Genomic DNA, 72,089 nt, shown 5'->3' on the forward strand with positions numbered 1-72,089 from the left:
TCCCCACCTCTCCCATAGAGCTGTATGGGGAGGAGGCATGTAGGGGGCGTACCGTCGACCTCACTGAGGTTGACACTCCGCGCATTAGCTGCTCTCGCAGAGCAGCGATGCCGGGGCCCGTTTGGTAGATCATGGGGTGTCCCAGTGGTCGGACTCCCCGCGATCAAACACTTATCCCCTATCCTGTGTATAGGGGATAAGTGTTAATTTGCTGCAGATGTCCTTTCATATTGTTCCATACACACCTTCAGAACTCGTTGTGCTGTCATCCCTGCCACGTACAAAGCCTGTTGAAGTTATACGTATCTAGCCTGTAGTGGGTAGAAGACCCCAGCCATGTACTCTGCCAGTAAGAATGTTCATGGCAGCACTAGTACAGGTAGCGGCAACAACAGCCTGGTGTCGTGTGGTAGCCGGGTCAGCCATCCCAAGTTCTCACTGCCTGAGAGAGGTTGATTTGGCTTTACTGGAATATTTTTGTCATATGACTTCTGAGGAGGAAGACTCTGATAATCTGATGGTGAGTAACCGGTCAGTGGATTCTTTGGCATTTGCACTCACATGGGGAAGTGGAAAGGTCTATCCTAGATGCTGTGCTTCCTTATCTCTTACTTTGCCTTTACCACCCTGCTGCTACACAGAAGGATAGCACTAACCATGAGGAGGTGTTGTGTGGTGACAGTCAAGCTTTAGAGTGTGTTGGCAAAGTGGTGGTGGAGATCGAATCAGTGGTCGAGCACAAGCTGGATTGGTGGTGGTAGGCGTGGTGGGGATACTGTAAGGTGTCGAGGTGGCTATGCTGAGGGGGAGCAAGGAGCCCAAGAAGTCCATGCAGAGAAGCCTGACGTGAGCGAGTTTGATGTTGACAATGATATGGTGTTGGACAGGACGTGGGAACCACCTGGGCATGAGTTGACCTGTTCAGAGCAGGAGGGTAGTGGCATTGCCATCGAAGAAGAACGTAGCTGAGGTGGGGGAAGAAAACCTGCAAAAAACATAACAGGCATGGGGCTGATGGTCTGATGAGCTCAGGTGACAGCGACACTGCTGCATGTTCAGGTTCCGTTAAAAAACAATCCAGAGGAGGGGCAAAACTCAGGTGGCGCATTCCCTGTCCGATATTCCCATGTGTGGAACTTTTCTACCTTACCTGATGCAGAGAATGTGGCAATATGTCGTCTCTGCAAACAGAGTGTAAGTCGTGGCCAGGGTCCAAGTGTAGGAACTATTTATCCCCCCCCCTGCTGCTGCCACTCATCTCCCCCCTCTTGGCCTCGGCCAATCACGGCACCACCCGGCAAATATGAAATTACAGTGTAGTTTCATATTTCTGGGAGCCGGCCCTGGCCCCTCATTTTTCCCCTCATCTCTTGGGGGGAGATGAGAGGCGGAGGGTGAGGAAGATGAGCATTGGCTGAGCGGCAGCAGTGGGAGATGAGCAGCGGCGGGATAAGATGAGGGGCCGGGGCAGCGGAGGGCTCCGAGAAATATGAAACTACATTGTTATTTCATATTTCCCGGGTGGTGCCGCGATTGGCCGATAACAACCGGCCAATCACGACACTGCCCGGGAAATATGAAATTACAGTGTAGTCTCATATGTCTGGATGGTGGCCGGCTCCGCTGCCCGGGCCACCGGCCTGCATCAAACACCCACTCAAGAGTTGAAACTACAACTCTCAGCATGTCCTCACTGTAAGGGCATGCTGGGAGTTGTAGTCTTGCAACAGCTAGTGGGCTGGTGGTAGATACAGCTGGCATTTTAACACCAGGGTGCCTCCAGCTTTTTCTGAACTACAACTACCATAATGGAAGTTGTAGATTAGAAGCAGGGTGCCTCCAGCTGATTCTAAACTTCATCTCCTGTCATGGAAGTTGTAGTTTAGAAACGGGGTGCCTCCAGCTGTTTCTAAACTACAACTCCCATTATGGGAGTTGTAGTTTAGCAACAGCTGGAGTCTCGCTATTCCTAAACTACAACTCCTATCACTGGTGTTGTAGTTTAGGAACATCCAGACTCCAGATGTAGCTAAACTGGAGGCTCACTATTGATAAATCAAAACACCCATCTTTCCCAGAGATAGGCTGTCTGGACATGATCGCGGTTGTACTTTAGCAGCAGCCGGAGGCTCCCTGTTTGGAGAGCCCTATAAATGTACTAACATATTTCTGTGTTTTTTATTATCATTTCAGATCCGTTTATGCAGAGAACTACTTCGGATTTGGTGGACTACAACGATGATCCACGTATTTTTTTTTAAATATTAATAAAATGATTAATGAGGGCTTGTGGGGGAGTGTTTTTTGGAATAAAAGTTTTTTAAATGTGTTTTTTTTTCCCTTTAAAGGCTTAATAGTGGAAGCTGTCTTATAGACAGAATCCATTACTAAGCCAGGGCTTAAAGTTAGCCTCAAAAACAGCTAGCGCTAACCTCCAATTGTTACCCCGTTACCCACCGCCACAGGGGTGCCAGGAAGAGCCGGTACCAACAGGCCCGGAGTGTTATATGGCTCTAGGGCCTAGGCAGTAACAGGCTGGCATAATTTAGGCTGGGGAGGGCCAGTAACAATGGTCTTCGCCCACCCTGGTAACATCAGGCTGTTGCTGCTTGGTTGGTATCTGGCTGAGGATGAAAATACGGGGAACCACACACGTTTTTTTATTCTATTTTTTTTATTTCCAAAAGACATGTGGGGTTCCCTATATTTTCATTCTCAGCACCATACCAACCAAGCAGCAACAGCCTGACATTACCAGGGTTGGAGAGAACCATTGTTACTGGCCCTCCCCAGCCTAAATAACACCAGCATGTTACCGCCTAGGCCCAGGAGCGCCATTTTTTGATGCTCCGGGCTTGTTGGTACTGGCACCCCTTTGGTGGTGGGTAACGGGGGTAATAATTGGGGGGTTAGTGCTAGCTGTTTTTGAGGCTAACACTAAGCCCGGGCTTAGTAATGGATTCTGTCTATAGAACAGCTTCCACTACTAAGCCTGTAAAGTAAATTTAATTAAAAACACATCAATAAAAAATTATTCTAAAAAAACACTCTACCCCCTACAAGCCCTCTTTAAGCATTTTATTAATTTAAAAAACACTGGTCATCTACGTAGTCCACTGAAGACAAAGAAGTCCTCTGTATACATGGATCTGAAATGAGAAGAAAAAAAAATAGTTTAGCATATTTAGGGGGAAAAAAGTGGTAAAAACTTTTAATAAACACAGAGGAGAGAAGGTTGTGTTTCCAGTGGTGTTCTGAAGTTATTTATTGGTTTTTGCTTATGTATGCAAAAAAAATTGCATTCTAAAGTAATTTATTGTTTGTTGCTTATGTAAGCCAAATTTATCAACCCCCTGTGATAGTATAATAAATACATCATACATAAGCAAAACCAAAGCAAAAAAATGTATACAGAACAAGCTTACCAAAGCAAACTATGATAAATGTCCCCGTATGCCTCTACGTATGCACATGGAACGTCACCACAAGGCCGCGTGGGACAGTTGAGATGCCCCACAACATGAAGAAAACGCTGCTTCAGCTACTGATGATCCTCCAGATCCCTCCCAACTGTCTAACAGCCAGGCCTCCTCCACTGGCAGCACATTTTCGGGATTTGCCTCATCTGTGTCATGCCTTCCTCCTCCCCGATCCCGTCAGTTATCCATTGGGGAATCAATGTCCTCCAGACAACAGTATTCTCCAAGTCACCCTGTTGTAGTGTGCCTCAATTCGTACCTGGCCAAGTTGTTGGTGGCGCAGGCCCCCCATATCATCTTGTTGACTCCACTGCCTTCAGGCAACTAATGGGGTGTGCAGCAGCCCAGGTGACACTTACTTAGTCGCCATTATTTTGCAAAGAAAGCTGTCCCCGCTTTACACAATCACGTGGAGGAGAGGGTGGGCCACTCCAGGAAGTTGTCTGTGTGCAAAACAGTGCATGCCATGGTTGATACGTGGAGTAGTAGTTACGGCCAGGAGCAATACATGTCTTTTCTGGCCCACTGGGTCAACCTCCTGCAGAACGAGGCTCCAACGCAACAAAGTCAGGAAATTGTAGAGACACATACACGTTTGTGCGGATCAGATTCAACTGCTGACACCCCCCACCTATCCTCCTCCTTGGACATCTTGCACCCCACAGGGAAGAGCATAGCTTTTTCTCCTCCTCCTCCCCCACTCTCCTTTCATCGCTGCAAAATCAAGCACTGCCATGCTGTGTTAAACCTGCTAAGCCTGGGTGAGAAAAGCCACACAACGGAGGAGCTGTTGCTCTGTCTGCAACAAGAGGTTTCACACTAGTTCACAGGTTGTGAGCTGACATTGGGAAATATTGCCGACACAAACATCGTCACAGCGCTGCATCTAGGTGGCAATGACACACTCTCCCTGATTGGCACATGTGCCAAACCTTATGTCAAACATTTCCTGATAACTTGTCCAGGTGTCAAGCCAGTGGTATCTACATGCAGTAAAATTTGTGTTCGGTTTAGCCGTTCTCAGGCTAGGTTTCCACTTGGGTTTTTTTCTGGCAGTTTTTGGATATCTGCCATTGCAGTTCTTGAGCCAAAGTCAGAAGTGGATCCATAAGGGAGGAGAAGTATAAGTCCTTTCTTTATATGTCCTATTCCTTTTGAATACATTTCTGGCTTTGGCTCAAAAACTGCAGTGGCAGTATTCCAAAAACTGCCAAGAAAAAAACCAAGTGGAAACCTAGCCTCATGCTTTTAAACATGATGGGGGAGATTTATCAAAACCTGTCCTGAGTAAAAGTTGCTGTGTTGCCCATAGCAACCAATCAGATCGATTCTTTCATTTCTGAAAAGGCCTCTGCAAAATGAAAGAAGCAATCCGATCGGTTGCTATGGGCAACTCAGCAGCTTTTTGTCTGGACAGGTTTTGATAAATCTCCCCCCATGAGATTCACCTACAGCGCCAAAATGGTCTTTCCCAACACCGCCTTATTTGCGACGTTCCAACACGGTGGAACTCCACTTTACACATGTTGGACTGCCCCTACAAGCAGCGCAAAGCGATGACCGACTTTTTCATGCAACAGCAAGACGATTTCTGGAGCCAGTGTGATTACAGCTCAGGGATTGGCGAATAATCTGGGACATTTGTTGCATGCTCATGTCAGGAAGGAAAACAGTGGCATTGGGGACTTAAAGGGTACCTCTCATCAAAAAAACTTTTGATATATTATAGATTAATGTATGCAGAATAACTTTACAATTGCATGTTATTAAAAAAAATATGCTTCTTTCTATTTAATTTTCCACTTTGAAGAAATTACCACTAGGGGTCTCCCTACCAGTCCTGGCAGCAAGCATTTCAGACTCATGCTGGAGTCCTAAACACTACGAGCTGCCAGTCTGCTTTGTTCACAAAGGAGAACACTCAGAGCTGGCAGCCTGCTTTGTTCACAGCCTGTTTGGCTGTGAACAAAGCAGGCTGGCAGCTCTGAGTGTTTAGGACTCCAGCATGAGTCAGAAATGCTTGCTGACAGGACTGATCGGGAAAAATACAATAGAAGGAAGCATATTTTTCATTAACATTCTATTGGAAAGTTATTCAACATTCATTAATCTAAAATATATCAAAAGTTTATTTGATGAGAGGTACCCTTTAATGCCTCTGATATTCCTTTTGGAGCAGATGCTGATGATAGAAGGAGGAGGGATGGAGGAGACTTCACATCTTGATGGCAGCAGTACAGATGTTCTCCTTGAGGAGGAAAAATTGGATGAGGAGGTAGTGGGACCTGAGGATGAGGATTTGGAAATAGACTCTATAAAAGAGAGGGGGCGGGGACCGTACTTAAGGCGACACTAATGAGCAGAGGCGTAGCGTGGGGGGTGCAGGGGTGGTCGGCCGCACCGGGCGCAACATCTGGGGGGGCGCGCTCGCACTCTCAGCTCTGCCCCTGCCTGGCTCACTCACTCTCTCTGCAGTGCTGGCTGTGCGAATCCGATCCGAGCCGCCGGCTCGCCGCCCACTGTGGAGGCAGTGGCGGATCCAGGGGGGGGGGCAACAAGGCAATTGTCCCCCCCCCCTGAGATTGTTGCCCCTCTTCCTGAACTATCGCATGGTGGAGCGGGAGCTGTCGGCTGTCCCGCTCCACCACCCCTTTCTCACGCCCGTCACCTTGCTATCACACGCCACGACTGCTCCATTCCTGCAATCAGTGAGAGCCAATCACGGCAGGCCGGCGTGATGACATCACATCATCACGCCGGTGCCCGGAGATCACGTCCCCACGGCTCTCACTGTCTGCAGGAATGGAGCAGCAGCAGCGTGGGAGAAAGGTGACGAGCGTGAGAAAGGGGAGGGGGGAGCAAATTATAAGTGAGAGGAGCAAATGATGAGTAAGGGGCACATGTCAGGGGGCATTATATGTGGGGGCACATGACAGGACCCCCCCCCCTGTCATGTGCCCCTCATATATAATACCACATGTCCTGTGCCCCTCACATATAATGCCCCCCTGACATGTGCCCTTCACATATAATGCCCCCTGTCCTGCCCCCTCAGGGGGCATTATATGTGAGGGGCACATGTCAGGGAGGCATTATATGTGAGGGGCACAGGACAGGGGACATTATAAGTCAGGGTCACATGTCAGGGGGGCATTATATATGGGGGCACATGACAGGGGGGCATTATATGTGAGGGGCACATGTCAGGGAGCAATATATATGGGGGCACATGACAGGGGCCCCCTGTCATGTGCCCATATAATGCACATATAATGCCCCCCTGACATTTGCCGCTTACTTATAATACCCAAAGTCATGTGCCTTGGATCATCTCCAGGTTATGGTTCCATTTTGATGTTTAGTTTTTGTTCTTGATATTTTTTGTCGTTTACGATGGTTGTGAGACAACATTTAATAGCATGGCCCATGCTAGGTTATTACATTTGTAGATTTGTATTCATAGACCTGCTGAAAATGTGGAGAATGTGTAATGCATGTTCACACTCAATAAAGTGTTTGAAAATAAACTTGTATTTAGATGCATTTTACTTTAATTACATCAGTATTTTCATAACAAACAATACATGTGCTTAGGGGGTAAGGGTGTCTTTAACTAATCTAGTGGAAGAGACTCGAGTGCTAAAATCCACGGGTTAGGGGGCGCAAATTTCTTGCCTTGCCCTGGGTGCTGACAACCCACGCTACGCCACTGCTAATGAGGACAAGAAGGAGCATGACAACCTTGGTAGTATGGGACAGAGGTTAAACAAACTGGGCCCTCAGAAAAACTGGTAAGGATGGCTAGGTGTATGCTTTCCTGCTTGCACAATAGTAAGCATATTGTGGGCTTGAAGGGAAGAGAAGAGTACTGAAAATCCACACTCTTACACCCTCAGTATAAACCCAAAATGGGGGGAATTTTTCTCGCCTTCTGAGAAGGAGGCTAAATTGGATTTGTATATGGAGAAGCTACGCAGCCAGCTTGCCACGACTTTCCAGCAACAAACACCTGCTTACCGGGAGTCCAGTCTCTGCTCTCCACAGAGTCATCGCTCCACTACCTCTTGCAGCACTACCTCAGCAAGAGGCAGGAGCAGCAGCAGTGGTGCCATCTTAAGGTTTGAGCACATGATGACGAAGTCTACATCCTGCATGCTCCCCTGACATGAGGGTTGAGGTCTACCTCAGCAGTGCCCTTTTTCTGACAGACACCATGAGCCCAGACCCCATGAACTTCTGGGTCACCAGAATATACCATTGGCCAGAACTTACCCAGTTTGCCCTGGGTGTTCTGTCTTGTCCCCCCTCTAGTGTGGCTTCAGAGAGAGTGTTCAGCGCAGCAGGCGGCGTGGTCACCCCAAAGCAAAGGAGATTATCAGCCAGCAGCGTAAGAAAACTAACTTTTACTAAAATGAATCAGGCATGGATCAGTGAGGAATTTAAACCTTCTGTGCCTGATGCCACTGGTTAGGCAATACTACCACCACCCCTGTTGCATGCTAGTGACATCAGTCTGCTATCTCATGCTGTACGTTAGTGATATCTGTCTGCCATCTCATGCTGTACACTATTAACGTCAGTCAGCCACCACCTGCTATACGTGGGATTCTAATACCAGAACACCAATCCAACATCACCCTACTTCCAGCCAGGCCTACACATACACATCATCCCCAGAAAAGGGATAATTTTTTTCAGCTTTTCATACAAGAGCTATTTCTTTTTCAATCTTCACTATTTTAGAACGCCAATTCTGTTACTACTCCCAAAAAAAGGGATCATTTTTGGAACTCTTGGAACAATCCATGCTGTCTTCTTCACTTGCTAGACTTCTTGCAATTCCCAGAAGAGGGATCATTTTTGGCACACTGGGATAAAGCCATGGCATCTTCCAATGCCTTGTGTGCATATTAACACCGGCAGGCATCTACCAACACCCAGGGATATTTTCTTTTGGTGTGTATAGGCCTAAAAATGGGTAAGCTGAAATAGTTACTATGGGTTACTGCATGTCGCCATAACTGAGCCTTAAAAAGACTTTAAAACTACTTGAATGTACTCCTAAAGGTGTTAGACAGGGGTTTAGAGCTGTAAGGCAGTGTCATAAATGTATTTAGGGGCTTATTTCATTGCTGATACGAGTCGAAGTGCTTAACCCCATTAAAGACAATGGACCCAAATTTATATCCTGATAATTTGCGCACCAGGACGTACATCTACGTCTTGTACAAGACCCCGAGCACCGGAGCAATGCTCGCGTCATGCACGGCAGGTCCCAGCTGTTATCGGCAGCTGGGTACCTGCCGGTAAAGGCAGACATGATTGCACAGGCGGGGGGATCAGATCAGCCAAGAGGGCCGTCGGAGGTCCCCTCACCTGCCTCTGTCGCTCTCCTGCGGTCTTCTGCTCTGATCTGCCTTCCAGCAGACCAGAGCAGAAGATCGCCAATAATTCTGTTCAGTCCTATCTATACAGTATATAAGCACTGTTAGTGCTATCGTGCCAAAGTAAGATACTGTATGTAAATGGTCCATAGACTAGATCTGACACAAGATATATACTTTTCCTGCAAAAAGATAATGTTCATACTATAGATAATAATAGAAATCTATTCAATAATAAAGAAGTCCTTTGCTTAGTATTGTGCCTAAAAAGTCTGTAACATTCATCTGGTTTCTACAATGAAAGAGGATTATCCATCCAGACAAATAGACCTAAATTGCTACAAATAACAGATATTGGATGTAACTATAAAACTATTTTTATCTTGAATGACTGGACAGAGAATGACTGGTCCTTGTCTCCTTAAAGGGGTTATCCACCATAAGGTGATTTTAGCACATACCTGGCAGACAGTAATGGACATGATTAGGAAGGATCTGCACTTGTCTTGGGGCTAAATTACTATGTCGTGAGATTACCATAACACTGTGGCTAGCTTTTTGTGAACTGGTATTTCCTGCTTGAGTTTTCGTTTTTTGACTACAAATCCCATAATAAAATTTTCCTCCCTCCCACACATCAGCACCCCACCCATTGAAACATAAACAAGCTGCATCCATTCAAAAGACCTGTGGTTTTCAATCAGGGTGCCCACAGCTGTTGCATTAGTTGTAGATTGATCTCTCTCCCACCAAGCGATCGCTTCACCCATTGAAGCAGACAGGCTTCCTGTCATCAGCTGACTAGTGAGTCAGGTCTTGGCTGCATGGCAACCTGGGAAAAATCTGAGACAACAGTCATTTTGTATGCTGTTAAAAATAAATAGTGGGGTGAAAATCACATAAGAATTGTGAGAAAACAGTCACACACAGGTAGACACTATATTATGAACTACACTAACTTTACAGCCCCTGTAGCATAGTCAAATAAAAAAATTCCTGGAATACCCCTTTAACCTGTTAAGGACCAAGGGTGTACCTGTACATCCTGGGTCCTTTCCCTTTCTATAATGCGGGGCCACGGTGTAGCCCTGCGTCATAGCTGGTCGGGCCCGGCCTCTAACAATGACTGCTCAGTGCCTGAGACCGAGGTATGAGCAGTCAAGCGGCAGAATAATCATTGCTCAATGGTTTTCTATGAGATACCATTGATCAATGTAAAAGATCAGTGTGTGCAGTGTTATAGCCCCCTATGGGAGCTATAACATTGCAAAAAAAAAGTTGAAAAAAAAAGTTAATAAAGATCATGTTTAAAAATAAACACGTGGTATGGCCACATGCTGAAATGTCCGAATTATAAAAAGATATAATTAATTAAACCGCACGGCGCACGTGCAAAGAGATTCCAAAGTCCAAAATAGCGTATTTTGGTCACTTTTTACATCATGAAAAAATGAATAAAAAGCGATCAAAAAGTCCGATCAATACAAAAATGGTACTGCTAAAAACTTCAGATCACGGCGCAAAAAAAATGAGCCCTCATGTCGCCCCGTACGCGAAAAAATAAAAAAGTTATAGGGGTCAGAGTATGACAATTTTAAATGTATACATTTTCCTGCATGTAGTTATGATTTTTTCCAGAAGTATGACAAAATAAGGTGTAATTTTTACCGAAAAATTTACTGCGTAGAAACAAAAGCCCCCAAAAGTAATAAAATGATGGTTTTTTTTCTCAATTTTGTCGTAGATTTTGGGGTAAAGTTACTGATGTTACTGCAAAGTAGAATTGGTGGTGCAAAAAATAAGCCAGCATATGGATTTTTAGGAACAAAATTGAAAGAGTTATGATTTTTTAAAGGTAAGGAGGAAAAAATGAAAGTGCAAAAATGGAAAAAACCCTGGTCCTTAAGGGGTTAATAGAGGACAGAGGCAGCCCATTGGATATAAGAATGTGCCACAAGCCTTCCTCGTAGTAACCAGTGTGTAAATGTCCATAGTAACCCCATCAGGTTGTAGGGCACAACATCTTCCTATATGTCTTCATCTTATTTTGAGTAACTTACCATCCAATCCTCCTCCAGGAATAACATGTTCACATAGGTTACTGGAAATGTAAGAAGATGGAAACTTCCCTGCGGCTATTCTAGATTTTTCTTCATTCTCAGTGTTTTCATGTTATACCTAAAGGAATATATTATGTAAGTATAATGGGAATGACAGAGAACTACATATGTATAGAGGAGAAATACACATTTATATTTTTACAAAACTAAAGATTATAAATAAGCATGCCTCAAAATAGGAAACTGAAAATAAAAAAAATAAAAAATAAAAGTACTACTGCCCCCTATGTACAAGAACATAACTGCTACATTGCCTCCTTTGTACAGAAGGACTATGACTACAGTACTGATCATTATGTACAAGAATATAACTACTACAATACTGCATGCTATGTACAAGAAAATAACTATTATAATACTGCCTCCTATATACAAGAATATAACTACTATAATACTGCTCCTATATACAAGAACATAACTACTATAATACTGCCTCCTATATACAAGAATATAACTACTATAATACTGCTCCTATGTACAAGAATATAACAACTATAATACTGTTCATTATGTACAAGAATATAACTACTACAATACTGAATGCTATATACAAGAATATAACTACTATAATACTGCTCATTATATACAAGAATATAATTACTACAGTACTGCATGCTATGTACAAGAAAATAATTATTATAATACTGCCTCCTATATACAAGAACATAACTACTATAATACTGCCTCCTATATACAAGAATAAAACTACTATAATACTGTTCCTATGTACAAGAATATAACAACTATAATACTGTTCATTATGTACAAGAATATAACTACTACAATACTGAATGCTATATACAAGAATATAACTACTATAATACTGCTCATTATGTACAAGAATATAACTACTACAATACTGCCTCCTATGTACAAGAATATAACTACTATAATACTGCCTTCTATTTACAAGAATATAACTACTATAATACTGCCTCCTATGTACAAGAATATAACTACTACAATACTGCCTCCTATGTACAATATAACTACTACAATACTGCATGCTATGTACAAGAATATAACTATTATAATGCAAAAATGTTAGAAAATATTTTAGCACTCACCATTAAAATGTAACTTTTATTGACTCTTCATTAAAATTCGCCGGCCTCTTGCATGGAAGGGAGAAGAAGACGCACAGCCAAAGCTGGTTTGAATGAAGGCAATTAGCCTTGTTTCGCGGTATTCCCGCTTCCTCTGGCCTCACTGCTGATTACTTCAGAATGATCTTTAAACAGGAAGTCCAGGATCGTAAATCCAAAGGGAGAGGATCTACTTCATGCACGGTAGGCATATCGAAGAAAACCGACAACGGTGCTAACATTATATACCATTAGTAATCCTTAAAAACATTTATTAATGCAAGGTAGGAAGATTTTAAAAAATACTGTAAGTTTGTTTCTATCATTCATGCCAAGATTGCCCAGCACTTCGGTGCACAAGATCCACTGAGACTCCCGTTGTCTCAGGATACGATCTCGTTCTGCATCTTTGGCTGTGATCCTTTCCAGACCGAAAAAGGTAAGTAGATTCTCGTCACTGTTATGCTATTCTCTTATTTGCATATAACTACTATAATACTGCCTCCTATGTACAATAATATATTTATTATAATTATGCCTCCTATATACAAGAATATAACTATTATTATCGTGCCCCTATAATGTACAGGAAAATAACTATTATAATACTGCCCCCTATTGGCTTTTTTTTTTCCAGGAAATACCAAATATGGCATATTAACAGGATAGGCCAATAGCTGATCAGCTTCTATTGAGGTGCATTGGAGCAATGCAGCATTACCAGCCCCATTCTCTGTGTAGTGCAGTTGTCAAACGGCTGATCCCTGCCGATCAGCTATTGATGGTCTATTCTGTGGATAATTAGAAAACACCTTACTGTTTGCTATAGGTAGTATATGGCAGTATTATTATTGCACATGGTGAGGGTAGTATAGAAGCTATACTGGTCAGGATGTTTAGATGCAAACATAGCACATGATGGTGCCTTGCTAAATTAATTTGCTTATTGCTCAGTGCCTTATCGCCTATGTAGATATCTCTGCTTTTATGTATCAGTCCTTTGAATTCTCCTATTGGCAGTCATTTCTATTGATTACATTTGTCCAGGTAATGTTGTGCTCACCGCCCTTGCCAGTAGATATGCCCACGAGTTAATGGGCGCTGACTGTCTGCTGGTCCATGTGTTCCTGTCTCTGTCCGCTACACTGCCCTACTTATTCTTTTTGCTGTAGACAGGGCAGGAGAGTATGGGGCCTGGTAAAGGCCACTTACTGTGTAGTTTCTGCCCCCCCTCACCACAGTAGATGGATGCTTTAGTAAGTGGGTTGTTAGGCAATTGTCATATAAAACACATGTAAAGAGGTAACTTGACTGTTTGTGGATCATCTGTCCCACTCAACTGAAGTGTGGTAGCTTGGGGGTGTAGGGTTGAACAGTGGTGTTGCAATGTAGTGTTGCTGGGTATAGGTTTAACTCTTGATTGTCGTGACGCCATGGTGAGGGGTTCCTCTAGCTACATAATTCCTACCGCCACCCGTCTCACCGTCCCAAGAGCGGTAGGGAGGAATAAAGGATTGTCCACAGCCGGAATTGTAATAAACTTAAATAACTTTACTGCAGATTATATGCAGGATGCAATTAACAACAGTCTTTACAAGAGGACCGGGATTTAGGCTCCTCACAGGTTGGCTGGGACTTTGTAGGAAATAAGCTTTGATTCCTGTTGCACACTGTTCCACTAAATTTAGGGGTATGTTTAGGTTGTCACGTAGGATTTGGTAGGATGGAGTTGGATTAACTCATGGTTTAGCATGCAGAATTGGTAGGCTTCAGGCCTAAGGTCTCTTGCAGAATTGTACGGAGTTGTGCTTTCTCTAGAGATGATCAGGAAACAAGAGAGATGTTGCTTGCTTTGCAACCAGGAACTAAGAGAGAGATCATTGGCTAACAGCGCCCTTATATCTCAAGGGGCAGGATCAAAGCTTATTGGTTCCCCAAACCTGTCAGTCCTAGTACAAAGCATTATAGTACATCACATGACCTATCACATGACCCAAAGGTCCTTAACCTTAGCATAACAGAATTATTAAATATCACATGACCTAAGGTCCTGTACATCAATTACACTATAATAAAATATATTGAATATATACATTTTTTATGAAATTAGGAGGCGACTAGAGGTTAATCCACTAATCTCTTAGTGGATTAACCTCTAGTCACCTCCTAATGTCATTAAAAATGTATATATTCAATATATTTTATTATAGTGTAATTGATGTACAGGCCCTATCAGCACGGAGGAACTCTGGCAATGGGGACCCACGACTAAGGTACGGGACCAGGTCCAGTACCGGGACACCACAGAAGATCCCGACCCATAACCTATAGGCACCATGACAAACCTCAAAGTGTTCAGGAGCATCTTGAGATTCATTTTTGCGTTTATTAGACTCTGTTCACATCACGTTTTTCCCTTGTGTTTAGTGTGTCGGTTAGGGAAGCTGCGATAATAAACTATTTACATGTGCACAGTTACCATGTATAAACAGCTTTTATAGGTCATCCAAACTTCCCAAGGGCTTCCTTCATGAAGCAGGTGATCCTATTGTCTGCTGTTAAAGTGGCAAGTGCAGCTTGCCCTTATAGGTCCACGTTCGGCAGTCCTCCCAATATATACCTTTAACCCATGGCCAAAATGTCATGTCAACATGGCCTAAGACTGTGTCTTCTGGTATGGTCTGGCACTATAATGCCTTCTGTTCCTCCTGAGCTATCCTCATAGGGTGCAAGATAGATTTATGGAAGGTTGATATTCCATAGGCACAGCCATGAAACTACTGTAGGATCCGTGACAAAGGGGGTCTTTGGAGTACTCCACATTGGGTTCCACTATCAAATAAATGAAAAGACATGATAGGCTCAGGTCCTTCACAATATGGGTGCAGGTGACCGCATTCCGTCAAATGATGAGATGTGATGGTACCAGCAGGGGCCCCAGTTGATTTTTGTATTGGAGCTCTCGCACTGCTCTTTGTGCTTCTCTATGCAGGTAGCTGAGCCTCTGCAGCTAGCGGCCAATCAAATCACAGCTCTAGTTTTTTTTTTTTTTTTTTTTTTTTTTTAAGTTTTCAAAAGTGCTGCGTAAGTGAACCTAAGCATTTATAGGAGGGCTATAGATGCCATTATTCATAATACATTCTTGCACTCTTTTTACCAATCCTTCATTTGACATTTTCATCCACTTGAAGTTTCCATGTCGTTGGCGTTGCTATAAATACTTCACCGGCGGCTGCCGAGCATTTCCCCAGGTGATGTGATCGACTGATTATATATTTAGCGCCTACATCTGGATCAAACCTTTGACTCAACATTTTCCTGTTGTGACAAATCTTCAAAAGTGGATTCATACTCCAAACCTGTAATCATCCGGAATTAGCAATCTTGGTGCTCAAGCCTGCGACTATTTATTGATACGATGTCAGAGCGGAGATAATCTGTGCCACCAGAGAGGGGAATTAACACAAAGTGCCACATAATTGTGCCGCAACTATTACCGGAGGAGAAGGAGGCGAGTATGTCTAGAAAAGGGAAACATGGACTGAATTCTATCATCTTCAGTCACATCCAAAGCTGCAGTCAACATTGAGCGCCAGAGATATAGACAAACCTCTAACAGCTTAGCTTAGAATTGTTCAACTGATGCATTGCATTCTGGGAAATGTTTTTTTAATAATTTCTGGCCAAAACAGATGGTGGGCGGAGCTTCTCTCTGCTTTATCTCCGAGTAGAGAGCATCAAACAAAGGTAAGAGGCGCCACTTTTCTGCTGGGAGGACACAGCGCCCGGCATTAAATACAAATCCCCAGCAACAGAGTGGGCAGCGGCGCCAAGAGCTCCAATGATAATCAGGCACTGGGTGTCACCCCAGTTTGGGAGTGTCCCTTGGTGCAGTCCGCACACCACACACCCTAGCAACACCACAGGATAGCATAAAAAAAGCAATGCTTTGTGCTGTGGTTTGATTGGCCAGAAAAGTAATGGAAAGGAAGGCCTATGTGTTCAGCCCTACCCCTGAAAATGAAAGAATGAGAAATAGCTGTGCACCATGGGCAGGAATTTTAAGGGCTCAATAACAGCTGTAAGAGCACCAGAATCACCTTGTCACCATAAGGATTATTGTAACAAAACCGTACAGGTTTATAAAAAATCGACAGGTAGACTTTATTAAATAATGAATAAAATCCGTTCAAATACATCCGGGGACATGATATTTCTTCCTGCAATCCCCCTGCTGACAAACACCAGTTAACAGCTAAAACTTCCACTGTTGTCTTCAGAAGCTTCAATGCAGTGAGTACAAGTGGAGTATAAAACATGATATTCTATGCTGCTGCTTGGAATCAGTCTGCTGACAGACACTGAAGTCTAGCAGACTGTGTGCAACCTTTATACCCCCCCTCGTCCACAGCTTTATTCTATTACCAACTTTACAATATTCCATAAAAGCCTCGAGACGCAGCTTAAAGGGGTACTCCGCTGCTCAGCGTTTGGAACAAACTTGTGATGCCATAGCCCCCCCCCCCCCTCATGACATGCCACACCCCATCAATGCAAGTCTATGGGAGGGGGCGTGACATTGTCACGCCCCCTCCCATAGACTTGCATTGAGGGGGGGGCTATGACGTCACAACCTCTCGGCGCTGGCTCCAGCGTTCGGAACAGTTTGTTCCAAACGTTGAGCAGGGGAGTACCCCTTTAACCTCCCATAGGTTGACGACCAGGGTGGGTGAAGCAAATGCTGGCTGCTGTTCGGCCTTCTCCCTCCATTCTTTACCATTTTCCACTTTCTACCTCCAGCTGTGACTTTACAAGAAAACTCCAAAAATGTCATTACCCATAGGGAAAAAACCTCCAAAAATGGGGTCCCAACCCCTACACGAGCACACCCTAACCAAATGTACCAAAGAGCAATGTAAATAACTTCATGGAAACTTAAAAATTATATATATATATATATATATATATATATATATATATATATATATAATTTTTTTGTACTATTTTTTTGTTTTTGTTTTGTTTATTGATAAAGTAAATATATAAAAAAAATTGTAAATATAAAACACAAAACAAAAGGTAGGAGGATGAAAAGGGGGGGGGGATGTCTCATAACAGTGGGAGGGGGCAGTCCTGCCCCTTCCTCCATACACTCCACTTTTACCTCTCCATGCGCCAATGAGCCCCCTACCATAATTAATCCCATAGGGCCTAAAATTAACCCTCCTACATGTGCACTTAAACCCCTTCCTCTCTTACCCTCCAAGCTGTGGATTCTATTTCTGGTCAGCTTGATGTAACCCCGAAACACTGAATGCAGCTGTGGATAGATGTGACTGGTGTAAAACCAGGGGTCAAGTCCTGGGGAAAAAAATAGTGAGAACTCACCCAAGATTTCCATTTAAGGGCTGGTCCTGCAGGACTGCTGTTATTAGGAACAGTGTTCCCGTTGTGGAAAAAGTGCAAGAACTCCGTTCCTATGAGTTCCTGTAGGACTTGAGCCCTGTGTAAAACATTATAAGCAAAGTAAAAAATTATATTTATGTATCTGTTGTTTATTTTTACATTACACAACTGAGTGTCCTCTATGGTGGTTATGTGGCGGCGGTAAATACAGGTCGTACAATGATTTCCAGGATTTGTTTCTCAGAATGATTTAGCAGAACAATTACAGCGCCAGCTCATCTGTCAGCTGGAGGCAAGTGCATGAGACAGGACAATGATGAGAGTTGTCACCGCTGCCAGGTCTCATTCCCATGCTTAACAAAAAAGCACCTGTCACTGACAAAGGGACGTCAATCCCAGGATATCACATGACACGACGTCGACCTGCACGAACCTGTCACCTACATGAATCCTAATATACACGTCTTATGATGACACTACTGAATGGGAGATGGAGTGTGGCTCTCTGATATCGTTTCACAAGATAGCTTAGATACACTAGCTCAGCAGACCATATGGCCAGTTTTATTTACTATTGTAATTGGATATGTACTTATGTGAAATTGAAATTCATGAATACAAGAAATGCTTAGGTGACTTATATTATTAGAGGACAAACGAGTTACTGAACCAGATTAAGAGAATAATGAAATGTTTTCTTTTTTCTTGTATATGTCTTCGGAATATGTTTTTTCTTTTTTCTGAATGTCATATTGTAAAATTATTTACAAAATATATAAATAAACAGTTATATATATAAAAAAAAAAGGATTACATACTGCAGCTCAGCAGACCATATCCCACATGATAAGATAACATACAACAGCTCAGCAGACCATATCCCACATGATAAGATTACATACAACAGCTCAGCAGACCATATCCCACATGATAAGATTACATACAGCAGCTCAGCAGACCATATCCCACATGATAAGATTACATACAGCAGCTCAGCAGACAGTATCCCACATGATAAGATTACATACAGCAGTTCAGCAGACCATATCCCACATGATAAGATTACATACAGCAGCTCAGCAGACCATATCCCACATGATAAGATTACATACAGCAGCTCAGCAGACCATATCCCACATGATAAGATTACATACCGCAGCTCAGCAGACCATATCCCACATGATAAGATTACATACAGCAGCTCTGCAGACCATATCCCACATGATAAGATTACATACAGCAGCTCAGCAGACCATATCCCACATGATAAGATTACATACAACAGCTCAGCAGACCATATCCCACATGATAAGATTACATACAGCAGCTCAGCAGACCATATCCCACATGATAAGATTACATACCGCAGCTCAGCAGACCATATCCCACATGATAAGATTACATACAGCAGCTCAGCAGACCATACCCCACATGATAAGATTACATACAGCAGCTCAGCAGACAGTATCCCACATGATAAGATTACATACAGCAGCTCAGCAGACCATATCCCACATGATAAGATTACATACAGCAGCTCAGCAGACCATATCCCACATGATAAGATTACATACAGCAGCTCAGCAGACCATATCCCACATGATAAGATTACATACAGGAGCTCAGCAGACCATATCCCACATGATAAGATTACATACAGGAGCTCAGCAGACCATATCCCACATGATAAGATTACATACAGCAGCTCATCAGACCATATCCCACATGATAAGATTACATACCGCAGCTCAGCAGACCATATCCCACATGATAAGATTACATACAGCAGCTCAGCAGACCATACCCCACATGATAAGATTACATACAGCAGCTCAGCAGACCATATCCCACATGATAAGATTACATACAGCAGCTTAGCAGACCATATCCCACATGATAAGATTACATACAGCAGCTCAGCAGACCATATCCCACATGATAAGATTACATACAGCAGCTCAGCAGACCATACCCCACATGATAAGATTACATACAGCAGCTCAGCAGACAGTATCCCACATGATAAGATTACATACAGCAGCTCAACAGACCATATCCCACATGATAAGATTACATACAGCAGCTCAGCAGACAGTATCCCACATGATAAGATTACATACAGCAGCTCAGCAGACCATATCCCACATGATAAGATTACATACAGCAGCTCAGCAGACCATACCCCACATGATAAGATTACATACAGCAGCTCAGCAGACAGTATCCCACATGATAAGATTACATACAGCAGCTCATCAGACCATATCCCACATGATAAGATTACATACAGCAGCTCAGCAGACAGTATCACACATGATAAGATTACATACAGCAGCTCAGCAGACCATATCCCACATGATAAGATTACATACAACAGCTCAGCAGACCATATCCCACATGATAAGATTACATACAGCAGCTCATCAGACCATATCCCACATGATAAGATTACATACAGCAGCTCATCAGACCATATCCCACATGATAAGATTACATACAGCAGCTTAGCAGACCATATCCCACATGATAAGATTACATACAGCAGCTCAGCAGACCATATCCCACATGATAAGATTACATACAGCAGCTCAGCAGACCATACCCCACATGATAAGATTACATACCGCAGCTCCGCAGACCATATCCCACATGATAAGATTACATACAACAGCTCAGCAGACCATATCCCACATGATAAGATTACATACCGCAGCTCAGCAGACCATATCCCACATGATAAGATTACATACAGCAGCTCTGCAGACCATATCCCACATGATAAGATTACATACAGCAGCTCAGCAGACCATATCCCACATGATAAGATTACATACAACAGCTCAGCAGACCATATCCCACATGATAAGATTACATACAGCAGCTCAGCAGACCATATCCCACATGATAAGATTACATACAGCAGCTCAGCAGACCATATCCCACATGATAAGATTACATACAGCAGCTCAGCAGACAGTATCCCACATGATAAGATTACATACCGCAGCTCAGCAGACCATATCCCACATGATAAGATTACATACAGCAGCTCAGCAGACCATACCCCACATGATAAGATTACATACAGCAGCTCAGCAGACAGTATCCCACATGATAAGATTACATACAGCAGCTCAGCAGACCATATCCCACATGATAAGATTACATACAGCAGCTCAGCAGACCATATCCCACATGATAAGATTACATACAGCAGCTCAGCAGACCATATCCCACATGATAAGATTACATACAGGAGCTCAGCAGACCATATCCCACATGATAAGATTACATACAGGAGCTCAGCAGACCATATCCCACATGATAAGATTACATACAACAGCTCAGCAGACCATATCCCACATGATAAGATTACATACAGGAGCTCAGCAGACCATATCCCACATGATAAGATTACATACAGCAGCTCAGCAGACCATACCCCACATGATAAGATTACATACAACAGCTCAGCAGACCATATCCCACATGATAAGATTACATACAGCAGCTTAGCAGACCATATCCCACATGATAAGATTACATACAGCAGCTCAGCAGACAGTATCCCACATGATAAGATTACATACAGCAGCTTAGCAGACCATATCCCACATGATAAGATTACATACAGCAGCTCAGCAGACCATATCCCACATGATAAGATTACATACAGCAGCTCAGCAGACCATATCCCACATGATAAGATTACATACAGCAGCTCAGCAGACCATACCCCACATGATAAGATTACATACAGCAGCTCAGCAGACAGTATCCCACATGATAAGATTACATACAGCAGCTCAGCAGACCATACCCCACATGATAAGATTACATACAGCAGCTCAGCAGACAGTATCCCACATGATAAGATTACATACAGCAGCTCAACAGACCATATCCCACATGATAAGATTACATACAGCAGCTCAGCAGACAGTATCCCACATGATAAGATTACATACAGCAGCTCAGCAGACCATATCCCACATGATAAGATTACATACAGCAGCTCAGCAGACCATACCCCACATGATAAGATTACATACAGCAGCTCAGCAGACAGTATCCCACATGATAAGATTACATACAGCAGCTCATCAGACCATATCCCACATGATAAGATTACATACAGCAGCTCAGCAGACAGTATCACACATGATAAGATTACATACAGCAGCTCAGCAGACCATATCCCACATGATAAGATTACATACAACAGCTCAGCAGACCATATCCCACATGATAAGATTACATACAGCAGCTCAGCAGACCATATCCCACATGATAAGATTAAATACAGCAGCTCAGCAGACCATATCCCACATGATAAGATTACATACCGCAGCTCCGCAGACCATATCCCACATGATAAGATTACATACAGCAGCTCATCAGACCATATCCCACATGATAAGATTACATACAGCAGCTCATCAGACCATATCCCACATGATAAGATTACATACAGCAGCTCATCAGACCATATCCCACATGATAAGATTACATACAGCAGCTTAGCAGACCATATCCCACATGATAAGATTACATACAGCAGCTCAGCAGACCATATCCCACATGATAAGATTACATACAGCAGCTCAGCAGACCATATCCCACATGATAAGATTACATACAGCAGCTCAGCAGACCATATCCCACATGATAAGATTACATACAGCAGCTCAGCAGACAGTATCACACATGATAAGATTACATACAGCAGCTCATCAGACCATATCCCACATGATAAGATTACATACAGCAGCTCAGCAGACCATATCCCACATGATAAGATTACATACAGCAGCTCAGCAGACCATATCCCACATGATAAGATTACATACAGCAGCTCAGCAGACCATATCCCACATGATAAGATTACATACAGCAGCTCAGCAGACCATATCCCACATGATAAGATTACATACAGCAGCTCAGCAGACCATATCCCACATGATAAGATTACATACAGCAGCTCAGCAGACCATATCCCACATGATAAGATTACATACCGCAGCTCCGCAGACAGTATCACACATCACACATTTAGATACAGCAGTTACACACACACATATATAATATATATATACTTGCAGGGGGTGGGGGGTGTCTGGCGAGGGTTAGATGGGTGAAATGGGAATGGAGGCCACATGTTGTATTTTATAAAGTTTACTTCTATGATGAGATTTTCCCTGGATCTCTCTGATGAATAATGTATCTGCGATGAAATGTTTCCTCGGACGATGGGAGCGGTGGTCATAAATCCGTCAGTTTTGGCCTGAGAGTGGATGTGAAGGTTCCGGTTGCTCTATCACACAGGATTATTCATAATTCTCCATCATGGACTGACAGCTCCTGTGAACAGCAAATGAGAGTAATCATCATCTGCTACATTACCCAGCAAGATCCATAGACAACTACCCCTAACATCACCATCAATCTCATCAGCATCGCCAACTCAGGAGAAGAAGCCTGCGACAGATAGATTAGATATGAGATAGATAGATAGACATGAGACAGATAGATAGATAGATTGATATGAGATAGATATGTAGATAGATAGATATTAGATAGATAGATATGAGATAGATAGATAGGTATGTAGATAGATTGATATGAGATAGATATGTAGATAGATAGATAGATATTAGATAGATAGATAGATATGAGATAGATAGATAGATAGATAGAAAGATATGAGATAGATATGTAGATAGATATTAGATAGATAGATATGAGATAAATATGAGATAGATGGATATGAGATAGATAGATAGATATGAGATGGATATGAAATAGATAGATAGATATTAGATAGACAGATAGATATGTATATAGATAGATAGATAGATATTAGATAGTCAGATAGATATGTAGATAGATATTAGATAGATATGAGATAAATATGAGATAGATATGTAAATAGATATTAGATAGATAGATAGATAGATAGATAGATATGAGATATAGATAGATAGATATGAGATGGATAGATATGAGATAGATAGATATGAGATGGATATGAGATAGATAGATATGAGATAGATAGATAGATATGAGATAGATAGATATGAGATAGATAGGTATGAGATAGATAGATAGATAGATAGATATGAGATGGATATGAGATAGATAGATATGAGATAGATAGATATGAGATGGATATGAGATAGATAGATATGAGATAGATAGATAGATAGATATTAGATAGATAGATAGATATGAGATGGATAGATATGAGATAGATAGATAGATAGATATGAGATGGATATGAGATAGATAGATAGATAGATAGATAGATAGATATTAGATAGATAGATATGAGATGGATAGATATGAGATAGATAGATAGATAGATATGAGATGGATCTGAGATAGATAGATAGATAGATATGAGATAGATAGATAGATATGAGATAGATATCAGATAGATATGAGATAGATAGATAGATATGAGATGGATATGAGATAGATAGATAGATAGATATGAGATAGATAGATAGATATGAGATAGATAGATAGATATGAGATAGATAGGAGATAGATAGATAGATATGAGATAGATATGAGATGGATATGAGATAGATATGAGATGGATATGAGATAGATAGATATGAGATAGATAGATAGATAGATAGATAGATATGAGATAGATAGGTATGAGATAGATAGATAGATATGAGATGGATATGAGATAGATAGATATGAGATAGATAGATAGATATGAGATAGATATGAGATAGATAGATAGATAGATAGATGAATTGTGGGTTCATGGACTATACGTAGCTAATATAAGGTTTAATATATATAAGACCTTTTTAAGTGGGATTTTTTAGTGAGGATTTCAATATACGTTCCAGCCCTCGCTTCACAGCTGGAGTCACCGTTCCTTCTGATTTTATTGTATAAAACTGCTGAATATTTTAGTAAGTGAGGAAATCGCGGCACTGAGGGAAAACCATAAGAACTACAAACAGGTACAAAATGTGATGTTCCGGAACATTACAGACGGCGGACTCTTCCTGAAAGAAAATCAATGTATATGAGTATTTCTTTATAAACTTTATAATCCAGGGAGCTAAACAGCCCAGACTGCAGTGTGATATGTTTTACCTGCACTGATACATTGTTACATGTTGTTTGTTGCATTTTCTTTAATCTGTGGAATATATTATGCAAACTAAAGGGGATTCCAGGGGGGACAAAGTTCTCCATGGCTGCTGGTGTTGTACAAATAATAAACAATCTATGTACTCAGGCTTCCTCCTTGTTTCCAGCGAATCAGTGGCCGTGTACCACCTCAGTCTGTGATTGGCTGAGAGGACCAAGCAGTGGGAGCACTGGCGCAGGGGGGGGGGGGGGGGGGGGGGGGTTGGGTGGACTGGTGCCAGAAAGTTAAACAGATTTGTAAATTACTTCTACTTAAAAATCTTAATCCTTCTAGTACTTATCAGCTTCTATTTGCTCCACAGGAAGTTATTTTCTTTTTGAATGTCCTTTTCTGTCTTACCACAGTGCTCTCTGCTGACACCTCTGTTCATTTTAGGAACCGTCTGGAGCAGGAGAGGTTTGCTATGGGGATTTGCTCCTGCTCTGGACAGTTCCTAAAATGAACAGAGATGTCAGCAGAGAGCACTGTGGTCAGACGGAAAGGAAATTCAAAAAGAAAAAAAACTTTCTGTGGAGCATACAGCAGCTCATAAGTACTAGAAGGAATAATATTTTTAATAGTAATTTACAAATCTGTTTAACTTTCTGGCACCAGTTGATTTAAAAGAAAATGTTTTCCAGGGGAGTACCCCTTTAATACAACACCCCAGCTATGGAAAATCCCTCCAATCCTAGACAACCCCTTGAGGGTGTATTTTCACGTACAGCATATTTAATGCGCAAGATTTGAAGCTGCAGATTTTATGCTGCCGAGTTTAAAGTGTACCTGCCGTCAACAAAATCTTTTTGTATAATGTAGAAGATACCATTATATGTATATAATAACCTCACTTCCTGTATTTGGACTCCTCATAGAAACACACAGACAATAGCTGCAGGAACAGCACACAAAAATATACACAATTGTTAACCAAAGGATATTACAAATATACATATAATGGTATTATCTACATTATATATAAAGTTTTTGTTGACAACAGGTACACTTTAATGTAAACAAAAAGGCTGAAAAGCATCAAATCTACAGCTTCAAATATGCGCTGATACTGTATGTGCAAATACATCCAGAGGCGTAGATTGTAGCTTCTGGGCCCCAATGCAAAATCTGCAACAGGGCCCCATATGCCAATTATAATACTGGTCTCTTATGGGGAAGATGTGCTAGGGCCCCGGTACGACTGCTACCTCTGTAACTGTGCCCCTGAATACACCCTCAAAGGGGTACTCCGGTGAAAACCTTTTTTCTTTTAAATCAAATGGTGGCAGAAAGTTAAACATATTTGTAAATTACTTCTATTAAAAAATCTTAATCCTTCCAGTACTTATTAGCTGCTGAATGCTACAGAGGAAATTCCTTTCTATTTGGAACCACTGTTGACATCACAAGCACAGTCTCTGCTGACGTCTCTGTCCATTTTAGCAACCATACATAGCAGATGTATGCTAAGGGCAGCATGGTGGCTCAGTGGTTAGCACTGCTGCCTTGCAGTGCTGGGGACTTAGGTTCAAATCAACACTAAGGACAACAATAAATAAAGTGTTATCATTATTATAATAACGTCAGCAGAGAGAACTGTGTTTGTGATGTCATCAGAGAGCATTCCAAAAAGAAAAGAATTTCCTCTGTAGGATTCAGCAGCTAATAAGTACAGGAAGGATTAAGATTTTTTAATAGAAGTAATTTACAAATATGTTTAACTTTCTGCCACCAGTTGATTTAAAAAGAAAAAAGGTTTTCACCGGAGTACCCCTTTAAGAGTATGTTCACATTGGGTAATTTGAGCTTGAGTTGAGATTCCATCTGTCGGCGGCCACCGAAATCCTTCAGCGGTAAGACGGCTGCAAGCACTGCATAGCCGTCAATGGTGGCACAGCTTTTACTGTGCAGCGGGCAGCACAGGTGCTAGTGATGAACCTCCCATTAACTTCAATGGGAACTGAAAAGAAGTGTCATATAAGTTCTTTTCAGCATGTTTCTGCTGCTCCCATCAAAGTCAACAGGAGTCCCATTGCTGGCAGTCCCATCCCAGCATGTTCGTACAGCTGTTGGCTGTCGGGGCCTACTGGGAGTTGCAGTTTTGTGACATCTGAAGTTCCACAGTTATTAGAAAGTTGCTGATTTTTTTCCTTATACAGTCATTTAACAGTCCCAGGTCTAGAATAATGGTGGCCAAGCTGAACTGATATTGGTAACCTGTCTAAGGAAAACCTTCTCCAGCTTTATTATAATACTTGATCAACCCTTTAAGAGTCTATAAGATGAAACGTATGGGCTGGTATTTATGTAAATGTTGCTGAGCTGCAATACCAGGCATGACCATGGACGTAAGTTGCGCTGTTTTTAGAGTATTAACCCCTTAAGGACCCAGAGTTTTTCCGTTTTGCCTTTTCATTTTTTCCTCATCACCTTCTAAAAATCATAACGCTTTCAATTTTGCACATAAAATTCCATATGCTGGCTTATTTTTTGCGCCACCAATTCTACTCTGCAGAAACATTAGTCATTTTACCCAAAAATCCACGGCGAAACGGAAAAAAAAATTAATTGTGCGACAAAATTGAAGAAAAAGTTTCATTTTGTAACTTTTGGGGGCTTCCATTTCTACGCAGTGCATTTTTCGGTAATAACACCTTATCTTTATTCTGTAGGTCCATATGGTTAAAATGATACCCTACTTATATAGGTTTGATTTTGTCGGACTTCTGGAAAAAATCATAACTACATGCAGGAAAATTTATATGTTAAAAATTCTCATCTTATGACCTCTATAACTTTTTTATTTTTCCATGTACGGGCCGGTATGAGGGCTCATTTTTTGCGCCGTGTTCTGAAGTTTTTATCGGTACCATTTTTGTATCAATCAGACTTTTTGATCACTTTTTATTCATTTTTTCATGATATAAAAAGTTACCAAAAATACTATTTTGGACTTTGGATTTTTTTGCACATACGCCATTGACCGTGTGGTTTAATCAATTATATATTTTTATAGTTTGGACATTTCCGCATGCGCCGATACCACATATGTTTATTTTTATTAAAAAAAATTTTTTTATGGGAAAAGGGGGGGTGATTCAAACTTTTATTATTAGGGAACTTTGTTAACTTTTTTTTTTTCCTTTGTTAACTTTTTTTTTTTCACTTTTTTTCACTCCCATAGGGACCTATAGCACTGCACACACTGATCTTTTACCCTGATCCCTGCAAAGCCAATTGCTTTGCATGGATCAGCGAGATAGGGGCTTGATTGCTCAAGCCCGTAGCTCAGGCTTGGAGCAATCAAATGCCGATCGGCAAGGTAAGGGGGTCTCCGCTCATGTCGTAGCTGATCGGGACATCGCAATTTTATCGCGATGTCCCGATCAGCCCGACTGAGCTGCCGGGAAGCATTTACTTTCATTTTTAGACGCGACGATCAACTTCGATCGCCGCGTCTAAAGGGTTAATAGCGCGTGGCCGGCACAACAATTGGTACCGGACGCTATTAGCCCAGGGTCCTGGCTATCGTTAGCAGCCGGGACAGACCCGGTGTGATGTGGTGTCACCCCGTGACCCCGTTTTAAACACCGGGACCGGGCGAGGGCCGTACAGGTACGCCTTTCGTCCTGAAGGAGTTAAAGGGGTACTTCGATGGAAAACACATTTTTTTAATCAATTGGTGCCAGAAAGTTAAACAGATTTGTAAATTACTTCTATTAAAAAAAACCTTAATCCTTCCAGTACATTTCAGCTGCTGTATGCTCCAAAGGGAGTTGTGTAGTTCTTTTCAGTCTGGCCACAGTGCTCTCTGCTGACACCTCTGTCCATGTCAGGAAATAGGATTGCTATGGGAATTTGCTCCTGCTCTGCACAGTTCCTGACATGAAGAGAGCAGTGTGGTTAGACTGGAAAGATCTACACAACTTTCTGTGGTGCATAAAGCAGCTGATAAGTACTGGAAGGCTTAAGATTTTTTTTATAGAAGTCATTTACAAATCTGTTTAACTTTCAGGCACCAGTTGATTTAAAAAAAAAAAAAAAATTTCCACTGGAGTACCCCTTTAACAGACTATCCAACCATTATAATCCCATTAGGAAAGATTTATCAAAACCTGTCAAGAGGAAAAGTTTCCCAGTTGCCCATAGCAACCAATCAGATCGCTTCTTTCATTTTTAACAAGGCCTCTGTAAAATGAAAGAAGCAATCTTATTGGTTGCTATGGGCAACTGGGCAACTTTTCCTTTGCACAGGTTTTGATAAATCTCCCCCATTGTAATTTTTGTGTCAAAACTGATGGCTGTGCTGTATTGTGGACCAAAAAAACCATTGGACACAGCAATAATCAATCCAATAATTTACTTGTCACCCTCTTTTCTTATATGTGTAATGTCCCAGTACGGGATGGTGCTGTACTGTACTTCTGTCCTGTCAGGCGTGTCCTTGGGGCTCTCCTTCAGCAAATCATATAGTATTTACAGGTTATATGTAGTTATGTATCATAAGTGCAATATACCTTTAAATCTGTACCACATGATTGTGTTGTTACCCAGAGAACCCCAGTGACCAGGTGACCTCCCAAGTCATCTCAATTGTCTGTCACCATCTCAAGTCATATAGTTACCGTGGCCTGCATTATGGTCTGTCAAGTCACTGCAAGTCCAAGCAAGCCTTTTTCTTTGTTCTCCCAGCATGCACCAGTGGTCAAGTGGTGGAGGGGTGTATATGTCCATTAATAATGCACTGCATATGAGAGCATTTCCTTGTACTGGGTGACCACCTGCAGATCTCAGTATAGGAGACATACTGCGGAGTGACCCAAAGAATAAAAGAACATGTGCATAAAATATAAAGCAAGGACTAGAGCGCAAGTTCATCCTGAGATTCCTGGTTCATCAATATATTAATTCACCTCTCTCTGGAAGCAAAACCACTGTTTAATCACACAAAATGGGTAAAAGATATCTGGCACCCTAAGGGTGCGTTCCCACAGGGCGTATACGCAGCGTATTTCACGCTGCGCAAAATTTACGGCAGCAGCGGGAAATACCCTGCGTATTCCTTGCTCACTATACACACAGCGCTTTTCGGTGGCAACCCTATGTGTGTAGTGAGTTTTAGAGGCGGAGCCGCGTGTCACAGTCACGCCGGCACACAGCCCCGCCTCCAAAACTCACTGCACACATAGGGCTGCCGCCGGTGAGGCACATTAAAGGGGTACTCCAGTGGAAAACTTTTTTTTATTTTTTTATTTTTTATTATGGTGCCAGAAAGGTAAACAGATTTGTAAATTACTTCTATTAAAAAAAATCTTAAACCTTTCAGTACTTATTAGCTGCTGAATACTACAGAGGAAATGTTTTTGGTTTTTTTTGGAACACAGAGCTCTCTGCTGAATCACGAGCTCAGTGCTCTCTGCTGACATCTCTGTCCATTTTAAGAACTGTCCAGAGAAGGAGAAAATCCCCAGAGCAAACATATGCTGCTCTGGACAGTTCCTAAAATGGACAGGGATGTCAGCAGAGAGCACTGTGGTCATAATATCAGCAGACAGCTCTGTGTTCCAAAAAGAAAAGAATTTCCTATGTAGTATTCAGCAGCTAATAAGTACTTTACAAGTAATTTACAAATCTGTTTAACTTTTCGGCACCAGTTGATTTAAAAAAATAAAATTAAAATAAAAAGTTTCCCACCTGAGTACCCCTTTAAGTATATATTCATAGAAAATCACCAATTAGGCTCAAGATGTAGAAAAATATGATTTTACTCCTAGAAAAAAAAGTGCTAGGATAGGGGAAAAGGGGTACAGATGAATAACTCCACTAGAGACCCTACCTATCTAGGGAGGGAACTCCTAAATCTAAGGGTATATTCACACTATGTAATTACGGCAGGAATTCCGTGAGCGGAATGCCGCGAAACGGAATTACGTGCTGTGAACATAAACATCAGTGTGAATGGGTCTTCCGCGAGACCCGTTCACACTGCGGAATTTCAGCGGCGGACAATTCCGCCGTTGAAATGGTTCCGCGCAAAGAAAGAACATGTTAATTATTTGCGCGGAAGTCCGCGAACACTGCATAGCCGTCAATGGTGACGGCGCAGTGCCGCGTGGCCCTACCGCCATAGTATTGCGGCGGCCGCCGCCAGAATGGAATCTCCACTCGCGGAATTCTGCGAGAGGAGATTCTGTTCATTATACGTAGCTAGGGTTAGGGAACAAAAATGGCAATGCATACATATACACACACATAAATATATATATATATATATATATATATATATATATATATATATATACATAAAATCAGTTAGTGGACCTCTCTTGCCGACACATTTCGCCTATAGATTATCAGGGAGTGAGAGGAGACCACATATGGGTACAGGGGAAAATGATAATACAAAGATATTAAAAAACATAAGAAGTAACAACTATTTATGTTCTGCAATATTTTTGTATTATCATTGTCCTCTGTACCCATTTGTGGTATTGTCATTTTTGTTCCCTAACCCTATCCACACTTAGAATTAGGAGTTCCCTCCCTAGATAGGTAGGGTCTCTAGTGGAGGTATTCACCTGTACCCCTTTTCCCCTATCCTAGCACTTTTTTATATATCACATTTTCTTTGAGTAAAATCATATATTTCTACATTTTAAGCCTAATTGGTGATTTTATATGAATATAGAAAAACCAAAGAAGTATCTTCCAACCAGTGTGCCTCCATCTGTTGCAAAACTACAACTCCCAGCATGCCCAGACAGCAAAAGGCTGTCTGGGCATGCTGGGAGTTGTAGTTTTGCAACAGTTGGAGGCACAATGGTTGAAAAACAACCACTGATCCAGAGCCTTTTGACTAAAGAATAGAATTTTAAAAGTGCAGTGTAGACTGACACAAACCAAATACATTGTAACAAATCCTCAGCTGTGGCATTAGCGCCAATCTACCAAACATCTTCCTGGCTTGAAAACCGCCACAACAAAAACTCTCTGGGGGAGATTTATCAAAATCTGTCCGTAGGAAAAGTTGCTCAGTTGCCTATAGCAACCAATCAGCTTGCTTCTTTCATTTTTTCTGCAAAGTGAAAGAAGCAATCTGATTGGTTGCTATGGGCAACTTTTCCTTTACAAAGGTTTTGATAAATCTCCCCCTCTAGGTTTCTTCAGCGACTGTAAGGCTATGTTCTCATGGCGTGATTTTGGCCGAAAATTTTCAGGTAACGCTAGGACCCCTTGGAACTTCGCCATCTCCATAGAAGGCAATGCATTTCTGGGCAGATTCTGCCAAAAGAATTGACATTGTCAATTCATTCTCCAAGGGCAGAATTTGCCGTTAAAGGGGTATTCCAGGAAAAAACTTTTTTTTTTTTTTTTTTTATATCAACTGGGTCCAGAATGTTAAACATCTTTGTAAATTACTTCTATTAAAAAAATCTTAATCCTTTCAATAATGATCAGCTGCTGAAGTTGAGTTGTTGTTTGCTGTCTGGCAACACTGCTCTCTGCTGACACCTCTGCTTGTCTCGGGAACTGTACAGAGTAGAAGAGGTTTGCTATGGGGATTTGCTTCTAAACTGGGTGGTTCCCGAGACACGTGTCATCAGAGAGCACTTAGACAGAAAAGAACAACTCAACTTCAGAAGCTCATAAGTACTGAAAGGATTAAGATTATTTAATAGAAGTAATTTACAAATCTGTTTAACTTTCTGGAGCCAGTTGAGATATATATATATATATATATATATATATATATATATATATATATATAAAAGTTTTTTCCTGGATAACCCCTTTAAATCCCTTTGAAAACAACAGGACTCTGCTGCAACAGAATTTTCGAGCTAAACATTTGCACAGGATTACGCTTTGAAATTCTGTTGTGGGAACATAAGGGATAAGGTTGTCAGTAAATATTTCTATTCACTATCAGCAAGCAGAGATCTTGAAACACAGCTGTTTATTAGAAAAATGTCAATATGATGATATCGGAAAATGTAGCCTTTGCCTTCATATATTGCATTGCAGGGGTTGTAATACTACAACTCCCAGCATGCTCGGACAGTAGGAACTCATCATCCTTATCACCAGATTTATTGAACAGGAAAAAGTTGACATTTTTTCTGCATCAAATCCAGATGATGAAGGGACATACAATCCATACAGGACATTAATAAGTGGCGTGATAAAGTCGCCATCGCCCGTCCACAGGTAATTCTATGGTTAATGGCCCAGGAATAGTCCTTTTAATTAAACGGCGCCGTTCCCGGGAGAGGAGCGGCAGTGACGGCCATGTATCTCATTACCATATTCTTCATTAAGACCCTACAGACCATTAACTCATTAATAATAGCGAAGCTTCAGGTCTGTGGCGGGGGATGGGCCGACCTTCGGTAAGAGCTACTTGACTTGTGCACAAAGTTCAGACTAAAGATGAAGGAAGACTGATACGGAAAGTGTAATCGGAGCATAATGCAACAATGTGTCTACTCGTCCGTCATGGGTCAGAAGTCTTCTAAAAATTCAGGACAGAATATAAGAACCTGCCAAAGGCTGTCCGGGCATGCTGTGAGTTGTAGTTTTGCAACAGCTGGAGATACTCTGGTTGGGAAACACTGCTGTAGGGTGAGATGTGAGCGGCTAAATGAAGCTGTCCAAGATCAAGAGAACAGTGCCACACCTGTCCACATGTTGTGTGTGGTATTGCAGTTGGGCCCAATTCCCTTCAGTGGAGATTTGGTGCAGTACAAGACATAACCTGTGGGTAGGTGTGGCGCTGTTTTGGAAAAAAAGGGAGTCATATTTTTCCATTCCTACAGGACCATATCAACTAATGGTCACATGTTTTTGTACAAGTTTTTAGCCACTGGATGCCCAGGATCAAGAAAACAGTGCCACACGTACCCAGTATGTGGTATTGCTGGTATTGCAGCTAGGCCCTTTAATGGAACTAAGGTGCAGTACCAGATTCAACCTATGGACACATGTGGCATTGTTGTTTGAAAAAAACAATCCCCTGAAAACAACCCAGTTAGAAGCTTAGGTTTTTGGCCTCTGAATGTAAACAAGAAAAATTCTCCATTCACTGACAGCAAGCCCATGGCATACGTCTGGATAAGAAATGTGTAGTAATCCTATGATGTTTTCATATGGGACTAACTATTTTGTAGTGGCCGCCCTCAGCTTTAAAACCATAGAAAATTTGCTCAGCTGGCTTATAAGTATGAAACAGACAGATGTGCGTCCTTTTATGAGGCGAATTTCTGTTCAGCTGTCGTCTCTTTAAGGGCCTTAACAGTCGATGAATCAGCACATTAGTGGGTCACCATGTGGTGGGGTCACTATATTAGAGGACTAGAGCATTGTGTGTGCCTGCAGATTAATGAGATGACACCCTGGTTATTATTTAATTAAACGCATACAGCAAGTGTTTAAATTTGGTCAAAAATCCCCTAAATCTCAGACTGATGCTGAGGTGTCCCAGTGCAGAACATATTTGTCCACCTGCCCTGTGAGGTGGAAGTTACTTTCTGGTGTCTGCTCTGGCCGACAGCTCCAGGTTATCTTATTATGATTTATTCTGATGTATTATCATTTATTCAATGTATGTATGGTATTTTATTGTTGTGAAAGAGTTAACTTTACCTGTGTAGAAAGATGCATGGGGAATCACATGAACACATTGGCCAATCAGGGTGTCCTGCCCTTCTCCACCCAGGTTTGTCTAGACAGGGAGGACTTAGTCAGAAATAGCCTGGAAAGGACAGTGAGTGTAGGTCCTGCCAAGACCTCTGCTGTGTGACCTGTACCTCACCATATGGGGACAGGCCCAAAAGACCCAGTTGCAATGATTTCTGTTTCTGTTGAGCGACTTCACTAGGATCCCACTGACTAGGTCACCAGTCCAATCAAGTCTAAAGCTTTGGGGAGAACAGAAGTCTCACAGGCCCCATAGCCAAACCACGGATAAAGATAAGAGTAAAGATCCTCCGGCCACTCCTGTCCACCCTAGCAGTAAGCACCCACATTGGATTCCACTCCAAGTAGCGAAAGGCAGCGATAGTCAGCTCCCAAGTCAAGTCTCAGTCAGTCCAGTCTAGTCACATCACGGCTAGCTCAGTCAAGTCTGTCCAAGTCAAGCTCAGTTGAAAAGGACTTCAAGTCCCAGAGCGCCATTGACTCTATAGGACGTATGCATACGTCCCAGCACCCGACACGTTCGCGCGCTGGGACGTATGCATAAGTCCTAGCGATCTCCTGCACTGCTGCGGACAGCACAGGAGATCGGCTGCGGGACCCGGCTGTCAATCACAGCCAGAGTCCTATCTCAGCTGGCGGGGGCCACGATTGCGCCGGTCCTGGCAGTATTAACCCCATAGATGCCGTGATCAATCCTGATGGTGTTGACAGGGGGACGCGCTCCCCCTGTTCACCAACGGCAGCGCCACAATACGATCGCTGGTCGTTGATAGTTACTATGGCAGCAGGAGATCAGATCCTGACTTTCTGTCTACCTGCTACAGAAGCCTGTGAGATCCAGCCATAGGCTGGATCGCACAGGCTGTACTGGGTGCAGCTGATCGGGTCCTACTGTGCTGCAGTACAATTGTTTTGCAGCATAGTATAACCTGTAAAAAATAAAACAAAAAGTTCTTCAATAAAAGTATGAGGTGTAAAATAAATAAATAAATAAATAAATAAAATAAAAAATGCCCCTTTCCCAATAAAAGCCCTGTATTATCACAAAAAAAGATCAAAAACACAAATAATATACATAATAGGTATGACCACATCCTTAATGACGTGTACTTTAAAACTGTAATGTAAATTATCCCGCACGGTGAACGCCGTAAAAAAAAAAAATTAAATAAAAGAGCAAAATTCGCCAATTTTGGTACAAATAGCGGAATAAAAAGATTAAAAGGTAGCACGTATCTCAAAAATGATACCAATAAAAAGTACAGCTCATCCCGCAAAAAATAAACCCTTAGTCAATGGCGCCAGACAAAAAATAAAGAAGTTACGGCTGTTGGAAAATGAATGGCAGAAAAATAATTTTGACATAGAAAGCTATATAAAATGGGAATCTGCAACTGCATTAGGGGTTGAGAATTTCCTGCCATTTGAAACCACGTTTTTCTCTTGTTCAAATCTTATACTTGGAGGTGTACAAACTCCAAATTTAATGCGCCTTAATCACTATTATAGGCAGCATTTAGGTGCACCTGTGAGACCGGCAACATATCAGCCTACTTGGGTGGGGCTCATAGCCTGTCTCCCTTCTCCCATTGTATGTGTGCTCAGCCACACTGGAGGTTACTGGGAGCAGGCTGTGAGTCGGACCTAATGCTGCTGTAATTTCCCACTGGCCCCTGGTATTGCCGCTGTAATTGCCCACTGGCCCCTGGTACGGCACAGGTAGGTTAATGTAGGGTCCCGTGCCACTTGCAAAATCTTGGCATTGGTGTGCGGGATCAGTTATGTCCTTCATATAAAGATATACTGGCTAATGTGTCAATTTTAACATCATTTTGAGTGTTAGTCATATGTTACTGTCTACATCTACCACAGTAGTGCACCTAAATTTGAGAAAATGGGTATCGCCATAATCATACTGACCCACAGAATAAATATAACATCACTTTTACCGCACAGTGTACACCATAAAAAAAAAAAAAAAAAAAACAACACCAGAAATATTCCAGTTTTTCATAATATTTGGGAGTTTTTCACAAAAAATGCTGCATGTGTCAACAAAAATGCACCACTTATATAAAGTACAATATGTCAACGAAAAAAAAAATATCAGAATCGCTCCGCTCAGAAAAAGCGTTCTAAAGTTATTACCATTTAAAGAGAAATGTCAAATAAAAAAATATAAAAAAGAGCCTGGTCATTAACGACTTAGGGACCCAGGGCATACAGGTACGCCCTGATACTTAAGGACCCAGGGCGTACCTGTACACCCATGGGAAATTCTGTCCCCGCCGCGTGCCGGGGCGGGGACTGGGCCAGGCTGCCTGCTGAAATCATTCAGCAGGCACCCGTGCAAACCCCTGCGGGGGTCCTGAGACCGACCCTCCATGTCAGCAATTGCAGATTGGCGATTCCGGGCTGATCGGGTCTCTGCTGACCCGATTGCCGGGAAAATAGGGAAGGAGTGAGGTGGCAGGGGTGCCCAGACAGTCCAGGCATGCTGAGAGTTGCCGTTCTGTAACATCTGGCCCTTCAGATGTTGCAGAACTACAACTCCCAGCATGCCTGGGCAGTCTCGGCATGCTGGGAGGTGTATTTTTGCAACATTTGGAAGGACACAGTTTGGAGACCACTATACAGTGGTGTCCAAACTGTAGCCTTCCAGATGTCGCAAAACTTCAACTCCAAGCATGCTGAGACTGTCCAGGCATGCTAAGAGTTGTATTTTGGCAACATGTGGCCCTTCAGATGTTGCCAAACTACAACTCCCAGCATGCCTGGATAGTCTGGGCAGGCTTGGAGTTGAAGTTTTGCAACATCTGGAGGGCTACAGTTTGGACACCACTACACAGTGGTCTCCAAACTGTTCTCCAGTTGTTGCATAACAACAACTCCCAACATGCCCTTCGGCTGTCTTGGCATGCTGGAAGTTGTAGTATTGCAACAACTGGAGGCACACATGGTTGGGAAACATTGTCTGTTTCCTAACTCAGTGTTTCAAAACCTGTGTGCCTCAAGCTGTTCCAAAACTTTAACTCCCAGCATGCACTGACAGACCATGCATACTGGGAGTTGTAGTTTTGTAACAGCTGGAGGCACACGAGTTGGGAAACACTGGGTTAAGTAACAATCTCTGTGTTTTGCAACCACTGTGCCTCTAGCTGTTGCATAACTACAACCCCCAGCATGCACAGACAGCCAAAGTGAATGCCGGAAGTGTAGTAGTATGCCTCCAGCTGTTGCATAACTACAAGTCCCAGCATGCCCTTCGGCTGTCACTGCATGCTGAGAGTTGTAGTCGGAGGCACACTGGTTGCAAAACACTATGAGTTTGTTACCTAACTCACTGTTTCGCAACCAGTGTGCCTCCAGCTGTTGCAAACTGCAAATCCCAGCATGCACTGATAAATCGTGCATGCTGGAAGTTGTAGTTTTGCAACAGCTGGTGGCACACTGGTTGCGAAACACTGAGTTAAGTAACAAACTCTCAGTGTTTTGCAACCAGTGTGCCTCCAGCTGTTGCATAACTACAACCCCCAGCATGCACAGACAGCCAAAGGGCATGTTGGGAGTTGTAGTTTTACAACAGCTGAAGGTTTGCCCCCCCCCCCCCCCCCCCATGTGAATGTACAGGGTACATTCACACGGGAGGGTTTACAGTGAGTTTCTCGCTGCAAGTTTGAGATGCAGAACATTTTCCACTGCAGCTCAAACTCCCAGTGGGAAACTCGCTGTGAACCCCCACCTGTGTGAATGTACCCTAAAAACACTACACTAACACATAATAAAGGATAAAACACTACATATACCCCTACACATCCCCCCCCCCCCAATAAAAATTAAAAATGTCTCTTACAGCAGTGTTTCCAAAACGGAGCCTCCAGCTGTTGCAAAACAAAAACTCCCAGTATTGCCGGACAGCCATTGACTGTCCAGGCTGGCTGGGAGTTTTACAACAGCTGGAGGCACCCTGTTTGTGAAACACTGCCGTAGGGTCATTTTTAATTTGGAGGCAAGTGTAATTCTTGCATCCGGGTCCATTCGATGCATTTCCCTAATTTAGGCCTCAAATGCGCATGGCGCTCTCTCACTTCGGAGCCCTGTCGTATTTCAAGGCAACAGTTTAGGGCCACATATGGGGTATTTCTGTACTCGGGAGAATTTGCCTAACAAATTTTGGAGGGTTTTTTCTCCTTTCACCCCTTATGAAAAGGTAAAATTGGGGTCTACTCCAGCATGTTATTGTAAAAAAAAATAAATGTTTACACTAACATGCTGGTGTTGCCCCATACTTTTCATTTTCACAAGAGGTAAAAGGAAAATACCCCATATGTGGACGTAAAACAAGGCACAGGAGTGAGTGCACCATGTACATTTGAGGTGATTTGCATAGAGGTTGTTGATCGTTACAGCGGGTCTTACATAAAGGTGAAAAAAACAAAAAAAACACCAACATGTGACCTCATTTTAGAAACTACACCCTTCCCGGAACGTAACAAGAGGTATAGTGAGCTTTAACACCCCACAGGTGTTTAAATAATTTTTGTTAAAGTTGGATGTGAAAATATTTTTTTTTTATTTTTTTCACTAAAATGATGGTGTTATCCCAAATTTTTCATTTTCACAAGGGGTAATAGGAAAAAAGCCCCACATAATTTTTAATATGTGTGGAAATAAAGTGCTCTGCTGGCGCACTACAATGCTCAGAAGAGAAGGAGCGCCATTGGGCTTTTGGAGAGAGAATGTGTCTGGAATTGAAGGCCATGTGCGTTTACAAAGCCCCCATGGTGCCAGAACAGTGTCCCCCATCCCAACATGTGACCCCATTTTGGAAACTACATCCCCTAACGTAATGTAATAAGGGGTGCAGTGAGCATTTACACCCCACAGGTGTCTGACAGATTTTTGTAACAGTAGTCTGTGAAAGTGAAAAATGTAATTTTTCATTTGCACAGCCCACAGTTCCAAAGATCTGTCAAACACCTATGGGGTGTAAATGCTCACTGCACCCCTTATTACATTACGTGAGGGGTGTAGTTTCCAAAGTGGGGTCACATGTGGGGGTCCACTGTTCTGCCACCATATGGGGGGGGGCTTTGTAAACGCACAAGGCCCCCGACTTCCATTCCAAAAAATCTTCTCTCCAAAAGCTCAATGGTGCTCTTTCTTTTCTGAGCATTGTAGTGCGCCAGCAGAGCACTTTACATCCACAAATGGGGTATCTAGATATTCAGGAGAAAAAGCCTCCCAAAACCCCATTTCGTCTGAGCATGCAAATACCCCATATGTGGATGTAAAGTGCTCTGCGGGCGAACTACAATGCTCAGAAGAGAAGGAGTCACATTTGGCTTTTGGAAACCACTTTTTGCTGAAATGGTTTTTGGGGGGCATGTCACATTTAGGAAGCCCCCTATGCTCTCAGTACAGCAAAAAAAAAAAGCCCCACATGGCATACCATTTGGGAAACAACACCCCTCAAGGAATGTAACAAGGGGTATAGTGAGCCTTTACCGCTAATTTTCCGCTAAAGTAGGACGTGAAAATGAAAAATTGGATTTTTTTCACTAAAATGCTGGTGTTACCCCAAATTTTTCATTTTCTCAAGGGGTAATAGGAGAAAAAGCCTCCCAAAACTTTTAACCCCATTTCTTCTATTACCCCTTGTGAAAATGAAAAATTTGGGGTAACACCAGCATTTTAGTGAAAAAAAATCAAATTTTTCATTTTCACATCCAACTTTAGCAGGAATTTGTCAAACACCTGTGGGGTGTAAAGGCTCACTGTACCCCTTGTTACATTCCATGAGGGATGTTGTTTCCCAAATAGTATGCCCTGTGGTTATTTTTTTTGCTGTACTGGCACCATAGGCGCTTCCTAAATGTGACATGCCCCCCAAAAACCATTTCAGCACCTCGCTCTCCAAAATCCCATTGTCGCTCCTTCCCTTCTGAGCCCTCTACTGCGCACGCCAAAAACTTTACACACACATATGAGGTATTTCCTTACTCAAGAGAAATTGGGTTACAAATTTTTGGGGGATTTCTCTCCTTTTACCCCTTGTAAAAATTCAAAAACTGGGTCTACAAGAACATGCGAGTGTAAAAAAATTAAGATTTTGAATTTTCCCCTTCACTTTGCTGCTATTCCTGTGAAACACCTAAAGGGTTAACAAACTTTCTGAATGTCATTTTGAATACTTTGCGGGGTGCAGTTTTTATAATGGGGTCGTTTATGGGGTATTTCTAATATGAAGTCCCTTCAAATCCACTTCAAACCGGAACTGGTCCCTGAAAAATTCCTTTTTTTTTAATTTTGTGAAAAATTGGAAAATTGCTGCTGAACTTTGAAACCCTCTGATGTCTTCCAAAAGTAAAAACTTGTCAACTTTATGATACCAACATAAAGTAACATATTGTATATGTGAATCAATATATAATTTATTTGATATGTCTATTTTCCTTTCAAGCAGAGAGCTTCAAAGTTAGAAAAATGCCACATTTTCAAATTTTTCATGACATTTTTGAATTTTTTACCAATAAATGATGAAAGTATCAGGGAAAATTTACCACTATGTTCAAATAGAATATGTCACGAAAAAACAATCTTGGAATGAAATTCATGAGTAAAAGCATCTCAGAGTTAATGCTTAAAGTGACAGTGGTCAGATGTGCAAAAAATGGTCGGGTCCATAAGGTGAAAATGGGCTGGGTCCTTAAGGGGTTGAGGTAAAAAATGGGTCCGTCCTTAAGGGGTTAAAGCAACTGCGGTTCCCTTCGGGATCCTTCAGCCATATTACACTACAATTGACCTGTACTGTCTGTACCATCTTGCTGCAATTCCTGAAATAAAGTTTACAAGTGGTTTCCCTAACCTTGCATTTGAGGTATTCTTTACCCGGCGCTTGGCACCGGCAACCACTTATCCTTGGAGTGGGGTGGGTTAACACTATTGGCATCACGAACATCACATCACCTTTGTTACATCACCCATAAGTCTACAATACACGCCAATGACCCCAGCTCACCACACTGCAGTTTACGTTTTCCCTTCGACGCTTAGTTGGTTTTTGTGCAATTTTTAATTTCCCACTTGAAGGCTATACCAAAAGGGCAATAGCAATAGTTGGCCAGCCACAACTATAGTGAGACTAGAGTGGCTTTTCTGCCCTATGTCTAAGATCTATTGTAGCAGGGGTATAGCTATAAGTTGCCCCCAGGTCCTAGTGGGACAAAATTCTCCTCTTAGACACCAGAATTATGAATTGCACATAGTAGGTGGAAGCATTGGGAGAACAGGTTTAGTAGTATTGACATTGCTCACACAAGTTGTTACTGTCAAAGGTTCCAATGTTCCTTAGAGGTATAAAGCTGCCTCCACAGGGACTTCATCCAACAATCAAAAGCTGGAGATGCAGATTTGCCTCCTGTAGAGGTGACCCAGTCATATTTTTGGAACCTATTGGTAGTTTGAAAACAAATTACTCCTTCACGACTACCCACAAATCTTAGATTGGAATTGCGACCCTCCTGCTTGCAACCCTTAATAAATGCAGCTTAATAATGCTCCCTGGCCTTGGGCTTGGCCGTACTAATGCTCTTTATATATGCAATGGGAACTTTTTGCAGGATTTGATAAATTTTCTTGTGATGGTAAAGGCTTTTGTTTGAAGTCATGCTTCATAGATCCTCTGGGGGTATGGCTCAAATCTGCCCCCCCATCCCCCATTTGAGCCGTATCAATGCTAATGAAGTCACCTATGATGAACAGAGAAGGCAGGGTACGATGTCTGTGTAACACTCACATTTCAGTAGACTGGAACACTGATGATAGTGGATCCGCTGGACCTGTGTGGTAGATGACTCAGACCGTACCAGGGAGCGGAGTCTAAGGTGCAGATGGTTTTCACCAGAGCCCGCTACAAAGCGGGACGGACTTGCTGCGGCAGGCGGCACCTAGGTCGCTACCCCTGGCACGGCTCGACCACACAGGCGGCTGAGGAGATTCAAGGCACAGGTGGGATATGGCAACTCGTGGTCAGGATAGCTGAAGGTCAGGGCTGGCGGCACAGTAGTGTAGTCAGGAATGTAGCAAGTGGTCAGTAGGCAGGCGGCAAAGGAGCAAGGTCAGGTCATGGAGCAAAGGGTATGATACACTGCAAGGCAACTCTCAGGAATGCTTTCTCTCAGGCACTAGGGCAACAAAGATCTGGCAGAGAAGTGTGGGAGGAGGAGGACTTTATCAATGAGCCACAGGTGTTACTTCACTAATGGGCGCACTGGCCCTTTAAATCTTAAAGCTCTGGCGCGCGTGCGCCCTAGGGGACGGGGACACATGCGCCAGAGAGGCAGAGGTGGGGGCAGGAGAAGCACCAGGTGAGTGACGGGCTGGGATTTGCATGCGGGCGTATTCCACGATGCAAATCCCAGCCCCGCCGACAGCAGCAGGTAACAGGACCATGCGGTCACGGCCAGCGTGTGCGGCCGGAGTGCATAACGTAACAGTCTGTAAAAATATGGTGATTAAGGCATTCCTCTATCTTTAAAAAAGAGGTTCTGCAGCAGCTGAGGCATGTATTCAAAAGGAATATACCCCTACTGAAAAATTTGAAATAATTTTAGAAGTCATCTCAGGGCCCTGTAATCTCTTCCTTTGTAAGAAGGCTTATGTAAAATGTTCCTGAAATGAAAGCTCCTCATGGGCGTGAAAAAAGAGAAGGAGGTGCCTGAGAGCAGAACGTAAGCACTTTAAGATGTTGTTGGAAAAGATAACAGAATCTCATGAGGTCTCATTAATGTTTAGTGCCTCAGCACCCCCAATTTATGGCAATAACTGGTTGTCCCAAGAGTTAGGGCCCATATGTGATTTAACCCTATTTAACACTTTATTAGAAATTTACCTTAATCCAGACCTTTGTTATTCTGTTTTTTTTTTGTTTTTTTTTGTTATTGTTTTCTTTTTTCTACTTTATTTTTAAGGACACCTAGGAATTGGAATCTAGAAAATACCATAACCGCGACATAAAACTTGTCACACTATATTAATCTCCCTGATCACACACTGTAAATTCCTGCAGTCACTGAATTGCACTAATCTCAAAGGTTAAGAGCGGTCTGCAGGAATAAAAACACCCCTGCCCCTCCCCCCGATATCTTTTTGCAAATATCTTAAGTGGATATTAATCTCTGGACGAGGATTGAATACATTAACCTTCAAGGTAAATGAATCATTTAAGAAAGCAACGACTCACAGGAGCCAACAACCCTCCGCTGGTCTCCATACAGATTCACTGCGGTATACACTATCCCCCTCCCCCTATATGTCAGGATGGATGATCAGCCCCATATATTGTCTGGGATGGTGAATGCACATTTTATTTGTTGGCATAAATTGTATCTGAGCTTAGCGGGGGGAGGAGGGAATGAGTGAAGAGCCGAGAACTAAATATTTGTCATCTATCTGAGCTGCCGGTGGAGGGGAGCGATGAGTCCCGGTGCAAACATTACAGCCTTAAAAGCTCATAAATCCTGACTCTTTTCTTGTCAGGTCTAGTCGTCAGTCAGCACCTGACTCTCAAGTTGCCCATACACACTGGATGAATGGCGGCCTAACCCAGCAAGGTGCCAGGAGGGGCCAACCATATAATGTATATGGGGGTGCCCTGATTCTTCCCCCATAGGCTATTTTGGCAGGAGCGGCCAACCATACTGTATATGGAGGTATCCTGATTCTCCTTTTAGGGAACATCCATATGCACAGGATCTGCTGCAGATTTCAATGTAACTACCGTATTTTTCGCCGTATAAGACGCACTTTTTCTTCCCCAAAACTGGGGGGGAAAAGTTGGTGCGTCTTATACTACAAATACACATTAAAACCGGCGGTCCCTGCGGCTATCAACGGCCGGGACCCGCGGCTAATACAGGACATCACCGATCGCGGTGATGCCCTGTTTTAACCCTTCAGATGCGGCGATCAAAGCTGACTGCCGCGTCTGAAGTGAAAGTGACACTAACCCGGCTGCTCAGTCGGGCTGTTCGGGACTGCCGCGGTGAAATCGTGTCGTCCCGAACATCTTACAGGACGCCAGGAGGGACCTTACCTGCCTCCTCGGTGTCTGCTCCGTGCCGGGATCCCCTGCATGGACGGCGCTCTCCTTCGTCGTCATCACATCGTCACGCACGCCGTCCCGTCATCCAATAGGAGCAGCGTGCGTAGCGACGTGATGGCGGCAATGGAGAGCGAGGATACCGTGCAGCAGAGACGTTCAGGAGCGACGGGGACACCCCAGGGACGTGGCGACAGCGATGGAGGGCGATATTCAGGGCAGCGGTGACGAGCGGTGGAGGATCCGGAGCGCGGGGACACGTGAGTACTACCTCCTATACCAGTGGTCTTCAACCTGCGGACCTCCAGATGTTGCAAAACTACAACTCCCAGCAGGCATGCTGGGAGTTGTAGTTTTGCAACATCTGAAGGTCTGCAGGTTGAAGAGCACTGTCCTATACTTTACATTTTATTTGGTTCAGAATCTTTATTTTCTAGATTTTTATGCTTTAAAATTGGGTGCGCCTTATATGCCGGAGCGTCTTATATGGCGAAAAAAAAGGTAAATGAGTAAACACTGCATCAAATCTGCAGCAGATCCTGTATGTGTGAAACTACCCTAACTATTGCAGGATAAGATACCATATACTTCTATAAGAGATAATAACTGGTTGGGGGGTACTGTGCCTCTTGACACATCTCAGCCACTACAGAACCTCTTGTTTTGTTGAGGAAAGTCAAGATTCATGTCAATCACTGATTCTCAAGGAGGTTATGCAGACAACCTGGGGGGTCCTCTTCAAAAAAGAGGCATTGTTTCTTATACTTAAAATAAATGGAAGATAGGGAGCATCTTGATTGGACAAAGAGGTGATCAATATGAGGCTCCACCTTAATCTTCATAAAACAGGTTCCAAAGCACCTAAGATTTGTATTAAATACTGTGTGTGTGTATATATATATATATATATATATATATACACACACAGTGGTCCCTCAACATACGATGGTAATCCGTTCCAAACGGACCATCGTTTGTTGAAACCATCGCATGTTGAGGGATCCGTGCAATGTAAAGTATAGGACAGTGGTCTACAACCTGCGGACCTCCAGATGTTGCAAAATTACAACACCCAGCATGTAGTTTTGACCACTGTTAGAGGAAGTTGTACTCACCTGTCCCTGCCGCTCCGGACCATCACCACTGCCCGGGATGTCGCCGTCCATCGCTGTTACCGCGTCCCTGAGGTGTCCCCGACGCTCCGGCAAGGCCTCTGCTTCCTTGGCATCCGCGCTCTCCATCGCCACCATCACGTCGCTACGCACGCCGCTCCTATTGGATGACGGTATATAGATATATATATATATATATATATACACAGCAACAGGAGAATACAGCTGAGTACCTGAGTATACTAGCTGAGTACCTGGCGTTGCCCGGTTTTTCATTCCTAATCCTTGTTGGGGAGGAAAATAAAGAAAGGAGGAAGCTTTTGACTTCATATCCCGACCTCCTATCCCGTCATCCTATTCCTTCCTCCTATCTCGACCTCCTTTCCCCGACCTCCTATGTCGCCCTCCTATCTCGACCTCCTATCCCGTCCTCCTTTCCCGTCCTCCTTTCCCATCCTCCTTTCCCATCCTCCTTTCCCATCCTCATATCACGACCTCCTATCCCGTCCTCCTATCTCGACCTCCTATCCCGGTCCTCCTATCCTGGTCCTCCTATCCTGGTCCTCCTATCCCGGTCCTCCTATCCCGGTCCTCCTATCCCGGTCCTCCTATCCCGGTCCACCTATACCGGTCCTCCTATCCCGTCCTCCTATCCCAACCTCCTATCCCGTCCTCCTAACTCGACCTCCTATCCCGACCATCCCGTCCTCCTATCTTGACCTCCTATCCCGACCTCCTATCCCGACCTCCTAACTCGACCTCCTAACTCAACCTCCTATCCCGACCATCCCGTCCTCCTATCTTGACCTCTCATCCCGTCCTCATATTCTGACCTGTAATATGTGACCAGGTATTGAAATATCTCCAGCCGTACAGAAATTATGTGAGAACATACATTTCCCATTGATTTGCATGGGACTTTAAACAAAACCCCCAACCCTCACAAATGGGGGTGGTTAAGGGTTAAATTAACTATCCTATATTTTAAGTGGACATATAAGTAACATGTGACCAAGTATTATCGTAATATCTCCAGCCATTTGGAAGTTACGCAGTAATATATATTTCCCTTTGACTTGTATGGGACTTTAAACATAAGCCCCGCCCCTGGCAAATGGGGGTGAGTAAGGGTTAAATCACCTATCCTATGTTTCTTGTTGACATATAAGTAACATGTGTGCCAAGTTTCATGTTAATATCTTTAGGCGTTTGGAAGTGATGCTGGAACATACACACATACATTCACACATACACACAATGGGGGACATGTATCATTATTTGTGTATGGTAGAAGCATTTTACCCCTTTTCCCGAATTCTAAATTATGTGCAGAAGCGCTAAATTTATCAATCAAGTGCAATGAGCTTCATAAATTGCGGGTAAATATAATCATCTCCTAAATCCACTCTTTGGAAAATAGAATCAATGATTTAGAGCATCTTGCTATGTTAAGTCCAAGATGGCTTATACTTGCGCAAAAAAAAAACAGCTCTTGCGGCAAAATTTTTGGTGTAAAAAAAAAGTACGCAGTTAATAAATCCATGTGTACTATATATGCAGCTCCAAGGTACCCTGATTCAGCCACATCTGGAGGACATGCTCTACCAAAACGTGCGCAAAAAAATTGCGCAAAAAAAGGGTTTGCGCAAAAAAATACACACAAAACAGGGGTGAAATCTTTGATACATGTCCCCCATTGAGTTTTATATATATATATATATATATATATATATGTATATATGTGTGTGTATACATACACAAATATACATAATAGCTATGAAAGATATATGAGATAGATATAAAGTCAGAGAATAGTAGCACAACAATGGACCGTGGTAACTGAAGCGTTATGGTTTCTCTTCTTTTACACTTCCATGCTGCTTATTTCTTCCTCTCAGACTCATTCTTCTCTTTCCTCCCACCCTTGAAAAGCTTTAATTTAATGAACTCCTTGGCCCTTGGTCTCAAATTTATACAATTTTACTAGGAGGTTAAAATAAATAAATATATATATGTATATATATATTATCCTGTACAGGGGTGTGGAAATTTACTAAAAAACTACTTGTCCACGGGAATAAAACAGAGCAAAATCTACTTGTCCCTCATGACGACCCACTTGTCCTGGCCAATTTTCGCTTTTACACTCTTGTTTTTTCCTCCTTGCCCTATAATAGCCTCACAGGGGAGCCCACTCCATACTCCCCTGTTAGCGCCGCAGTGCTTGTCGGGGGCTTTCAGGTCCAGCCCTGCTTGTCTGAAGCAGGGCTAAGAACCTGAAAAATTCACCTGCCCGGCACCCGGAACTGCATGTCCCGGGTGTCGGGCGATACAAATTCCACATCCCTGCTGTGCACCACATAAAATAAGTATCTTTGGAGAAATATCTATTGTTCTTTGCGGTGTATCTATTGTTTTACAGTTATCACGTCTACTCTGGTTCTGCGGATTCTATAGTGACTCCCATGTGGGCAGGAAAATAAAATCTCAATCTAAACGTACAGATATATTTTCTCCTGAGCCGCTTCATTCCACCTCATCAATTATTTGTGTTTTGCGCTGGGCTGGTGGGTTCATGAGCAGCGGCCATCATTTACTCTGACACGTCTACAAAAGGAAGGAGTGACACAGAATGATGAGTCCCATCGGACCCCTAATAGAACCTAATATGCTTAATCAGGAGCCATGCCAAGGACAAGGCTCTATTCAATTACTTCTTATAGAAACCTTCCCTGCGTCTTCTGGGACTCCAGGGAATCCTTCTGCCAGCGTGGTCCTTCAGGAGGACAATATGAAATGTTCCATTACCACAATCTATTCTAATATGACATCTATTATCAGGTCTATCATGGTCAATCTCAAGGTGCCAGGCGATATCACTTTATTTTAGTAATGGCTCCTAGAGGGGTTTTCCCACTTAAGACATTTTATGGTATATCCTGAGGCATAGCTAGATATATGTTAAATGGATAGATATATGAGATAGATATGAGATAGATAGATAGTTAGATTTTCTAGATAGAGCTATAGATAGGTAGAGATATAGATAGAGATAGATAAATAGATAGATAGATAGATATTAGATAGATAGATATGAGATAGATACATAGATAGATAGATGATAGATTGATGATAGATAGGAAGTAGATAGATATTAGATAGATAGATATGAGATAGAGAGATAGATATGAGATAGATAGATAAATAGATAGATAGAGACATAGATAGAGAGATAGAGAAATGGATAGATATTAGATAGATAGATATGAGATAGATACATAGATAGATGATAGATATGAGAGATAGATAGATATTAGATAGATAGATATGAGATAGAGAGATAGATGATAGATAAATAGATAGATATGAGATATATAGATAGATAGATATGAGATAGAGAGATAGATATTAGATAGATAGATATGAGATATATAGATAGATAGATATTAGATAGATAGATATGAGATATATAGATAGATAGATAGATATGAGATAGATAGATAAAAGATGATAGATAGATATGAGATAGATAGATAGAAAATAGATAGATAGATATGAGATAGATAGATAGATAGATAGATATGAGATAGATAGATAGAAGATGATAGATAGATATGAGATAGATAGATAGAAAATAGATAGATATGAGATAGATATGAAATAGATAGATAGATAGATAGATATGAGATAGATAGATAGATAGATAGATGATAGATATGAGATAGATAGATATGAGATAGACAGATAGATCGATATGAGTTACCGTAGATAGATAGATTGATTACCGGAGATCCCCTGCATGGAACGGGACAAGGTAAGTAACGTTGTCATCAGTGTCACCTGTTCTACCTGTCGGTTAGTGCAGGTGACACTGGTGACAGTTTTCTTTTAATGTATAGTGCCTCAGCACTCCTAATTTATGTCAATAACTGGTTGCCCCAAGAGTTGGGGCCCATATGCAATTTCACCTTATTTATTAGAGTTTACCCTAATCCCTTTTGTTTTTTAACTCCTTGGGGACGGAGCTCCCTATGGGACCTATAACATTGCAAAAAAAAAAGTGAAAAAAAAAAAAGTGAATAAAGATCATTTAACCCCTTCCCTAATAAAAGTTTGAATCACCCCCCTTTTCCCAATTCAAAAGAAAAACTGTGTAAATAAAAATATATGGTATCGCCACGTGTGGAAATGTCCGAATTATAAAAATATAATGTTAATTAAACCGCACAGTCAATGGTGTACGCGCCAAAAAAGTCCAAAATAGCGTATTTTTTGTCACTTTTTTATATCATGAAAAAATGAAAAAAAAGTTATCAAAAAGTCCGATCAATACATAAATGGTATCGCTAAGAACTACAGATCCCGGCGCAAAAAATTAGCCCTCATATCACCCAATACACAGAAAAAAAAAAAAAGTTATAGGGGTCAGAAGATGACAATATTAAACGTATAAATTTTCCTGCATGTAGTTATGATTTTTTCCAGTAGTAAGACAAAATCAAACCTATATAAGTAGGGTATCATTTTAATCGTATGGACCTACAGAATAACGATAAGTTGTCATTTTTACCGAAAAATTTACTGCGTACAAACGGAAGCCCCCAAAATTTACAAAATGGCATTTTTTCTTCAATTTTGTCGCACAATGATTTTTTTTGCCCGTTTTGCCGTAGATTTTTGGGTAAAATGACTGATGTCATTACAAATTACAAATTAGTGGCGCAAAAAATAAGCCATAATATGGAATTTTAGCAGCAACATTGAAAGCGTTATGATCTTTAAAAGGTAAGGAGGTTAAAAAACAAAAGTGCAAACACTGGAAAACACTCCGCCCCCAAGGGGTTAGCTTTATTTTTAAGGGACGCCTAGGAATTGAAAACTAGAAAATACCATAACCGCGACATAAAACTTGTAACACTATATTAATTTCCCTGATCACACACTGTAAATTCCTGCAGTCACAGAATTGCACTAATCTCAAAGGTTAAGAGCGGTCTGCTGGAAAAAAAACACCTCAGGTACTTACCGTATTTTTCGTCCTACAGGACGCACCGGCGTATAAGACGCACCCAATTTATAGGTGCAAAATCTAAAAAATTAAGATTTTGAACCAAATAGTGGTCTTCAACCTGCGGACCTCCAGATGTTGCAAAACTACAACTCCCAGCATGTGTACGGGCATTTTGGGAGTTGTAGTTTTGCAACATCTGGAGGTCCGCAGATTGAAGACCACTGCATAGGAGGTAATACTCACGTGTCCCCGCCGCTCCGGACCCCTCACCGCTGCCCTGGATGTCGCTCCATCACTGTCGCCGTGTCCCCGTCGCTCCGGAACATTTCTGCTGCCGGCCGGGTATCCTTGCTCTCCGTCGCCGCCATCATGTCGTTACCCACGCCAACGCACGTACGCGACGACGTGATGACGAGGAAGGAGAGCGCCGGCCATACAGGGGATCCCTGAACGGAGAAGAAACCGAGGAGGCAGGTAAGGTCCCTCCCGGTGTCCTGAAAGCACTAACCCGGCTATTCAGTCGGGCTATTCAGGACCGCTGCGGTGAAATCGCGGCGGTCCCGAACAGCCCGACTGAACAGCCGGGTTAGTGTCACTTTCCCTTCAGACGCGGCGGTCAGCTTTGATCGCCGCATCTGAAGGGTTAATACAGGGCATCACCACGATCGGTGATGTCCTGTATTAGCCGCGGGTCCCGGCCGTTGATGGCCGCAGGGACCGCCGCGATAGGGGTGTTTTCGCCGTATAAGACGCACCGACTTTTTCCGCCCAGTTTTGGGGAAGAAAAAGTGCGTCTTATACGGCAAAAAATACGGTAGTCTCATCAGACCTCAGGACATGATTCCAGTAATCCATGTCCTTTGTCTGCTTGTCTTCAGCAAACAATGCTGGCAGCACTCAAATATCCATTTGCCAAAGACAACATCTGGATATGAGGCTGAGCACGTGCACTCAATTTCTTTGGCCAGCCATGGCTAGGCCTGTTCTGAATGGACCGTCCTGTGAAACCGCTGTATGGTCTTGCCCAATGTGCTGCAGCTCAGTTTCAGGGTCTTGGTAATATTCTTATAGCTTAGGCCATCTTTATGTAGAGCAACAATTCTTTTTTTCAGCTCATTTTTTGCCATGAGGTTCCATGTTGAATTCGAGACCAGCATTAGAGAGTGTGATAGTTATAACACCCAATTAAAGACACCTGCTCCCCCTTCACACCTTGTACCACTAACGAGTCACATGACATTGAGGAGGAAAAATGGCTAATTGGGCCCAATTTGGACATTTCCACTTAGGATGTGTTGAGTTATTTTGAGTGAACACAACATTAAACACTGTTATACAGGCTGTGCACTCACTACTTTACATTGCATCATTGTCATTTCTCCAGTGTCGTAACATGAAAAGATATAATAAATATTTACAAAAATGTCAGTGGTGTAGTCACTTATGTGAGATACTAAAGATAGGAAGGAGAGGATAGGTTGTTGGATTCATTATGTTGCTGACAAATTTATTATAAAAATAAAACAATTTCCCGACCTGGCAAAAGACCAAACTCAGGAGGTGCATGCGGGGCATGGCGAGGCAAAGCTCTTGCAGGCTTCAGTGTAGTTTCGCCTGCTCGGAACGCCCACTTTCTCCTGCCAGGAGCTCACACAATGTGAGCAAGGGGAAAGGTATGATACAGAGCTTTTGAGAGCTCTGAAAGGAAAAGCTTCTAACATGGCTTTTTCTTGTAAGTGGACGTTATAAATGGTCACATTACGGCTGTCAATAGCGGTCACTGATTTATGCTGCGAACTGAATTCATTAGTGTCTGGAACCTGTGATTAATCTACTATGTTCTTGTGTATATGGTATATATCTCTCACATGTACACCGAGGTGTGTTCATACTGATTATATAACTGAGGGACCTGACTCCGCAAGTTCAGAATGAAGATTGGGGGGGGGGACATAAGATGCTTTAGACTTCTTTAACTGTATAAACTATACTAGCTAAGATCTGGAAAAGTTCCTGCTATAAATTAAGTGTGTATTATAGTAAATGTGTCAGGTTCAGGCAGACCCACCCTATCGAGCTAGGCACCGCCAACTTTAAAAAAAAAAGTGGGGTGTGTAACACAACAGAGTCAAAAGTCACAAATTGTGGTGCAAAATGGGCTGTAGAGCTTCTCATACACACAGTTAAAAGGGTACTCAGCCCCTAGAATATCTTATCCCCTATTCAAAGCATAGGGGATAAATAAGATGTCTGATCATGGGGGTCCCACTGCTGGGGACCCCCGCGATCTCCCTGCTGCACCCGGCATTTGTTTAGAGCATCGGGTGCAGCGCTGGGGGCTCGTGACGTTACGGTCATGCCCTGCTTGTGACATTACGCCCATGCCCCATCAATGCAAGTGTATGGGAGGGGGAGTGATGGCCGTCACGCTCCGCCCAGAGACTTGCATTGAGGGGGCGTGGCAGTGACATCACGAGCCTCCGCCTCACATCGCCAGTCATCCGAAGTTCACTTCGTGCACCGGATGTCTGGGTGCCACAGCCGAGATTGCGGGCGTCCCCAGACATCTTATCCTCTATACTTTGGATAGGGGATAAGATGTCTAGGGGCAGAGTACCTCTTTAAGCTTTGTTTACATAAAATCAGAACATCCCTATAATGGGGCCACCAACCCTGAAGCCCTACCGTCATGCTGGTGACTTGAAGGATGAATTCCAATAACCGCAGTGTGATGACGGTTGTTAAAAGTCATGACAAAGGATGGCTCAGTGGTTAAGCTGTTGGTTAGCCATCTTTGTTTTAGATGCTCCTGGTTTGAATCCATGTCATGTGACATTGGTGCCTTTTTATAAGGCTGGTTATATTAAAGGGGTATTCCGGCCTTAGACATCTTATCCCCTATCCAAAGGATAGGAAATAATATGTCCGATCGCGGGGCCCCCGTGATCAGACATCTTATCCCCTATCCTTTGGATAGAAGATAAGATGTCTAAGGCTGGAATACCCCTTTATGTGGTTTAGTCAGCCGAGGTCGAGGATATCAGCACTTTCTATTTAGCCTATGCTCCTAGGGGTGGAGTGTGCTAAAGGAATTGATCTGAAGATTAAAGAACAGCAGTAAGAGTGTAGGTGGTGCTGGGGAGAAGACCCTTAACCCCTTAAGGACCCGGGCTTTTTCCGTTTTTTCATTTTCAATTTTTCCTCCTTAACTTTAAAAAATCATAACTCTTAAAAATTTTCACCTAAAATTATATATAATGGCTTAATTTTTGCGTCACTAATTCTACTTTGTAATGACATTAGTAATTTTACCCAAAAATCTACGGTGAAACGGGAAAAAAATCAATGTGCGACAAAATTGATGAAAAAACACTATTTTGTAAGTTTTGGGGGCTTCTATTTTTACGCAGTACATTTTCTGTCAAAAATGATACCTTATCTTTATTCTGTAGGTCCATACGGTTAAAATGATACCCTACTTGTATAGGTTTGAATTTGTATCACTTCCGAAAAAAATCATGAATACATGCAGGAAAATTTATACGTTTAAAATGGTCATCTTTTGACCCCTATAACTTTTTTATTTTTCTGTGTTCAGGGCGCTTTGAGGACTCATTTTTTGCGCCGTCATCTGAAGTTTTTAGCGGTACCATTTTTGTTCTGATCAGACTTTTTGATCACTTTTTATTCACTTTTTTGTGGTATAAAAAGTGATCAAAAATGCGCTATTTTGGACTTTGGAATTTTTTTGCGCGTACGCCATTGAACGAGCGGTTTAAAAAGCGGTATATTTTTATAAATCGGACATTTCCGCATGCGGCGATACCACATATGTTTATTTTTATTATTATTTATATAATGTTTTTTTTATTTTTGGAAATGCCGGGTGATTCAAACTTTTATTAGGGGAAGGGATAATTGAAAGGGTTAATGATTTTTTTACACTTTTCTTATGCAACATTATAGCTCCCATAAGGGGCTATAACATTGCATTTACTGATCTTTTACACTGATTGATCCATCTCCATAGGAATGGATCAATCAGTGTTTTCGGCGATTGAATGCTCAAGCCTGGATCTCAGACTTGAAGCATTCATTCGGCGATCAGACAGCACAGGAGAAGGTAAGAAGACCTCCTCCTGTGCTACAGCTGTTCGGGATGCCGCGATTATACCGCGGCGATCCCGAACAGCTCCCTGAGCTAGCCGGGCACTTTTACTTTTGTTTTTAGCCGCGCGGCTCAGCTTTGAGCGCGCGGCTAAAGGGTTAATAGCGCGCGGCACAGCGATCAGTGCCGCGCGCTATTAGAGGCGGATCCCAGCTTCACTATGACGCCGGGCCCGCCGCGATATGATGCGGGGTCACCGTTTGACCCCGCGTTATATCGCAGGACAGGGACTCATGACGTATGCATACGTCATGGGTCCTTAAGAGGTTAAAGGGGTATTCCAGGCAAAAACTTTTTTTATATATATCAACTGGCTCCGGAAAGTTAAACAGATTTGTAAATTACTTCTATTAAAAAATCTTAATCCTTCCAATAGTTATTAGCTTCTGAAGTTTTCTGTCTAACTGCTCAATTATGATGTCACGTCCCGGGAGCTGTGCATGATGGGAAAATATCCCCATAGGAACTGCACAGCTCCTGGGACGTGAGTCATCAGAGAGCAGTTAGACAGAAAAAAACAACTCAACTTCAGAAGCTAATAACTATTGGAAGGATTAAGATTTTTGAATAGAAGTAATTTACAAATCTGTTTAACTTTCCGAAGCCAGTTGATATATATATATATATATATATATATATATATATATAAAAAGTTTTTGCCTGGAATACCCCTTTAAGCTGGCCATACACTTTCCATAACTGTCGGCCAATAGTTATATGTCCCAACCTTCCCATAAATATGAACATTCGGCACAGCTAAACGTTCATGTGTTGTCTGAGAAGAGGGGTAAGCCGCAGCCAGACAGCTCTAGTGCTAGATTTTTCTACCCAGACATAAAGTGTTGAGTGGCAAAGATACAGCACACCCTACCCGGATCTCCACTGGCATCATCTGTCTTTAAAAGCTTGTGTGTGTAATATGGAGTCCTTGGTAATTAAGGCCTTTTCCTGCCTCTTAATATATTGTATCAGTCTGGTTTACAGCATTGTTAAGGTAACATTCTAGCCATTGGGTTGGCCTGTGGGTTGACCTAATTTCAATGGCCTTTATGTAGCCCTTGGTTCTTGATTAGTACATTATATTGCATTATAAAAAAAATATTGAGAAACAATGCAGACATTCAATCGGAGCCCTAGATCAGGGTGTGGCACAGAACCTGATTTATCATTCAAATCCAACTTTATCTCTGTATAGAACTATCACAGCGTGTAACATCAGGGCCAACACCCTGCTCAATGTCAGACATGGCTGTGACCAAGAGGCCTCATCATTGGGTTCTAAACCTGAATGTGTTACATGGAGTCCATGGTTCTTACTCAACACAACAGATACAAGTGGTAGCCTTAATAAATGCAGGAAGGTGTTGAACAGTGGACCTGAGGAAGGTGCATGCGCGTACAAAAATGTGTTGCCCTATTCATTAAAGTAATTCTATCTTTTACATCTGTCCAGTAACACAGTTGCGCTTATTAGACCATTTTGCTCTCCAATGCCATATTATCCTCTGCTATTGTTCAGTCGAATCAAGTCCTTGAGTAGCAGACTGTCATAACATATACACTAACACAACCCTATAAGGTTAGTAGTCATTTCAGGTAACACTGCTGGAGATAAAGTGGCACTATTGTAGCTTTGCCGACAAAGACTACAGGGCAACAGCTCTTCTATTTGTCACTGTGGGAGACTGGGGTCCTAGGCATGCGAGTCCGGCGGTGTTGGGAACCAGAGAACTCAAAGTCACAATATAGTACACTCAAAGAGAAAAGCGGTTACCCACACTCACCACTAGGCTTCAGCAAGATGACTCAGCTACATCGGCTTCCACGGACGTCTCCGGTGTCAGACACACTGCAGGGTGCTCAGAGGCGATTGCCGGCTGGTTTCCCGCTGATTGCGCTTCTTCCGGCCTTGTATCAATCATCGAGCTGTGCACATAGTAAATAAATAGAAGTACCGATCATGTGATTAGTTCCTCTACGGATCAGGAAGAGGGACAAAAAGCAAAAGAAAGCTAAGCAAAAACAGCTGGTGGAGACCAAGACCTCAGTAGTGCAAGTAAGTGGGATTCCACTGGAACAAACATAGACCTATAGAACTTACTGGGGGACACAGACTAAATTCACTATATTTAGAGGAGTGATGACATTTCTATTCTGTCATTGAGACCTATGGGGCCAAGCGCATCTGTGCACATGATCCAATAGGTCTGCATGGCTTTCTAATGGATCACTTGTGCCCAATCATATCATCTATCACTGGTCAATGTATTTAATATGGAGTTTCCAAAATGGGGCCCAGAGTACTATTAGGCCACCACACCACATTTACACCACAAAGATCAACAACACCTAGATACAATGTTTCTGCTATAAAACTAGAGGTATTTTTCAAACTACTGCCCCAAAATACAACTTGTGATGGTCCATGTTGGAAGAAAAGTCCCTTGAAGGAAGCAGAGCACCCTTAATGGTAGATTTTTGGAGAATGCAAATGACAAAAAAATGCATGCAGTAAAACAGTAAAATATTTACCTCCCCTGATAAGGCAATAAAAGTCTTAAGCCTAATACTTGTAATAAAGGGGGTATCATTGTAAGGATTGTGGTGAGGCCAGTTGGGGAGTATTGGGTAAGGTTGATTTCACACAGTGCAAAATTACAGCATGCATCTGGATAGGTCCCAGCAGTGGCGTCTCCAGCTATCAAATTTTTTTTTGGGGGGGGCACATTAGGGGCCAGGACAAAAGTAGGGGGGCAATTATAACACTCTATTTACAGTTGGCGCAAATTTTCTCGGAGCTGCGGGCAGTATGGGGGGAGTGACTCTGAAGCTCTCATTGACTTCAAAGGCAGCTTCAGCATGTGTCCACCCAGAAAAGATGTCACTTATTTTCTGTGCAGTTCCCTGTCAAACATTAACACAGGTAAGACAATTTTCCATGATAGACACATGTACCTCTAAATAAATCATAAATGTCACCGTCAGTGGCCCGCCGCACAGTGACAGCTCAGGACGCCGCCGGAGCCAGAAGTAGCGCGGACCCCGGGAACAGGTCATTATAAAACCGGGAATGGTGGAGGCAATGAGGCAGCGGCGGTGGTTGGAGGATAGGCAGGGGGAAGCAAGCGGTGGTGGTTGGACTCAGCAGGGGGAGAGAAGTGGGTGGCGGCGGTCTCTTGCCCCGCAAAAGCCACTGCAGTTCATTGATTTAAAGCACCCGCTTTAAATTATTGATCTGCAGTGGCTTCAGCGGGGCCAGAAACAGTTTATCAGGGTATACCCACACACACACACGCACCCTCATTTTACCAAGGATATTTGGGTGGGGGGGATTAAAATGCACGGAATATTGGTATAAGTTATCGGCTATCGGCCTGAAAGTTCACAGGTTATCAAGATCGTTCGATCTCTAATATAATATTATTACCGCCATACTGTTACTGACCAAATCCTGTATACTGAGACCTACATTACCAATAATACCAATATACGAGATGGAATATTATCACTACAGATGAGCAAAGTTACAGTACTTCGATTCTGCACGAACCTCGCGGCTCGGTGGTTGTTGACTTTAGCCTGCATAAATTTGTTCAGCTTTCAGGTGCTCCAGTGGGCTGGAAAAGGTGTATACAGTCCTAGGAGACTCTCCTAGAACTATATCCACCTTTTCCAGCCCACCGGAGCACCTGAAAGCTGAACTAATTTATGCAGGCCAAAGTCAGCAACCGCCAAGCCGCGAGGTTCGTGCAGAATCAAAGTACTGTAACTTTTGCTCATCTCTAATTATCACCATACATATCGCCATCATACTGTTACTGACAAATCCTGTATACTGAGACCAATATTACTAATAATACCATTGTACAAGGAGGAATATTATCACTATGCCTAATACCATCATACTGTTACTGAACAAATATAGGTCTATATACTGAGATCAATGTTATCAATAATACCAGTATACAAGAAGCAAATATTCCCCCTATAAAGAAAACATACAGTTGTAGATAACAACTGTACACATGCTCTGAAGACTATATAATTGATTACATAGAATTACATCAGGTGATGTCTTCTCTGATCGGAGTTATTCACTTTCTCTTTTCTTCTCCATCCGACCCAGACCATCATGACGATTTCTTCCAGCCACAGCTCTCTACAGATCCTGCCAGACAAACATTTTAGTTTCTGCACTTTTTCAACACCTATAGCAATCCAAACAGTAATAGCCCCTTGGTGTCTCACACAGTATAGTGGGAAAATAAGTTGGTTGGGGGAAGAGTAAGTAGTTCCCCCGCCTATTCAGTAGATAGATCACTTCAGTAGGTAGACAGGTCCTTTCACATGGTTCCCCCATTATGGAGGTGCCCTGAGTAGGTTGATGCCACCTGTAGGTAGGTCCCATTGTAGATAGTATCCCCCTTTATATAGTTGCAGCCCCTGTTTATAGTTGCAGCCCCCCTTATATAGTAGTATTAGAAGCCCCCTTTAGGTAGTAGCATCAGCAGCCCCTTTAGGCAGTAGTAACAGCTATTCCTCTATAGGTAGTAGTGCCAGCCTTCTTTAATTAGTAATAGCGGCACCTCATTTAGGTTGTAATTGCAGCAGCCCCCTTTAGATTAAAGTAGTGGCAGCTTCCTTTAGGTAGTAATAGCAGTAGCCCTCTTCTGCCGCTGGTCACACTTCTGCGATGCCCCTATTCCACCTAAAGCCCTCCACCACCCCAATTCCGGGCAAAAACATCTTATCCCCTATCGAAAGCATAGGGGATAAGATGTCTGATCGCGGGGGGCCCTCCGTTGGGACCCCCTGCGATCCCCTTGCAGCAGCCCGCATTCTATGTGTAGCTGTGTCTGAAGTTTCGGAAACCTCAGGGCTTCCGAGACGGGGACGTGACGTCACGCCACGCCCCCTTCATTCAGGTCTATGGGAGGGGGCGTTGTGGCCGTTACGCCCCCTCCCATAGAAATGAATGGAGGGGGCGTGGCATCACGTCCCCGTCTTGGAAGGTGTAGGCAGCAGAGTTACCCCCCATATAGATGTAGGCAGCAGATTCAAACCCCCCATAAAGGTGTAGGCAGCAGAGACCCCCCCCCCCATATAGGTGTAGGCAGTAGAGTACCCCCCCATAGGTGTAGGCAGCAGCATTCACGCCCTTATAGGTGTAGGCAGCAGAGTCCCCACCCCCCATATAGGTGTAGGCAGCAAAGTTCCCCCCAATATAGGTGTAGACAGCTGAGGTCGACCCCATTATAGGTGTAGGCAGCAGAGTTCCTCCCAATATAGGCATAGCCATGCAGCAGAGTTCTCTCCCATATAGGTGTAGGCAGCAGAGTCTCCCCACCCCCCATATAGGTGTAGGCAGCAGAGTTCCTCCCAATATAGGTGTAGGCAGCAGAGTTCACTCAACTTATAAATTATGTAACCACCACACTTCTACATAGTAGAGAATGCTGGGTTCACACCACGTTTATGTTGTCCGTCACATGTATCCGTCAGCATCATGCTCTCAGGAGCGGGTGCCAATTATTAAAGTACCCCTACTGGAGGCACTAGGTTTTCTGATGGTATATGTAATTTACCAGGACTCCACAGTTCAGTCTGCAGCGCTATCGAGCCCTGTTAAATTGGCACTATACTGGCAACTTAAAAGCCGGTATCTTTGTTCTAGTACCGGGCAGTGGCAGATTAGGCAGGTGGATTTGGCTGCCCTGTTTCCAGGACGTAGGCAGTGTGATTACATAAGTACACTGCCTACATCCATACTTGGGTGCCAGGCCGACTAGCTGAGGCTGGAGCTGCACCCAGTAAGGATAGCTTGGCACCTAGTTAGGACGTCATGGGAACAAGCACTGAAGAAGTAAGTACACTGTAAACAATATTTATTCACAAGCGCTGGAGGGCAATAACTAGGTCCATTCTGCTAAGTACACTGCTCCAAAAAATAAAGGGAACACTTAAAGGGGTACTCCGGTGAAAAACTCTTTTTTTTAAATCAACTGGTGCCAGAAAGTTAAACAGATTTGTAAATTACTTCTATTAAAAAATCTTAATCCTTCCTGTACTTATTAGCTGCTGAATACTACAGCGGAAATTATTTTCTTTTTGAAACACAGAGCTGTCTGCTGACATCATGAGCACAGTGCTCTCTGCTGACATCTCTGTCCAGTTGACCAATTGATTAAAAAAAAAAAAAAAAAAGTTTTTCACTGGAGTACCCCTTTAAACAACACAATGTAACTCCAAGAATCACACTTCTGTGAAATCACTCTGTCCACTCAGGAAGCAACAATGATTGACAATCAATTTCACATGCTGTTGTGCAAATGGAACAGACAACAGGTGGAAATCAGCAATTAGCAAGACACCCCCAATTAAGGAGTGGTTCTTCAGGTGGTGACCACAGATTACTTCTCAGTTCCTATGCTTCCTGGCTGATGTTTTGGCCACTTTTGAATGCTGGCGGTGCTTTCACTCTAGTGGTAACATGAGGCGGAATCTACAACCCACACAAGTGGCTCAGGTAGTGCAGCTCATCCAGGATGGCACATCAATGCGAGCTGTGGCAAGAAGGTTTGCTGTGTCTGTCAGCGTAGTGTCCAGAGCATGGAGGCGCTACCAGGAGACAGGCCAGTACATCAGGAGACATGGAGGAGGCAATAGGAGGGCAACAACCCAGAAGCAGGACCGCTACCTCCACCTTTGTGCAAGGAGGAGCAGGAGAAGCACTGCCAGAGCCCTGCAAAATGACCTCCAGCAGCCCACAAATGTGCATGTGTCCACTTAAACGGTCAGAAACAGACTCCATGAGGGCAGGGCCAGTTTTAGGCTTAGCGTGGCCCTAGGCAAAATCAAAAGAGGGGCCCCAAATGTCGTAATAGTGCACTAACCAGATTTGCACATTTTTGGTCACTTCAAATACCATAAAAAATATCTAAAAAAGCAGTTGAAAAGTCCCATCAAAACAAAAATGGTACCGATAAAAACTACAAATCACAGCGCAAAAAATGACCTCATACCTCCCCATATACAGAAAAATAAGAGTTATAGGGATCAGAATAGTACAATTTTATATTTTTGTATAGTTCCCCCACATTAGATAGGCAGTATAGTTCCCCCACATTAGGTTGGCAGTATAGTTCCCCCACATTAGGTTGGCAGTATAGTTCCCCCCACATTAGGTTGGCAGTATAGTTCCCCCCACATTAGGTTGGCAGTATGTTCCCCCACATTAGGTTGGCAGTATAGTTCCCCCCACATTAGGTTGTAGTTCCCCCACATTAGGTTGTAGTTCCCCCACATTAGGTAGACAGTATAGTTCCCCCACATTAGGTAGACAGTATAGTTCCCCCACATTAGGTAGACAGTATAGTTCCCCCACATTAGGCTGGCAGTATAGATCCCCCACATTAGGTTGGCAGCATAGTTCCCCCACATTAGGTTGCAGTTCCCCCTAATTAGGTTGGCAGTATGTTCCCCCATATTAGGTTTGCAGTATAGTTCCCCCCACATTAGGTTGGCAGTATAGTTCCCCCCACATTAGGTTGGCAGTATAGTTCCCTCCCCCCCCCCTCACACATTAGGTTGCAGTTCCCCCACATTAGGTTGTAGTTCCCCCACATTAGGTAGACAGTATAGTTCCCCCACATTAGGTTGGCAGTATAGATCCCCCACATTAGATGGGCAGTATGTTCCCCCACATTAGATTGGCAGTATGTTCCCCCCCATTAGGTTGCAGTTCCCCCCCATTAGGTAGGCAGTATAGTTCCCCCACATTAGCTTGGCAGTATAGTTCCCCCCCATTAGGTAGGCAATATAGTTTCCCCACATTAGGTTGGCAGTATAGCTCCCCCCATTAGGTTGGCAGTATGTTCCCCCCACATTAGGTTGCAGTCCCCCCCCCCCCATTAGGATGGCAGTATGTTCCCCCACATTAGGTTGCAGCCCCCCCCCCATTAGGATGGCAGTATGTTCCCCCACATTAGGTTGCAGCCCCCCCCATTAGGTTGGCAGTATGTTCCCCCACATTAGGTTGCAGTCCCCCCCCCCCATTAGGTTGGCAGTATGTTCCCCCACATTAGGTTGCAGTATAGTTCCCCTCCCCCGCTACTTTTTCTATTTTTCACATTTCCTTACCTGGCCGCGCTCCGCAGGCTCAGGTAATGTGGCGGGTCTTGTGGGCTGTGGGGATAATATGACGAGTGACGTCTCCTGCCGGGTCCTCTACGCTGCGTCAGGGACATCACTCCTCATTTCCTGCAGCCGGACACAGAACGCTTCATGACACAGTTTTTTTCACTACACCGGCGCTGCATGAAATGAGGAGTGACGTCCCCGACGCCGCATAGAGGACCCGGCAGGACACGTCACTCGTCATATTATTCACACAGCCCGCAAACCCGCTGTTTTAAAGTGACCGCGGCCGGGTTGCTTATCTTTAACAAGCAGCCGGCGCTGCGGACACTTTAAAACAGTTGACCCCCCCTACTGAGCAGCCGGCAGGGGGCCCTAGGCAATTGCCTGGGTTGCCCCCCCTAACGCCGGCCCTGCATGAGGGTGGTATGAGGGTCCGACGTCCACAGGTGGGGGTTGTGCTTACAGCCCAACACCATGCAGGACGTTTGGCATTTGCCAGAGAACACAAAGATTGGCAAATTCGCTCTGGCACCCTCAGTGTGAACCTGCCTTCACAGATAAAAGCAGGTTCACACTGAGCACATGTGACAGACGTGACAGAGTCTGGCAACACCGTGGAGAACATTCTGTTGCCTGCAACATCCTCCAGCATGACCGGTTTGGCGGTGGGTCAGTAATGGTGTGGGGTGGCATTTCTTTGGGGGACGCACAGCCCTCCATGTGCTTGCCAGAGGTAGCCTGACTGCAATTAGGTACCGAGATGAGATCCTCAGACCCCTTCTGAGACCATTTGCTGGTGCAGTTGGCACTGTGTTCCTCCTAATGCAAGACAATGCTAGACCTCATGTGGCTGGAGTGTGTCAGCAGTTCCTGCAAGAGGAAGGTATTGATGCTATGGACTGGCCCGCCTGTTCCCCAGACCTGAATCCGATTGAGCACATCTGGGACATCATGTCTTGCTCCATACACCAATGCCACGTAGCACCAAAGACTATCCAGGAGTTGACGGATGCTTTAGTCCAGGTCTGGGAGGACAACCCTCAGGAGACCATCCGCCACCTCATCAGAAGCATTTCAAGGCATTGTAGGGAGATCATACGGGCACGTGGAGACCACACACACTACTGAACCTCATTTTGACTAGTTTTAGGGATATTACATCAAAGTTGAATCTGCCTGTATTGTGGTTTTCCACTTTGATTTTTAGTGTGACTCCATATCCAGACCTCCATGGGTTGATACATTTGATTTCCATTGATCATTTTTGTGTGATTTTGTAGTCAGGACATTCATCTATGTAAAGACTAAAGTATTTCATACGATTAGTTCATTCACTCAGATCTAGGATGTGTTTTAGTGTTCCCTTTATTTTTTTGAGCAGTGTATATTATGTATAGTGGGGCACAGACAGTATATATATATATATATATATATATATATATATATATATATATATATGTAATTGCTACATCAATGGCGAAAAATACACGGTCGCACACATACACCTACATCTTGCACAAATATATATGTTACTGACAGGTCCATAGTGCACATTAGTGTACATTATGATCATAAAGTGCAAGCCCGCTAGCCATTTCATGGCCACCTGTATACAGCGGGTCCCTAACATCCCTAGCATTAAATGGGCATCAACCATCACAACACCAGTGCCCATAGGAGAAATGGCCCAGCGGCAGAGCAGCAGGCTCTGGGCCACGGTAGCAATGGATGCTGCACATCACCAGTATGAACAGATGACAAAACACACCTACCATGGGCTCGCAGTCAAAAGACTGGAAGACTGCTAGAAAACAGGGCCCTGTGCAGTTTTCTGCCAATTAAATAGCCCTGGTCTGAGGGGGTGTATAAATTTGTTATATAAAAATTTTTTTGAGATTTTGGCCCCATGGCCATAGTAAGAATTCATACTCAGAGTTTACAGCTATTTTTCACTGTGATTTTTTGGCCCTATTAGGTTTTCCAGTGGTGTTTTGATCCACAGACATCAACGCATTATTTTAATTCATAAGTTCATAAAAATGCATGAGAGTGATTTATTAAGGGATTTGGAGTTTTTTTCTTTGCTTACAATAGGGAGAGCTTAGTGTATTAGATAGAGCTCGTAAATGCAGTGTTTTTTTTCTAAATATGACTGTGTACAAGATACTATACTATATAAAGTTGATCTGCTTTATGCGCTATTCGATTACTTTTTTATGTTTTATACAAAACTTTGTAAATCTTTGTATAATAGAGAAAAATAAAAATAGCAAGTGGAGCTCACAGCAGAAAGCACGAGGTTAACTAAGTTCCCTCACTCAAGGGTTAATAAAGGCAAAAATAGAAATTGTAAAAATCCTTAGTCCTCAGTGCTTCATCACCTATGGTGAATGTGCAGTAGACATGTGGTATTGTGTAATAATTGCCAGCTAATAGTTGCTAGATATTCAACTATTTAATAAACCATTAAAAATGCTAGAAACAGATCAAATATAATTTCTGGAGATCTGCCTCCACAGGGCCCTTGTGGTTAATAGGCCGACTCCAGAATACCGATACAAATATACTTATAATTATACAATAATACAATATTGCGGTCCACCTGTGAATCTTAACATTAATCAAGGAAATGATAATATTCTATTCCGAATATATTATTGCCGTACTGTATGTATGACAATTCAGTTCATCCTGTAAAAGAAAAAATTTCTCTGATTTTGTCAATAATGTTTATGTGACCAAACAAGATAAATCAAAGTCTGTAAAAGAAATGTATCCAGGTTCTGTAAACAAGAGATAGTGTGTCCAAAGCTCTGTAACTAAAGATATCCCTTGAAACAAAGATATGTAGCATTGCGATCTTATATATTGTCTGATTCATGTATTGATTCCAATCAACGTACCAGCGATCCTGTCAGGATAAAAAGATTTTTGGCACTTGGTGCCACTCACCACTCCTGGATATCTCTGAGGGTGTATCTCCGATATGGTGGTTCTTTATATCGGGAGCAGCGACACCCGTGTACCGGAGTCTAGCCGCTGTAGGAAACCGTTCCTCATGTCTGGCAGTCCCGCTCTCGGTTAGCGCTGCTGCTTGCGTACGATGGCGTGTGACGTTGGTGCAAACGGTCAGCTGGTTGCAGGTCAGCTGACCTCCGGTGGTATCAGGCACCTGAGGTATACCGGAGGGTGTCCGCCCAAGGCTTTGGACGGGATGGTGTAAGTCCAATGATGCAGGTATTGCTGGTTTCCTTCGCTTCAATGCAAATATTTATAAGGTCTGCTGGTTGTTCACATTAAATGTGCGGTTCACCTGCATTTCTTCTGCGATCTAGAGACTTGCTACGATTCCTTTACATGTGAAGAGGCTGCAGCACGGACCACCTCTATCCCCCTCACAAAGTCTGCCACATTACAAAAAGGTAGCAGAAGTACTGCAACAACCAGCATCTGATTTTAAAAAAAAGAAAGTTTTCCACAGGAGTACCCCTTTAACCCTTCCAGTACTTATCAGTTGCTGTATACTACAGAGAAAATTGTGCATTACTTTCCAATCTGACAACAGTGCTCTCTGCTGACACCTCTGTCTGTGTTAGGAACTGTACAGATTAGAAGCAAATCCCAATAGAAACCCTCTCCTGCTTTGGACAGTTCCTGACACGGACAGAGGTGTCAGCAGAGAGCACTGTGGTGAAACTGGAAAGAACTGCACAAATTGCTCTGTAGTATACAGCAGCTGATAAGTACTGGAGGGGTTGATATTTTTAAATAGAAGTAATTTAGAAATCTGTTTAACTTTCTGGAGCTAGTTGATTTGAAAAAAAAAAAATAATAATAATTTCCCACCGGAGTTCCCCTTTAACCTCTTCAGGACACAGGGCGTATGGATACGCCCTGCATTCCGAGTCCTTAAGGACCGAGGGTGTATCCATACGCCCGTGGGAAATCCGGTCCCCACCGCTAGCCGGTTGGGGACCAGAGCCGGATGCCTGCTGAAATCATTCAGCAGGCACCCTGGCACATCGCCCAGGGGGGTCCTGAGACCCCCCCCCCCCCCATGTCGGCGATCGGAGAAAATCGCATGTCAATTCAGACATGCGATTTTCTCCAATTCCGGGCTGATCGGGTCTCTGGTGACCCGATCACCCGGAAAATAGGGCTGATCGGAGTTGTCAGCAACAACCCCAATCAGCTAAAGGATTGGAGTGAGATCGCAAAGCTGCGATCTACTCCTATCCCCTGCCATTACTCAGAACGGAGTTCTGACCAATGGCAGCGCAGGACAGGGGGTTGCCATGGCAACCCCCCGTTCTGCCCGCCCCTGGATGTCGAGGGGCTCTGGGAAGAAGATGGAGGCCGTACCTGCAGGAGAAGATGCCTGGGGACCTGGGATCTTCGCTGGAGCCTGCAGGATCCTGATCAGGTAGGGAATCGACAGTGGGGGGGGGGAATTGAAAGTGAAAGTAAATCGATCTTTACTGTGGCAACCACTAGGGGGGCCAAACTGCAACTCCCAGCATGCCCAGAGAGCCAAAGGCTGTCTGGGCATGCTGGGAGTTGTAGTTTTGCAACATCTGGAGGGTCACAGTTTGGAGACCACTGTTACAGTGGTGCCCAAACAGTAGCCCTCCAGATGTTGCCAAACTACAACTCTCAGCATGCCTCGACTGCCCAGGCATGCTGGGAGTTGTAGTTCTGTAACATCTGTCCCTTCAGATTTAGCAATTTTCATGACATTTTTGAAAATTGCTGCTCTACTTTGAAGCCCTCTAATTTTTTCAAAAGCAAAAGTATGTCCATTTTATGATGCCAACATAAAGTGGACATATTGTGTTTGTGAAGAAAAATAAAATTTATTTGGAATATCCATTTTCCTTACAAGCAGAAAGCTTCAAAGTTAGAAAAATGCAAAATTTTCTAAATTTTCATGAAATTTGGGGATTTTTCACCAAAAAAGGATGCAATTAACGCCGAAAATTTACTACCAAAATAAAGTAGAATATGTCACGAAAAAACAATCTCAGAATCAGAATATTCGGTAAAAGCGTTTTCGCGTTATTAATTTGTAAAGTGACGGTGGTCAGAATTGCGAAAAAGGGCTCAGTCCTTAAGGTGAAAAAGGGCTGCGTCCTTAAGGGGTTAAAGGGACATTCCGAGGTTTTTTTTTCAACCTTTGAGCTCATGATGCAAAATAAGAATATTGTGTAATATGCTTCTATTATCTCAGCGTGCCACTCGGTTTTGTTTTCATGCATAAGACTCACACCCAAAAGTGCTGTAGTCTTTTTATTTTACTCTTCTCTGACATTTCCCAGCATTCCATGTGGCTAGAGGCAATATTTCATAAGTCACATGGTCTCCAGGGGGGCATGGCTATTCTGCATTGGGTGGGTGGGTGGGTGGATATGGGGGTGGAAGGGTTTTACTAAAGTAATGCTATCTACCCACTGCAGGATTCCAGCTCTTAGATAAAGATTAAAAAATATCCCCAGAGGAAAAGTGGAGCAGTTACCCATAGCAACCAATAAGATTGATTTTATTATTTTTCAGAGGACTTTCTAAAAGTAAAGAAGCAATCTGCACATTTTGATAAATCTCCTCCAGTATCCCTGTATCATGCTCCATTCCTCCAGACCCTGCATCAAATAGAACACAATAGAGTTTTTTTCTGGATTGTTTATTTAAAAAAAATATGTTTTACTCCACTTCTGCTTTTAGGAAAAAAAAAAATATATATATATATAAAAATATATACACTTCACAGGAGAGCAGCACAACCACTGTAGTTGTCCGGGTGCAGGCTGTTGGAGCCCGGGTTAGAGGCCCTCCAGTATACAAAGAATCAAAGAATCAGCAGTACTCCGTTCCTTCAGATGAATCAGTGCATGGCTTTATTCATGTTTATTCATCTTAAAAGCAGCTACGTTTCGGCTGTCTCAAACAGCCGAAACGTGATAATGGCTGTGTGAGACTGCCAGAACGTAGCTGCTAGTAACACAAGATGAATAAAGCCATTCATGGATTCATCTGAAGGAACAGAGTGCTGCTAAATCTTTGGTTCTTTGTAAAGAAAAAATATATATATACCCCGTATATATATATATATATATATATATATATATATATATATATATATATATATATTTTTTTTTTTTTTTTGCAACCCTAAATAATCAGTAAATAAATTACAAAAGATAAAGAAATAAACAGTCGCCTCCAGACCTGACATAGGCCCACATTATATTGTCACAGTGACAGCTTTCATATTAACCTTGTCAGACAATCAGAATATTCTAAGGAAAAGAAATCTGATATGAAGAAATAACATCTGTTCCGGCAGCCGACGTGGTCCTTCATATTTATCTTTAGCTCAAAGAAGTGGTGACGCACTCCAATCATCTGAACTCTAACTAGAACTTTCCATTACCTCTTGGCCACTGACTATGGGTAAAAACAGGAAGCATTATGGGGGTTACATTGCGGGTTAACCATGTGCAGTCTTTCAGAAGCAAACTTTTGCTATTTAGCAGTGTGTAATTGCTAAAACTGCCAACTATTAAAAAAAAAAAACTCTGGTAATAGGTAAATGGTTAACTGTAATGCAACCACAACACAATTGGATTGTGTGTTTTCAGCCTAAGCAGATGCATTGATGTCTCCAGTGTAACAGACCTGTGTCCTTGCCTCCAGTTATAATAATCTTGGGTTGTCAAGGCCATGGACATGTTACTATCAACTGGAGATATCTTCAGCTTATGCAGAACCAACCAGGTATTATTCTAAAGCTAAATTCTCCCGATTCCCTTACATTCTAACTGGCAGCACAAGTTGGGTATTACTGCCCCTGTAAACCATAAGGAGAGGTGGATTTTCCCCTTGCTGTGTAGTGCGCCTTCCAGAGGTAGCTCTAGACTTTGTGAGGCCATAGGCAAACTTGATCATGATGCCCCCTATCCCTGTGAATTTAAGAGAATGGCGGTGCATACAGTGTATGCATTGGCGCTCATACGGGATGCACACAGGAATTCTTTCAAAGGTTAGGGTAACAATAGTAGCCCCCTTTAGGTAGTAAAAACAGATGCAGCCCCCTTTATGTAATGTAAACAGCAGCAGCCCCCTTTATGTAATGTAAACAGCAGCAGCCCTCTCTAGGTGGTTAAAAAAAACTAAGATACTCACCTGGTCCTTTAGTCTGCATCATGGCCTCTTCTTCTCCCTCCTTCCTCCAGTCTGTGCTCAAGCGCATGATGATGTCACTTATGTGTCAAAGCGCAAAGGAAGGACCCTCGGGACCCTTGCGGCTGTCTACATATCTCAGACAGCCATATGAGAGATTGACAGAGCGGGGATCCAATTGCTCTTCACTTTGTCAATCAGCAGAGTGCCGCATATGTGTATGTAAAACATGCTTTTAGTAAAATGTGTTCAGGACTGGTCGGCTATGCATAGTGGCGGTGTACATTGTACGCATCGCCACTGACTCAGGGGGGTGAGTTAGATGGCTGCGAGGCTCCCTCAAGCACGAGGCCTTAGGCCTAACTCGCCTTCCCCTTCTTACGTCCCAGTGCCATCTTGCTGCTCGTGTCAGCTGCATCCTCTGCGCTGATGAATGTAGAGCCTTTGTTTCTGAATTTAGAAGGCTGTTTTAAGTTTGCGTCTGATCATACCGGACTCTCTCCTGCATATAAAGTTTTATTGAGTCCTTCCTTCTTTTCCAAGATGGTGTCTGACATCACTTTAGGTGGGGGCAAGGCTAGCCAGGAGCTACCAAAAAGAACTATTTAAGCCCCCTAGCCCTGTTATGCAGTCTCTTTGAGCACAGCTTTATGTTGTCCATACAGATCAGAGCTTGTTGCGGCACTCTTCAGTAATTCCCTGTTTTGACCTCTCTGCGGTGAGTGTCGGTGACACTAGTTTTTTTTTTCTCTCTTATTAAAGTGTACTTTAATTTTTACATCTCTCGTGTAGATTTCATTCCACAATCCCCAATGGCCAGGCTCTGACGACTGTACGCCTGGAGGCCACAAGGCTATCTAAATGTAGACACCTTACATGTTGTGATTGCGACACTCCTCTGGCACCCAACTGCAGGGGAAGAGTAAGGGGCAATACTGGAAGCTTCCACCAATGCAGAACCAGCTGTATCTGGGCACAGGTTGTTGCTTAGATCTGAGAACTCTCCCTCTGACATCCTGGAGATTGACTGTGCCTTTCTAGAAGCTAGAGGGCTCTGATCTGATGTGTGCTGTAAATTCCCAAAAGATTTTCTTCAGTTTTTGGCAAGAACAAAGGATGCAAAGCCTCAAAACCCGCTATGAGTTACTGGATAAAAGAGGTCATAAGGGAAGCTTTTTTAGCCTCAAGACTTGACTCCCCCTCCATTTGTCCATGCTCACTCTACCCAGGCTGTAGCTACATTTGTAGCCAAGAGGAGTCTTATTCCTCTAAAGCACATCTGTGCTGCGGCAACCTGGATTTCTAATTCCTTGTTTATAAGTCATGATCAGCTTAGTCTAAGAGGTTCAGAACAAACTGCCTTTTGATGGTCTGTACTGAATTTCATACAGCCAGAAGCCCGTCCCTCATCAGTTATCTTCTAGCTAAGTCCCCACTTGTGCTTCCAGTCTATGATATTTTATTTTCCCTTAGTCCTAACAGCAGCACACTAACATCAGGAGGTATTCTTCTTATAGGGGCTAATTATTTAATTAATCAGATAATTACATTTTCCCAGTTTTAACTGTTCACAGGGGCAGTTATACCCCCTTGTGCAAAAACAGCTTTGTTTAAATGATTTTAAAAAAATTTTTAAGCAAAAATAAAGAACATGCTATTTAAGAGCAATTTTTTTTAAACGTATTTGTGCGCCAACAATGGCACACAATATTATGACAATCAGCTGCCTTTTTACTGTAAAAACAGTTTTACAGTTACAAAAAATAGCAATCTTACTGTGCGTAAACATGGTCTAAATCAGATTTCCCAGGTCCTCCTAGCAGCTCTATTGGAAGTGGGAAAATGGGAATGCTTCAAGATTGAGACAAAGGTCAAAATAGTAATGTATAAACTACTGGGTCACAACATCTCCAGAATGCTTGGTTTTGTGGGGCGTTCCTGGTACACAATGGTCAGTAGCAACCAAAAGTGCTCCAAGACAACCAGAGACTAAGGACAGGGTCATGGGCCAAAGACTCATTGATGTGTATAAGGTGAAGATTAACTCATCTGGTC

General features: G+C 42.9%; 1 long non-coding RNA gene across 1 annotated transcript; it reads right to left on the minus strand.

The window, feature by feature from the left end:
• Nucleotides 1-22,605: 22,605 nt before the first annotated feature.
• LOC130296252 (uncharacterized) lies at nt 22,606-59,058 on the minus strand. The gene is made up of 3 exons (XR_008849167.1): nt 58,783-59,058; nt 56,504-56,645; nt 22,606-22,835 (listed from the first exon to the last, which is right to left on the minus strand). It is a non-coding gene; the product is annotated as an uncharacterized LOC130296252 (long non-coding RNA).
• Between the last annotated feature and the right edge of the window lie 13,031 nt (nt 59,059-72,089).

The sequence above is a fragment of the Hyla sarda genome, chromosome 12 (assembly GCF_029499605.1).
Source record: "Hyla sarda isolate aHylSar1 chromosome 12, aHylSar1.hap1, whole genome shotgun sequence".
Taxonomy (NCBI): domain Eukaryota; kingdom Metazoa; phylum Chordata; class Amphibia; order Anura; family Hylidae; genus Hyla; species Hyla sarda.